Source organism: Lontra canadensis, unplaced genomic scaffold, assembly GCF_010015895.1.
Source record: "Lontra canadensis isolate GAN:19392208 unplaced genomic scaffold, GSC_riverotter_1.0 scaffold224, whole genome shotgun sequence".
Classification (NCBI taxonomy): Eukaryota; Metazoa; Chordata; class Mammalia; order Carnivora; family Mustelidae; genus Lontra; species Lontra canadensis.
In genome coordinates this window covers 16,300-87,422 of record NW_022631218.1, presented here as the reverse complement: position 1 = coordinate 87,422, position 71,123 = coordinate 16,300, and the positions used below count along the sequence as shown (strand labels likewise).

Sequence of the window (71,123 nt, the reverse complement as noted above, 5' to 3'; positions counted from 1 at the left end):
CCCTCCTGCCTCTCTGCCTACTTGTGATCTCTGTCTGTCAAATAAATAAATAAAATCTTTCAAAACAACAACAACAACCCTCCACTCGGCCACAGAACATCGTTGTGTCTGTGTGATTAGCTCCTGGGGCAGCCCTCTGATTTGCACTGATCCAAAGCCAACCGGGACCCCGCAGGCTACTGCTGCTCACACTTCAGACCACTAGCGAGAGTGGGGGAGAGAGGACTACCCCATGAGGTTTCCTCAGTGAAAGAGGATTTAGGCTTAGGTTTTTGTCCTCTAATTCACAACACCGATTTGATAACGTCTTATTTTAGAGATCCTTTGGAGTCACGGAATAACCACAGAATGCACAGGCGACTTTAAAATTGTTTATCAGATTGTGGTGTCCAAAGTCCAGCAATCAATTCATTAAGTTGGCTTGACTCCCAGAAGTATTCAATGAATATTTTACGGAGTCCCTACTATGTGCCTCCATATGGAGAACCAAGTTAAAGCTTCATCGTGATACCAATCTGCTCCCTGTGTGATTACCAACATTTTCTTACTTAATGCAACATCAAAATATCATCCTTTTGGGGCACCTGGGTGGCTCAGTGGTTTAAGCCTCTGCTCCGGCTTGGGTCATGATCCCAGGGCCCTAGGATCGAGCCCTGCATCAGGCTCTCTGCTCAGCAGGGAGCCTGCTCCCTTCTCAACTCTCTGTGCCTGACTTTCTGCCTACTTGTGGTCTCTGTCTGTCAAATAAATAAATAAAATCTTTTTTAAAAATCGTACTTTTACTTTAAAATGGGTATCTTTTTATATTTTTATCCAAATGTTGCCCAAAAACCCATCATGTTCCTCTATTCACTATAGTTGGAGGCTTCGTGTCTGCTCGTCAATAAGCCATTTACAGATTTTTCTCGAAGACCCATGACCGAGGCATGGAGCTACATTCGTCATGATACACATAGACTTTGGGAAAAAAAAATGGATGACCGGGTTGGGGGACAGTATTTGATTAATTCATTCTATCAAGGCCAACAGAAAATTCACTTGGACTCAGTTTTCTTCTTTCCTTTTACCATGTAATCAGACTGTGTTTTCAAGAAACATTCCCCTCAGGGCGCCTGGGTGGCTCAGTGGGTTGGGCCGCTGCCTTCAGCTCAGGTCATGATCTCAGGGTCCTGGGATCGAGTCCCACATCGGGCTCTCTGCTCAGCAGGGAGCCTGCTTCTCTCTCTCTCTTTCTCTCTCTCTGCCTGCCTCTCTGTCTACTTGTGATCTCTCTCTGTCAAATAAATAAATAAAATCTTTAAAAAAAGAAAAAAAGATAAGAGAGAACAAGTGTTGGCGAGGATGTGGGGGAAAGGGAACCCTTGGGCAGGGTTGGTGGGATTGTGAACAGGCACAGGCACTGCGGAAAATAGCACAGAGGTTCCTCAAAAAATTAAAAATAGAGCCACCATACCACCCAGTAATTCACTTCTGGGTATTTACCCAAAGAAGACAAAGCACTCATTCAAAAAGAGAGATGTACCCCTCTGTTAACTGCAGCATTGTTTATAAAAGAGTCAAGACACGGAAACAACCTAAGTATCCATCAACAGATGAGCAGATAAGAAGATCTCTCTCTCTCTCTCTCTCTCACACACACACACACACACACACACACGATAGAATACATTCAACCATAAAAAAACAAGATCTTGCCGCTCACAACAATGTGGATGGACCTTGAGGGTATTCTGCTAAGTGAAATTAAGTCAGGCAGAAAACGACAAATACCACAGGATTGTGCTTATATGTGGAATCCAAACAAAACAAAGCAGATGAGCACACAGAACGGAAGCGGGCTCCTAAGAACAGAGAACACACTAGCGGTTGCCAGAGGGGACGGGGTTGGGGGGATGAGTGACATAGGCAAAGGGGATGAAGAGGTACAGACTTCCAATTAAAAAATAAATACGTCGGGGCGCCTGGGTGGCTCAGTTGGTTAAGCGTCTGCCTTAGGCTCAGGTTGTGACCTCAGGCCCTGGGATGGAGCCCCATGTCCGGCTTCCTGCCCAGCGGGGAGCCTCCTTCTCCCTCTACCCCTCCCCTCCGCTCATGATCTCTCTCATGCTCTCTTGCTCTCTCAAATAAATTAAGATTTTAAATAAATAAATAATGCATCACAGGGATGAAAACTATACAGGAGAAAAGGAGGGGGAGAATCAGCAGAACACCCCCAAAATCTAAGCCTGTGCAAACCTGAATGTTGGCACCTTTTCCTTCAGGGTATCTGTCCCCCTCAGCGAGTCCAGCACTCCTCGACTGGACACAGACCGCGGGGTCCAGAAGACAGGACACGAGACCAGAGATTAAAGCCAGTTGAATGAAATTTGCCAGCTGGGTGCCTTGGGCAAGTCATCACTTACGTCTCTGGGTCTCAAATCCTCTTCTGCAATATGAGGCTATTCTAATACTGCCTTTGCCCATCCCCAGGAGGTTCGTGAGACCCAAGTAAGAAAACCAAACAGGGAATTGCTTTGTGTGTAATGATGAAATGCAGGCTGGAAAAATGTAGGGTGTTATGCTATCATGGTTAGTCTTAGTCCTGTCACTGAAGGTGTGACCTTGGGAAAGTTACTAGGTTGTCTAAGCTTCCACATCTGTAAAGCAGGGAAAATATGGCCTACCTCAGATGATTAAAATAGGGATTAAATAGATTAAATAGGTAAAACAGACACTTGGCTTTCCCAAGCCCAGGGGAGGGCTTCTTCTCCTAAATAAGAAGATAAGATGTTGCTAAAGGAAAGCTCTGCATCCTTTCACCCTTTCTCCCTCCTTCTTCCTGCCTGGAACAGAAGTGTGAGGCCTGGAGGTGCCGCAGCCATCTTGCAACCATGAGACAAGAGGCTTGAGAATAAAGGCCTCTGCTAAGGATGGGAGAACAGAAAGTGGAAAGAAGCCAAGTTTCTGGTGATCCCTGATACTAGTCCCAGGACATTTCCTCTGAACTTTCTGCTACAGAAGAGAAAAATAGCTTTTTATTGGCACCAGCCTGTAAAGTAGGGCTTTCTGTTGTTTATATCCACTATGCATCCCAAACAGATACACTGTCTAAATTTTTTAGAAGATTGTATTATTTATTTCGAGAAAGAGAACATGCAAGCAGGTTTGCGGAGGCAGGGGACAGGGAGAGATGGAAGGAGAGAGAGGGAAGCAGACTCTCCACTGATCGCAGAGCCTGATGCAGGGCACGACCCTGAGATCACGACTCAAGCTGTAATCAAGAGTCAGACGCTCAACCGACAGAGCTACCCAGGCTCCTCTGTCTTAACTTACATTAAGTCTGGTCTCTACAGAGCACAGGTATGGGATGGGGCCTTGGCATGTGGCTTTTACCATGTTGGCTGAGACAGTTAAAGTAAATAAAGTTTGAAATTAAAGTTTAAGGACTGGATGAAAAATGTTAACCATGAGAACTCTGAGAAATTTGAGAAGCCTCATACATTTCACAGATGATGAAAATTGCCGTGTTATTGTTAAAATAAAGAAGCTCATCAGTCAAAAAGTACCTCTTGCAAATACTTTTTTTAAAAGTAAATGAATATAGGGGTACCTGGGTAGCTCAGTCATTAAACACCTGCCTTCAGCCCAGGTCATGATCCCAGGGTCCTGGAATTGAGTCCCGCATTAGGCTCCTCCTCTTTCTCTCTCTGCCTGCCTCTCTGCCTACTTGTGATCTCTATCAAATAAATAAATAAATAAATAAATCTTTAAAATAAATAAAATCTTGAAAAAAATTAAAAAGTAAATGAATAGAACAAAAGGAGTACAAGACTCTCACCATGAAAATTATAAAACACCACAAACCAGAAAGTAGATTAGTGGTTCCCAGGCTGGGGCTTGAGGTGGCTGCGGGGTTAAGGCTAAGGGATGGGCACTTCTTTTGGGGCTGATGAAAATGTTCTGGGAAGATGGTGGAGATGCCCATACAACTTTGTGAATATAAGCACCACCCCCAGAACTGTGCACTTTAAAAGGGTGAGTTTTGTGGAATGTAAATTATATCTCAGTAACAAAGAGTGAAAAAAAAAAAACCAAAATGACCAAGAGTTAAGGAAACTAACTAGTTACTCAGAGCCCTTTCAGACTTCCATCTGAGTGCAATCATTGACCCCTTAGCCCAAAGACACGTCCATGGAAATTTCCACTGGGGATAAACTGAAAATTCCGCTCATATTGCCTCCTCTTTGGCAACGTTCCAGGCATCTTCCCTCAGTGGTTATGTTCACATAGCTCATAAAGCAGTGAAATTAAAAAAAGAAGAAAGAAACCCTCCATTTGCAACCACCTAATTTGCAATACCAACACAGAGAAAGCAATCAGGTCCTTTCACCGACTTGCAATGTTGGTCCTCTTCGACTCAGTATCTATGATTTTCGGGGTGGCAAATACTAAGATTGTGGTCTGATAATAGTATTGTGGTCTGTTGTTTATACTTATAATTGAAGGAAGTATAATATATCCATTAGGAGCTGATAAAGATAAAGATGTAAATTTTCCCATTCAAAAAACCTCCATAAAGATGGATACATTTAGGGGCACCTGGGTGGCTTGGTCAGTTAAGCGTCCAACTTTTGATCTCGGCTCAGGTCTTGATCTCAGGGTCATGAGTTGAAGCTGCAAGTCGGGTTCTGCACTGGGTGTGGCGCCTACTTAAAAAAAAAAAAGGATAGATACAAATACTTTGTGTGGTTCCTGGCATACAGCAGGTGCTCAATAAATGTTGGCTACTATAGTTATTAGCAGAGGCCAGTAGACATGCTACAGAATTCAGAAGCCTCCCATTACTGTGTCCTCCCGAGGTACCCATGTCTGGCTAACCCCCCATTCAGCCTTCCACAGTCGGGACAGATGGCGACGTAAGGTCCTGCAACTGGCTCAGGCTGAGTGATCAGTGGCTAGTCGGGCCTCAGTGTGTTCCCTCCACCGTCTGTTCTCAGACAAATCATTTCTTCGGGCTCAATCCCACCCATGTCATCCATTCTTGCTGCCATGTGGGTGTGTGAATCCATCAACTTTCATCCATGGAAACGATCCTGTTGCCACCCAAACTTTCTCTAGGAAGGAGGAGGGATGGGTCCATGTGGAGACAGTGTGGTCTCCATGGCAACAAAGCAAACTGCCCCCCCCACCAAGGGACAAGGCTTCTGACCTGGCCCCCGACACATTAGCTAACCACAGAGCCAGCCTCGGGCTCCCACAGCCTCAATACCCTCCCCTGCCCCTGCCGAGAAACCCACGGTCTCCACCCACACCCCCGACCCTGGGCCCCAGGCTCCCAGCTATCCTCTGACATAGAGGCTGGGCTTGGGGGACCCAGGGCGCCAGACAAGCAGGATATCCTTGCCACTCCCCAGAGCCAAAACACCCTCCTCAAAAAACAAAGACGTGAAACCTGTAAACAATCAAAACTTGTTTCCAGACCATCAGAGTTCTCCCACCCTGACCCATCTATCATGCATGTTCATGCACAGACACGGAAGACACAGAGCTATAGAGACAGATACAGATACCCAGAAAAGAGATGTACAGATATGGTCTCTGAAACACTGCTCACATTTTCTGGTTTCACCGCGTCAACCTGGAAAGAAGTATTTTACTGATGAGAAAAACCGAGATTTACAGAGATTCTTTTACACTTAACTAAGGTTGCCAGCTGCCAGGAGACGAAGGGGAGCCCGGCGTCAGATTGGAGGACCCCAGAGACACTGTGATGTACTCTTTCCATCTCATTTTCACTGGGCACCAAGAGCCCCACCTGAGCCCCACGGGCTTTTCTGCCATTTCTCAGACTCTCGGGTGCCCACGGCATGGCCCAGCGCCCCCCCCACTGCATCCCGCTCCCCACCTTCCAAGACCGCCATCCCCAACAGGCTCCAGCTCATGCTCTGCCTCTGCCCGGATTCTACCTCCAACACCAGGAGCACTCACCCGTTCTTCCTCAGTCCGCCCTGCCCGAGGAAAGGCTTTGCTCAATGGAGTCAGGGCTTTTTGCCCTCACCCCCAGAATCCAGCTCTGGAAGAGTAAGGGAGGGATGGAATCTCTGAATCCTCAGGCTTGGCTCAGGAGCTTGGACAGAGCCAACGGGCGAGGGGTACAAGCTGCATAACTGAGCAAAGCAAGTGATATTTTCACATCTTGCGATGGTAATTCATGGAATTATCCTTTGAGTAACCATTGATCGTGCCGCAGATCTAAAAATGAGGACACTGGCTGGATGACATGCCTATTTTTTTTTTTACTGTGGTAAAATACACATAAAATTTACCATGTTTAAGTTCTACGGCATGAAGCATATTCCCAGTGTCACGCAACCATCACCACCATCGACCTAAGGAACTCTGCTTCCATTAAACACTAACTCCGTGCGTCCCCTCCACCAGCCTCTGGCAGACACCATTCTACAGTCTGTCCCCACAAATCCGACCCTCCCAGCGACCTCCCTCCCATAAGTGAAATCACACAGTATTCGCCCTTCTAGGTCTGACTCACTTCACTTCACGTAACATCTTCAAGGTTCACCCGCATTGCAGCACGTGTCAGAATCACGTGGTTTTTACTTTTTTTTTTTTAATTTATTTTTTTGGAATCTCGACACCCAGTGCGGAGCTCAAACTCCCGATCCCGAGATCAAGAGTAGAACCGCCTTTCGACTGAGCCAGCCTGGCGCCCCAGCATCACACAATTTTTAGCAGACATTCACTCGGTCATCAGAAAATGTTGAAAAAATCCTGTTGCAAGCAGGGCCAGTACTCAGTGCTCAAGCTAAAACAAAGCAAAAAAAGTCAATGATAGCGTCTCTGCTCTGAGGTGTCAGACCACTAATCTCATTTTGAAAGGGTCCAGTGTGCTGCTAAATGAGACAGGCGACACAGCCAGCCTTCCTCTCCACCCTCGAGAACGGCTTTCTACGTGCCAGCCTGCAGACTGTAGACTACCTCCCAGGTGAATCTATTGATTCCAGAAGACAATTTAAAAATGGAATTGGCTAATAGGAGGAATTTCAGGCCACACTGGGGTAGCAAGCAAACAAATGACAAAGAAAGTCTGGTATCCACTCGTCAGGTCGTACTCGGGGACAGCATCGTGTAGACGCTTAGTCTATGGCTCTTTCCAGAAATCCTAAGAAATCCTAAATTGCCAAGACTCTCCATGCAGTAAGACCACTCCCTCGGCACCAGCCATCCCTGGTGAACCTGCTGAGAAGCCACCAAGAAGGCCTCAGATGGACTGAAGACCCGAGTTCCACAAGGTGGCAGGAAGTAGAGTCAGGGAGGCGGCATTTACTGAGTTCTTACTCAAGCCAAACAACACGCTAGGGGCTTCCGCACACAGTAGCCCATCAAATAATCTCAACAACGACGTCCAAGAGACACCATCACCTCATGTATACAGAGGCAGAAACACCGGCTCAGGTAAGCTAACAGACAGCCCAAGGTCACACAGCTAATTCGTGTCAGAGCCAGGCAAACAAATTCAGGTTTGTCAACCCCAATGTTCTTTTCTTTCGCGCATGATGCCTGTTGTTCCACGACGGGGTGATTCCGTGATGTGTTCCTCATCTCCAGCCTGCCCCCCCAGCTGCTCCTCCCCTGAAGACCCCAGACATACATTTTGGGAAATGTCTCAGGGGTGGGACCAGCTGAAAACACACACAAAAAAAACCCTGTTATCCTCTACCCCACAGGAACCAGAATGGGGGCCGGAGGGGGTCCCTCCAAAGAGATTCATCTGGAAAGGACAAGACTTCTACGAGCCCTTAAGTGAGAAAGGAGCGAGTGCCTACAGCACCAACAGCTTAAGCACAGGCAGGGCTTCTGACTGAAATGAAGAACACTCAGGCAGCTTTTCTAATTAACGATGGCTGAGTCATGCAAAGAAGGAAAAGTTGGCTCCAAGCTGATTCTGAGAGAAGGGTGCCCTCTGTGAAGGGCCTGCGTAGGCGTCTCTGGCAGCCATAGCCCCCACTCTCTCCTCCAACACTGATGCCACACCTTCTGGCACTTTCTCGTGGATAGAGGCTGGAAAAGCAGGAGGCCTAGCCCAACAGGTTTGGGAGAGCTCACTCTGGGCCAACCAAATGACTGGTGGGGAAGACACCTCCACACAGTGAGTAGATCATGGCTGGTCTTGCACACCAGCCACAGGATGACCTGAGGGCCAGTGGCAGGTCCCAGCCACCTCCCCACGTGGGTGTCACTGCCTCTGAGATTTTACCTCGAAAAATGTCTTTCTCAGAAAGCTGTCATCAGCTTCAGAACAATTACAAAGTCACTGTCACTCCAATCAAAATCCCAGTCTGGGACTTAACATAATTCACCCCAGATTCAAATGGAAGAGCAGAGGCTGAAGAATCTCTAAGAAAAACTTGAAGAAGAACCAAGTGGGAAAACTTCACACTCCTTTTTTTTTTTTTTAAGATTTTATTTATTTGAAAGAGGCAGAGCCAGGAAGACAGCAGAGTGGCAGAGGGAGACCATGACCTGAGCCAAAGGCAGGCTCTTCACCGACTGAGCCACCCAGGCGCCCCGACTTTACGTCCTGATACCAGAATTCACTGTAACACTCTAATGATTAAGACGGCATTGTTCTAACAGCACAGGGATAGACAACACAGCAATAAACAGACTAGAGAACTCAAAAACCCATTCAAATTCAGAAACTTGAGAAGTATCAGGACCAGTGACACATATTGGGAGAAATGTGGACTATTCCATAAGTCGTGTTGGAGTAAAACAAAAAGTCTTTCTTTGGGTTCCTTTCCCCAGGAGAAGTCTTCTGGGGAGGAGAACATTAATCAACTCCTGGTAAAATGTTAGGCACAGAATCAGACGGACCTTGAAAGTCACTTGATCCTGCCCAGGGCAGGAATCTCTGACAGTATCTGCTTGTATATCCCAGGGATGTGAAAATCGTAATCAGGCAAGGAAGGCCGTCCCACGGCTGGAAAGCTCCTATAGAGTTCTTTATATTAAGCAAAACATTTTCCCCAAGCTTCTTCCCCTCCCCTTTTGGCACAGGGATAAATGTGTTTCCTCAAGGCTGCCGAGACAGGCCCCGAGCATCTCCCAAAGCCTCCAGTTCTCTCAGTCATGCTGGGGGCAGGACATTCAATGCACATGCCCCCCTCTAGGATGCCTCTGATGCACCCATTCTGAATGATGCCTGTGTATGATATTTGTACATACACACACACACACACACACACACACCACCGTAACAGAGGGAAAAGCAAAAGGCTCCAAAGTGAGGTAACACAATGGACCCAAAGGGGGTCTCAGATGTGTTAGTTGGGTGTTCCTGGCCATTCGGTAGACCCCCAGGCAGCAGGTGCTCTGCCATCAAAGTCATTCATTCAGTTCCCATCTCATACTCTGCTTCTTCCCATCCATTTTCTCCTCTTCCAAGTGTGCGGTTGATTTCACCACATTTCCCAGTCACTATGGCGTGGGTTCCCAAGCTGGGTCCTTGTGGAGGTCGCTGGCTGCTGTTGCTCAGGGAACAGCCTCAGGAGGGTGGTTGGGAGTTGGGGGAACTGCAGTTTCTCTCGGGAGGGGACAGGGGGCCGGATCAGCCTGGGCCTGACCTTCATAGTACAGCTGGTGTCCAAAAGGGAGGACTAAAAAGGTGTTTTCTCGGTTCATGGAGGGAATAAGAGAACACAGCCTTCTTGGTTGTCGTGTCCCCAGAGAATCAGCTTGATTCTGAAATCCAGATGGAGGGGACTCAGTGAGAATCACTGTGTGACCAGCTGCTTCTTGCTGGTGATCACTCGAGGCTCTGAATGGGGCCCTGAATCAACCCCAAACATTAGCTCCACTGCCTGTCCACCTACCACCATTTCACCCTTCCGGGGCTTCCAATTTCCTGTATTAAAATAAAAATGCCACTTAGGAATAAATTTAACCAAAGACATACCAGACTTCTATGCTAAAGGCTACTAAACGAAATAAAAGAAGACCTAAATAAATGAAGAGGTATACCATGTTCACGAATGGTAGGACTCAAAATTGCTAAGATGTCAGTTCCCTCCCAAATGATCTACAGATTCAGTGTAATCCCAATCAAAATTCCAGGAAGGCTTTCTTTTCAGAAATTAACAGGCAATTAAATGGAAGTTTAAGTAGCCAATGTAAGTAGAAATGAAACGGATGAGAACAGCCAAAATAATCTTAAGAAAAACAAGGCTAAAGGGCTTACAGTATCTGATTTTAAGATTTACTATAAACAATAATAATCAAGACAGTTTGGCATTAACATTAGAGTACACAAATAGGTCAGTGGAACAGCAAACAGAGTCCAGAAATAGACCTACATATATGATCAACTGATTTTCATCAAAGGAACCAAGATATTCAATGGGGAAAGACAAATACCTTCAACACTTTTGGACAGACATAGAAATAATTGTCTATCTAAAAGGGGAAAAAAAGTGAACCACAACTCCATACATCACACCAGGAAGAAGCTGAAATGGATCAATATGGTGTCATAAAAAAAAAAAGAAAAGGAAAAAATATCTTCATGACCTTGAGGTAGGCAAATATTGCTCAGGCAAAACACAAAAAGCTCTAACTGTAAAAAATAAATAAATAAATAAATAAATAAATAAAAATAAATTTACAACTAAGTGCACCTGGGTGGCGTGGCTGTTTAAGCATCTGCCTTTAGCTTAGTACATGATTGTGGGGTTCTGGGATCAAGCCCCATGTCCAGCTCCCTGCTCAGCAGGGAGTCTGCTTCTCCTTCTCCCTCTGCCTGCCGCTCCCCCTCCTGTGCTCTTTCTCTCTCTGTCAAATAAATAAAATCTTTGAAGAAAAAATGAAAAGGGTAAACATATGTCCACGGGAAGACTTTTACAACAATATCCATACCAGCTTTATGCATAATAGCCTGAACTTGGAAACAGCCCAGATGTCCATCTGTAAGAAAGTGCAGTAAAGTCATTCATTCTACTCAGGGTGGGGTGGGAAAGACACAAACTACTGTCATAACAACATGAGCAAACCTTGAAAACATTATGCCTGCTGGAGGAAGCCGTGCACAAGGAACACCTGATACATGACTGGAATCAGAGAGCTCCCCGAGCAGACACAGTTCATCTACGCTGGAAAGAGACGCCACCGTGGCTGCCTCCGGGGGTGGGGCAGGACAGACTGGGAAGAGGTGTCAAGGTCTTTCTGGGGTGATGGGAACCTTCCCCATCTTTTTATAAAATAACAGTTTTATTGAAATATATTTCGTATGCCATAAAGTTCACCTTTTTAATCGGTACAGTGCAGTGGGTTTTTGTATATTCATAGTCACGCAACTATCGCCACCGTCTAGTTCCAGAAGAAACCAGACACCCACCAGCTCACTCCCCATCCCCAGCTGAGCCCTAGAGAGACCGTTTCGCACCATTCTGCCAACCACCCATCTGCTTTCTGCCTCTATACGTCAGCCGATTCTGGGCATTGCACAGAAATGGATTGAGGTACTCTGAGGTCTTTCGTGTTTGGTTTCTTTCACTCAGCACCATGCTTTCAAAGTTCATCCAGGGGCGCCTGAGGGCCACAGTCGGTTAAGCGTCCAACTCTTGGTTTCAGCTCAGGTCATGATCTCAGGGCTGTGACACAGAGCCCCATGTGGGGCTCCATGCTAAGCATGGAGACTGCTGGGAACTGTCTCTCCCTCTGCCCCTGCCTCATGAGCTCCCTCTCTCGAAGTTAATAAATAAATCTTTAACAATTTTTTTAAAACCCCCAGAAAAAAAAGAAGAAAGAGAGAGAGAATACAGGAAGAAAGGAAGGAATGAAGGGGGGAGGGAAGGAGGGAAGGAGGGAAGAAGGAATGAAGAAAGGAAGGAAGGGAGGGAAGGAGGTAGGAAATAGGGAAGGGAAGGAGGGAGGGAGGGAAGGGGGAAATTCACCCAAGCCAGCAGCACTGGTTTCCCTGTGGGCTGCAGCAATGGCTCTCAGTGGGATCGGGCTGTGCCAGGATCACCGGTGACCCCGTGATAATCAGAGCATCTACCTCACAGCGCACACTCTGTCCTGCAGAGAAAACCAGCATTTGCCGCCAGGGAGCCAGAGAGGGTGCTCAGCCGGGTGGCAGGGCGTCTGCTTTGGGCTGGCCCACCCCATAGAGGACCCTGAGTCTAAGCATACGCTTTTTTAAGACCATCTGAGTCTGCTTCTTACGAAGCAACTCTGTAATGCCAAGATGTCTTCATTTCTGCTGCAAAAGGGAGATGTAACTGGTCAGCTGGGCAGTTCTGTGTCTTGATGTAAATCAATAAATTGACATCAAGTTTGCCATTTCAATACATCTATTTTACGCCTAAAGGGCTGCTGTGTCAGAAGGGAGGGAAGAAGGAGCCCTTAGACCATTAGGTGGTTGCAAGACTCTGTGTAAAGCTGGAGAGCTCTGTTCTAATTGTGTTTGGGGTGGGGGGTGGGAAGCAGGGCACAGGCAGAAAAAAGTAACTCATGACATGGGCGGCAGACACCAAGCACTGTCCCAGTGCCGGCCGCAGAGCACACATGCCACGAAGGCGCCAATGGCAGAGAAGCCACGTGCCACCATTCTGTCCACACACGTTCTGTCTGGGGCTCTGGAAGCCAGGATTCATTAGGTGGGGCCCCAAGCTCTAAGCTGCACCCTTGTAGTCTAGGGTCGCACACTCACTTGCCAATGAAGAACTGAAAAGCACTGTAGGAGTCATTAAATGGAGGGATGTCTGAGTTCTGCCAATCTAGGACTTCTGCCTGAGAGTGGGGGAGCACGGTGGAAGCAGGGAGACAGGGGGCATCAAGCTGGGGACATGCAGAGAGAAGAAAGAAAGACTCTCAGAGTGTCGGCACAGAAGTGGAAAGATGCACCGACCAAAGAAGGTCTCATTTTGACCAGAGAAGCGCTCGCGGCCAAGGTCATCAGCAGGAACCAAGGCTGAGTTGCATCCTGCTGGAGGGAGAGGGGGCTTGGGGCAGGGGGACCCCCTGGAAGAGCCAGTACAAGCTCCTGAATGATGGGAAGAAGCGAGACATGCAAATAGGAACACACAGCAGAAACTGGGTCTCTGGGCATCCTGCACAGGGCTGGCTGAACAAAGACCCCCCAAAATTGTCTACTAATCCCCAGATCCTGTGGCCATGTCACCTTCCATGGAAACAGGGACTTTGCCAATGTGATTAAGGATCCTGAGAAGAAGAGATCGTCCTATGTGACTCGGTGGGCCCAGTATAACCACAAGGGTCCTCTTCAGAGAGATGTAAGAGGTCAGAGTGTGCAGTAGATGAAACCACGGGAGTCAGAGGTTGGAGTGATATGGGGAAGGGACAGCAAGCCAAGAAATGCTGGCCAACCCCAGACGCTGCACGGCAAGGAAATGGAAGCCTCCAGAAAGAACATAGACCTACAGACACCTTGGTTTTCGTCTGGCGGGACTCATCTCAGACTTCTGACCCCAGGCCTGCAGGCTAATCTGTGTTGTTTAGAGCCACCGAGAATGGTCATTTGTTCCAGCAGCAAGAGGAAACTCATTTACTCCAGAATCAGTGGAAAAACAACTTACGCAAAGTCTCCTGCCTATCCCCTCTTCCCACCCACAGCAGACACCTTTCCCTCTGGAGACTTCATGCCATCTAGAAGAGTCAGGCCACAGAAGCACAGTTAAAATGTGCTCCCACTAGCTGCTGCTTCCCTCATTCGCTCGCTTAGCCGGTGACAGGAACGGAGCAAGGTTTGTGATCCACACCAACATCCCTGCCCTCAGCGAGCTCGGAAGCCGGTGCGGGAACAGCAGCACAGAGCAGAGCCAACAGGTATGGCTTCCCGAGGATGGAAATGGCCTGCACAGTTGGTCTCAGCTGGGCAGAGGGAGCACAAGGGGGAAGGCAGGCAGACCAGGCTGAATTTAGAGGAACGGAGGCAGCAGGAGATCACCTGGGGGAATGGAGGCTGGAGGCCAGGACAGGCAGCTCCCCGTTATGAGGTGGAAAAAACTGCCCCATGGCTGCTTTCTCGGCCCCCACGTTTGTCAGACAAGAGGGCCAGCAGCTGCGGGAAGATTCATGGCAGAGATGGGTGAGGGTTCTAGGGACAACCCCTCTCGTGCAAGCACAACCTCAACCTTCAAGAGACAGTACCCAAAAGAGATGGTGCAGGCAGGGAACACCCTCCAGGGCTAATCCCTCTGACCCTGTTCCTCCCGCAGAACCTCACCCTGGGATTCGTGCCCCTGCAGGGCCACGGCCCACGACACACAGACCTCAGGGGCCATGGGCTCCCTGCCGTCCCCTGCGCCGAGAGGCAACGCAATCTTCCCACTGCTTACGTTCAGGAGCACAACAAGGAGGAGGCAATTCCCTCCCAGGGAGTAGCCTGGCTTCCCGAGAGGGTTTCTGACCTGAGCCATTCCCAAGATGGTTCATATCACCGATGACAATGAATGAGCCAAGTGTGTTGTCAGAGTTGCACGCAAAAAACAGCCACATTGTTGAAACGGCACTGCGCGTGGGGAGTGACCAGATGACGTTTGGTCCCAAGGGCGAGGAAATCTGGAGATGGAAGGAAGGAGGAGAAGGGCAGAAGGGAAGGAGAGAGGGATGGAGGAGGAGAGGGGGGAAATGCGGACAGAGGTGGAGAGAAGCAGGAAATGCATCTCCCCTCGCACAAGGGACACAGTTCAGACTTTCCAATTCAGAGAGAGCCTTCCAGGACCCCTGACCTCAGGGAACAATTCTGGGCCACAGCAGCATTGCAGGCTGAGGCCACAGGGACAGAGTTCAGGCCTCTAACCCACTGAGGCTACCGACCTCGTCCAACATGCAGATCAGAGCAGGAGAGCATGAGGAATTGTATTAAGTACCGAGGGGGAAGATCTTGCAAATCATTTTTCCATTTGTCACTATTTAAGTGCAAAGACTGAAGTCTGAGAAGCAACATTTTATTCTCTCTAAGCAATCGGAGATAAATAAAAAGGAGAACTCTCTGTACTTAGTAAATCTGCGTTGGTGTGGGCCCACACTCGGCAGAGCATGGCGGAGGGGGTGGGCAACGTTGCGGGGCTCCTCAGCGCAATTCCCACTCCAGATGGTGCAGGCGTGGAAGCCGAGAGGGCTGCCGCTGAGAAGGGAGAAAGCGAACGAGGAGAGGAGCCCACTCCACAGAGAGCCACGGGAGCCGCATAGGGAAGGGCGAACACTTGCTGCTCAGGTGCGCAGAGGCGCCCTGATGTCCACCGTCCCGGCTCCGTCTGGGCCACGAAGGCTCCAGAACCAGAGGCTGTGGGCCAGGCTAGAGGAGCTGTGGGGAACTTGAGGGGAACGGGCAGGAGAGCAAGCGAGGAGCCATGAGCTCTATTACTAACTGGCCGTGCAGCCCTGGGCTGGCCACTTCTTCTCTTAGGCCCAGTACCTTGTTTTGAAAAGGATGGTGGGTGGAGGGCTCATATTCTTCCCAGTAATGTCTGGGAGCTCTGGCAGCATCATCGTTGGGTGACAGGGTCTTGACAACCCTCTGCCCCCAATTCTACCCAAATATGCTTCTGGTACTTTTTACCTTCAGACATTAGCCATCTTTGCTCTAGCTCTCCTCTTTATTTTCTTTTAAGATTTTTATTTATTTATTTGACAGAGAGAGAGAGAGAGAGACACAGCGAGAGAGGGAACACAAGCAGGGGGAGTGGGAGGGGGAGAAGCAGGCTTCCTGCTGAGCCAGGAGCTCGATGTGGGGCTTGATCCCAGAACCCTGGGATCATGACCTGAGCCCAAGGCAGAGACTTAACTGATTGAGCCACCCAGGCACCTGTCCTCTACCTTTCTTTTCTTTTTTTTTTTTTCTACAAAATATCACTACCATTTCTTTTTCTTTTTCTTTTTCTTTTTTGTCCTCTAGCTTTCTTAGACCCTTATCTTTCTTCCTAGGCCAGTAAGTGTGCAAGGGGGTGTCCAGATCTACCCAGGAGAGATGTGCAAAGCTAGAGTGACGCAGTGAAGCCTCAGGAAAGCTCTCCACACACACACAATCCTGTGATTGAAGCCCAAAGGCTCTCAGCCTGAGGAAGCACAAGGTCGTGGTGAGGCTTCCCAGCCTCAAGCCACAGCGACATGTCCAGGGCGGCCTTCCACTACAGTTTTCCTCTTCCCCAACTCAGGACGCTCTTGACTCTCATGACCTCAAAGCCCAGCTTCATGGGGTGCCTGGGTGGCTCATCTAGTTAAGCATCTGCCTTCGGCTCAGGTCATGATCCCAGGGCCTTGGGATCAAGCCCCGCATCAGGCTCTCTGCTCAGCAGGAAGTCTGCTTCTCCCTCTCCCACTCCCCCTGCTTATATTCCCTCTCTTGCTTTCTGTCAAATAAATAAATAAAACCTTTAAAAAAAAGAAAACCCAGCTTCGCTTAGACTGACAGCACAAATAAGACAGATGGACAGTATGACTTCAGTCACCACAGACGATGAAAGGTTACGACAGGTGTGGCAATCAGGGGTGGGGACACTTTTAGGGCCCCATGTAATACAGCTCAGGCAACTGCTCCCCCTGTCCTTCCTGATGGGCTCCACCAACCATGACATGCTCTATCCTGTGAGCCTCTGTGAGTCCAGGATGAGAGCGTGAGGCCCAGAGATACCCTAAGCTGACTGATTCTGCCCTAACTTTCCATCTCTGCCAAATACAGATGACAAAAATGTCCCCTGGGCTAGAAGAACTGAAGACAGAATCAGAATTGAATGAGTAAAATTTGATTTGGGAAACCAGAGTGAAACAGGGTGAGGGGAAGTCCGGGGAGGAATGTGGGTTCAGCCCAAGGGGGGGGGTCACATTCGCTCCTGCTCAACAGAGCCGCCTAATGCAACAGTAACATTTGCTGTTACCAATGTTACTGTTTTATTTCTACTTTCAAAAGGCAACATTTTAAAACAGCTTTATAGAGTTACTTCACGTAGCATAAAATCTACCCGTTTAAACCGCACAACTGAATGGTTGTTTTTGTTTTTTTTTTTAAGATTTTACTTATTTATTTGACGGAGATCAGAAGTAGATAGAGAGTCAGGCAAAGTTGGGGGGCGGGGGAAAGCGGCCTCCCTGCTGAGCAGAGAGCCTGATGCAGGGCTCGATCCCAGGACCCTGAGATCATGACCTGAGCCGAAGGCAGAGGCTTTAACACACTGAGCCACCTAGGTGCCCCAACTGAATGGTTTTTAGTATGTGTGCAGAGTTGTGAAACTATCACGAGTAAGGTAAGCACATTGCATGACCCCTGAGAAGAAAGCCCGTTCACATTACACTCAGTGCCCATGCTGCTCCTGTCACCTCCCAGCCCTGGGCAAACATTAATCTATATAACATTCTGCCCCTTTACAGTACCTTTCCTGCAACGAGGGTTGTAAGATCTAAATCAAGATCTCATGACCCATAAGCAAATGGCCAACAAGCACAAAAAAGATGCTCAACAACACTGCTCATTAGAGAAATGCAAATAGAAATAAGATACCACTTTCCCACGCATTCAGGACGGTTGTCATCCAAAAACAAAACAAAACAAAACAAAACAGGAAAATCAAGTGCTGGCGGGAATGTGGAGAAATCAGAACCCTCCATACTGCTGGTGGGAAGTAACCTGCACAGCCACTGCAGAAAACAGCATGGTGGTCCCCCCTAAAACTAAAAACAGAATTACCATATAACCCAAAAATGTCACATCTGGGTATACACCCAAAAGAATGGAAAGTAGGGTCTTGGAGACAGATTTACACACCCATGTTCATATCACTATTATATATGCAGAATTATCCTGCACAGCCATAGGATGAAAGCAGCGCAAGGACCCAACAACTGATGAGCGGAGAAACACAGTGTGGGCCCTACGTACAACAGACCCTGTCCTGCCTGAACAAGTAAAATCCTGGCTCAGGCCTCACCCGGTGGAGAGACCTTAAAGACACTATGCTAAGTGAAAGAAGCCGCTCACAAAAAGACAAATACATTGTATGATTCCACTTAGCTGAGGTACGCACTAGGGTGGTAAAATTCATAAAGACAGAGAGTGAGACGGTGGTTGCTGGGTGCTGGGGTGGGGAATGGGGAGTCAGTGCTGCATCCATAGAGCTTTAGTGTTCCAGGACGAGGAGAGTTCTAGAGATGGACGGTGATGGTGGCGGTGGCTGTCCAGCAACGTGAATGCGCTTAATGCCCCGATCGGTACCCCAGAAGGTGGTTAAGATGTCGTGATTATAAGATTACTGATCAGTTGACTTTATGCTAATCAAAACCAGACTATCCAGGTGGGCCCAACCTAATCACATAAGTACTTTAAAAGCAAAGGCTTCACAGGTTGCCTGGGTGGCTCCGTCGCTTAAGCGTCTGCCTTCAGCTCAGGCCCTAGTCTCAGGGTCCTGGGATCGAGCCCCACATTGAGCTCCCTGCCTGGCGGGAGGCTTGCTTCTCCCTCTCCCACTCCCCCTGCTTGTGTTCCCTCTCTCGCTGTGTCTCTCTGTCAAATAAATAAATAAAATCCTAAAAAAAAAAAAAAAAAGGTTTTCCAGCGATCCTGGGTGGCTCAGTCAGTTAAGTGTCCAACTCTTGATTTTGGTTCCAGTCATCTTCTCAGAGTCCTGAAATCGAGCCCCAAGTCAGGCCCTGTGCTCAGTGAGGAGTCAGCTTGAGATTCTCTCTCTCCCTCTCCTTCTCCCCAACTCACGAGCTCTCTCTCTCAAATAAATAATCTTGAGGAAAAAAAAAAAAAAAGCAAAGGGTTTTCTCCCACTGACTGCAAAAGAGGAAGTCAGAGACTCAAAGCTGAGGTGGACGTGAGGCCAGACAGCCAGACTGAAGATGGAGGGACCCGTGGAAAAGCCTGAGTGGTCTCCACAAGCCAAGGGCTGCCCCCCCACTGGCCGCCGGGGTGTCCTGCCTGGACCCACAGTGGCAGAGCCGGGAGGAAACGAAGGGGTACCTCGCTGAGCTGCTGAGCTTGGTCACTCGCTAGGCAGCAACAGAAGACAGATTGAGTCCCCTACCTGGGGCCGGAAAGGGCAAAAAGACATTTTAGGGAGCAGAGATAAGTAAGTCTCAGTGATTGACTCTGTCTTCTTCACCCATTGCCACCTCCTCCAGAAAGCTCAGCCGCCCCCGAGAGCTGTCGAGGATCCTCGCCTCTGCCTTCCTCCGCCCGTAATCATCCAGCGCGCCCCTGGCCCTGCGCGCACAGGCCAGCCAGTCCAGGACCCCCTGCTCCTGCACGGGTGTCTTGTCTCCGCAAATCTGGTCTGAGTGTGTCCAACACATAAGCCACAACTTGACCTTTTTCATACTCCCCCAAGCTCCCAGCATAGTGCCAAGCACAAATAGATTCTCGCAAACACTTGGTGACTAAACCGTTTTCCTTCAGCTCCAGTGACCAGCAGGGACAATGAGCAGATTCAAACCCGAGGTGACCACAGACAGTCTCGGAGAGCCTCTCCCAGTAGACTAGCTTCCCCGCCCCCCAGGATTAATAAAGCGCGGGGACAGTGACACCCCACCTTGGAAGCTTGGCCTTTCGTTAACACGAGCCAGTCACGTTTCCCAGCATGGGTGAGCCTACCGCTTCTCTGAAGCTTTTTTTTTTTTTTTCCTGCACTGTTTTTCTACAACTGGAATTTGCAAACAAAGGAAGGGAGAAAAGGATGACTGGAGCTCCCACAAAATACACTACCTGAGTTTTGTTCAACAACAGCCTTACCCTAAATGCATGCCATGTCCAGGCGCCAAGCTGGGACCTCAGAGACAGAGACCTAAGTCACAACAGCCCCCACTCCTGAGCTGCGGTCCAGGTGCCCCCGGAGCACAGAGGTCCCAGCAGTGACTCTGACACTTTGGAAACCAGGAGCTGACATTTCTTCAGGTCGGACCACAGAATCCGGTCGACTATGGGCAGACAGTGGTTGGGGCTCCCTTCTGCATTCTACCCTGCCCCCCAAGAGTTTGGGGCCGCCTTCGATGCCCCACCCTGGGCTCCAGTAACATGCATATGATGTCACTGTCTCGATGTGCAACAGTCTTGGCAAGTTTCATCCAGAACCCTCCAGCAAATCCATAGCATTTGGACAGAACTTTAGTTTACAAGGCACTGTCATAGTCACGGTCCCAGTTAAGCCTCCTGGGAGCCCTAGGAGGCGGGAGTAGTACATTATTACCTCCCGCTCACACATGAGGGTACTGAGGCATAAAGAGCTGAAGTGACTTACCCAGAGTTACCTGGTTTGGAAGCCAAAAAACCACATCCTTCCACGTTGGTTCTAGTCTCTGAGGCTAAACGGGAACTCAGCGGAGACGGGCTAGGCTCTGCCTGGCTGGCTTTAGCAGCTGGTGACTGGAGAGTTTCTTCACAGAAGGAATAAAGGAGAGCTAGGGAATCAGGAATAAGAGGAAAACACAAGATGCCTCCTATCCTCGTAACACTTCACACTTTTCAAAGAACTCACAAATCTTTTTAAAGATTTTATTTATTTATTTGACAGAAGTCACAAGTAGGCAGAGAGAGAGGAGGAAGCAGGCTTCCTGCTGAGCAAAGAGCCCCATGTGGGGCTCGATCCCAGGACCCCGGGATCATGACCTGAGCCGAAGGCAGAGGCTTTAACCCACTGAGCCACCCAGATGCCCCAGAACTCACATATTTCTTACCTCATTTGGTTCCCAGAACAATCCCAAAAGGTCAATAAGGCAAGTATATCGTCACCAAAAATGGGATTGGAACTAGTCCCCAACTCTTCTGATTCCAAGGCTCTTTCCATAAGCTAAGGGAGGGCACACTTGCCACTTCCACCCTCCTCTTGTCCCTTTGGTCCTGAAAGGTCAAGACCAGGAGACCACTGAATTCCCCATCTCTTGTGTGGCCACACACATCCAGCTTATAGTGACCTTTCATTTCACCATGTGCCCCCTGCCAGAAACTGGCCCCAGAAAGCAGCCACCTCCCCCAACTGGTTTTACAGAACTGAATTTATAGAACCCGTCCACCGGGGAGAATGGAATCAGCTAAACTATCACTCATCTGCTTAGCGGACATTTTCTGAACAGGGTACCACTCTGGGCTGCTGGCGGGGAGTTTGAGAAATGCATCAGGCACATTCCCTGCTTACAAGACGCTCACAATCTAGTGGAACCGACGAAAACACAAACATGCACCCGACAAGCTACACAACATTCACAAACACACAAGATGGAATCAATGTCATGACAGAGTCATCAGCAAAAGAGCTGCGTAAGATCAGCACCATGCTGGCTGGTGGAAGGGAAGAGCCTTCACGAGAAAAGCGGCACTGAAGCTGGGCCTTGCTGGGCCTTGAAGGAGGAGTTGGAGAATCGTGACAAGTAGGAAAATGCAGACCGAGGAAACAGTGTGAGCACTTGGGAGACGGGCACAGTCCCCGGGAGGGCAGCAACAAGCCCACCTTGGCCACAACCTCAGACTGAGGCTGGCTGCAATCCAGCATAGACGGCCAGCTAGCTCTGGGCTGGGTCCTGCCCCGGCACCATCTGCCTCCTCCTTCCTCAAACTCGGTGGACTGGCTGCATGTCCCACCAAATCTTAACTGCCCTCTTAAGTGCTCGGCTTTCCTGCTCTCTGCTGGGTTCTCACGTGTGTCTTCCTTTCCCAGCTAGACTCAAATACTGGTCTCCTGATTCCTTGAGCACACAACAGGGGGCATCTCTACCCTATCCCAGCCAGCACGAGGTGCGCACACAGTGGGTCCAACAACCTGGCTGCTGAAGCCCATCGGCCCAAGGATCATGGGATGACAGTTGTGCAAACAAGTAGGGTGAGAAGGGGCAGTGCTTATAATAGCCTGGGATTACAGGAACAGGATTAGGAGAAGACACACACTTCTGGTTTTAAGATTACGTTTTATAGAACTGATCTCAATTTAAATCAAGGGGTTCAGACGTGCTGGGTCACTCTGTGGGACTGCCCTGTAATTCACCTTCAGCTCTGAGACCAGCCTCCCAGGGTCCCTTTAACCCATTTTCCTAGTTCCTTCTTGTCAGCATCTTTAAATGAGACATAGTACCTCATGCCTCCTCTTGGAAAGAATGATGGAAAGGATGGCGCAGTGGACATTTCCAGTGTGGGGACTCAAGGACGATGCTGGAGGAGAGAGGGAAGTCAGGGCCAGGGTGGGAGTGGGGAGGACCCCAGGGCACAGCGCAGCATCCTACCAGCTGGCCTCCGAGGGGCTGAGGTCTCACCTGAAGTGCTGGGTGGATGGAGCTGACAAACAGGGAGACTGGATAGGGCCAAAACCCAAACGGGTCACAGCACCCCCAGAATGGAGCATGAGCAAGCAATCAAGGTAATCAACTAGGAGCAGTGTTGGGCGTGGGAGGGAGGAACCAAATGCCCAGGTGGGTTCAGAGACACAGAACTTCATTTTAGGGATTTTCTAATCCAACCCTTTTCTCTAACCCTCCTAACGTTCTTTCCTGTGATGGTCTAACCCTGTTCCACCCAGTATCTCTCCACGTCTTTGACCTTCCAATCCATCCTCTGTATTTTCTGCCCCAGTGATGGCTCTACAACACAGATCAGTTCAATGTCTCCCCTCCACCTCCAGAAGGTCCAGCGTCCGCCTGACCCGCAAATGACCTTCACTATGAGACCCAAGCAGGCCTTCAAGTCTAACCTCCTCTCTGTGTCCCCCTGACTTCATCTCCACCCAGCCCCGCCCCTGACAATAACACCATAACACTCTCCAAGGATGCAAATCTCTCTGGTCTGCCGAGAGGATCCCAATTCCAAGGCCCAGCTCACATGCCTCCTGCGCTGGCCCCTCCCCCCAGCCAAGATGAGCTCCTTTCTCTTCCATGCTCTCTAAACACCTCTGTTCAGCCTTGAACACCCTGACCGCGGGGGATTTACAGAGACTGAGAGACCACTAGGGGTAGGGACAGGTTTTGCCCTCTCATGGTCCCCCCTGTGCTTACTTCACTCAGTAGGAGTGGGTCATCAAAAACATGTTTCCCTAAAGAGCAAAGCCCTTTCCTACAGAGCCACACGGGGAGCTGGTGGGGCCCGGTGACTCCCAAGGTTGTCTGATGTCCAGATTGGCTGCAGCTTCTCGCTGTTTCCGTGCCCCTGCAACTGGATGGCTCCCCACTCATCTGGACCTTGAGACCCTGGGACAGCAACAGGCACTTGCACGAGTGGGCCCCCAAGCTGCTAACTGCAAAGAGAGCCTTGCGTGCCTCTCCTAGGGAAGAGCCCAGATTCCCAAGGGCTTCCAACTGAGCTGTAGGCGGCGACAGAGCAGGTGAGTCATGTCGGCCCACACTCGTCGTCCTCAGCTGAAGGGCCCCAGCGTCTGTCTGTCGTGGGTCACATGGGATGTGGGAGCTCTGAGTCAACTCAGGTCCCAGGGAGGGGGTAATGCTGTTCTGGCCGAGGACTCCCCCACCCTTGGTGGTGAAAACAGGCATGACGGCCTTTATCTATGACAGCAAAACATAAGGAACCCAGGGAGCACAGGGGATGGCCCTGGAGAAGCTGCAACCCGTGACAGAGGTCAAGGGACACAGCTCACCACTCTTGGGCCATCCATTTGCCCGGCCTGTTCACCACTGCCTGCCCTCATCCATGTCTCTTCGTCTCCCCAGATTCCAAGTTCCTCGAGAGAGTTCCACAGGCTGTCCTCCGCCACTCACCTCCAGACCGAGCCCAGACACTTATCCTGCAGGTGAATCTTGTTTTAAGCCAACTCAGCCTGTAAAGTTGAGGGATTCATCTTCATTTTAAAAACCTTCTCACCACAAAAGAGCTCCCTTGATGCATTCACTCCATGGTGGCTTACCATGCTGTAAGGGCCTCAGTGAGAGGCTGGAGAAAGGAACACTGTTGCAGGATAGTCCCTGTCCTCAACAAAGTAAATAAGATGCCTATCGGAATTACCATAAATACAGGAAAAAACGTGCTCAAGCCTTTAGGAGAGGGACACAAGGTGAGTCTGGGAATCTGGAGGTGAATGAGTTTGGAGGGACAGTATCGGGGAGGTGGCATATGAGCTGGGCTTTAGAGAATGGGTTCCTCGCTGCCATTCAGGAACAGGTCAGCCGGCCAACATACGGAGGAGCTGGCGTCAGCAAAGGACTGAAGAAGGACACACAGACCATGGGTGGAACCAAACGTCAGACTGATCCATGCGGAAACGTACCAGGGTGTGCTGAAACAGCACATCTGACAGGCCCAAGCCCCAGGAACACAGGCCATGGCACAAGGAAGAGGCTCGGAAGAGCAAAGGTCAACGTGAACCTAAACACTGCCGCAGCAGGCTCATTCTGGGTGAGAAGTGTGCCAGGACGGCCTTGGAGTAGACCACAGGTCCAATGATGGCTCTACCCCAAACAGCTGGGTGATGTTGAACCAGTTTCCCAACTAAAGTCTTGGACTTCCATTGGCAAGGCCCCTCCCTAGCACTCTCTACCTAGTGTCCTACCAAGAAATGAAATGGGAAGATGCAGAGCACCCGTGGGGAGCCGTGGCGGGTGCCCCGCAGGAGATCGATCTATGTTAGCCTCTTCCTCTGAGCTTGAGGAGCTGGGACAAGGAGCGAGTGACAAGTACAAGACTGAGTGGGGCTCTCCAGGAAGAAAAAGGCCAATGAAAGAGGACTGTAAAGACAGGGGATGGTGCAGGAAGAGGGACCACAGTGAAAGGAAATGAAGTCTTTACAGTGAACTTTCTGCCCCACAGCTAGGCCATTGTAGGGGTGCTGGTAAAAGTCCCCACACCTCGCTGGTAGCTGGTTCATCCCTGAAGAACGCCATGTTCTGGGAGCAGCACCAGCGATGCAGTTAGCAGAACTGAGCTAGTGGGTGGAGCGATGGGTAGTAGCTGAGCAGGGAAGAGGCAGCACCCTGGACCCCTGCCCAGATTGTGGGGGCACCAGAAATCAGGACTGGATCAAGATGGCTTCAGAGAAGAGAAAACTCCAAAAGCTTCCACTAGGAAAGCCCAGAAGTCCAAGGTTTTTTTTGTTTTTGTTTGTTTGTTTGTTTGTTTGTTTTCAGATCTAGATACGTGCTCTTTCTTTTTTTTTTCTTTTTTTTCTTTATTTGACAGAGATCACAAGTAGGCAGAGAGGCAGGCAGAGAAAAAGGGGAAAGCAGGCTCCCCCACTGAGCAGAGAGCCTGATACGGGGCTCAATCCCAGGACCCTGAGATCATGACCTGAGCTGAGGGCAGAGGCTTTAACCCACTGAGCCACCCACACACCCCTGATACCTGCTCCTTTAACCTGAATACCAGCTCATTACAGGCCAGCAGCAGAGATACCAAGAGGCAGGGGACTCACCTCCGCAGAGAGCCTCCAGGCCCACAGAGAGGAGGCCCACAAAGGATCTTCAGGGAGATGCACCATCTAATGCTATGTGTATTTGCTTCTCACTCATTCACTCACGCACCCATTGCATAAACGTCCATAGAGGAACTACCATACACAAGATCCCGGAGAGGCAGGTGGCAGCTTGGCTGTTCACATCTCCATTCCGCAAGTTGTTTCACCAGTCGTTTTCCTTATCTGTCAAGTGGAGAAAATGGGGTTTAGAGAAAATGCAGCAGGACAACGGACATATCTAACACAGACCTGTAAACTGTTAATAAACCAGTAGAGGTAAGTTTGCAGGTTATGGCAGATAACTTTCATTTGCTCCTCCAGGTCCTTTCTGCATCCTTTTCCCCCTGGACTGTGCCTTAGGACTTACCTGTATAGACTAATCAACACTCTCTTACCCTCTGACTTCCCCCTGGGTTTGGTCCATGGACAGCCTTGACAAATCAGTGGGTTTTTATTCCCCCAACTGCCTTCCTGAGCCCCTTGGAAGTCCCAGCTCTAGCAAGATGACCCTCCACATGGCCTCTCTGCCTCCAGGCGTAAGATCCCAGTTACTAGCTCCAGGGTGTGTTTCCCACACTCTGCCTCATATTACCCATTCAAAATGTGCCATCTGTTTTGTGCTGGCCCCTAACATACATGGTGTAGGAGAGTGAGAACAGGCCTGGGAATCAGGAGACTTGTGTCCCATCTCTGCCACCAGCTGATTCTGTGACCCTGAACGCTCTTTGCTTTACTAGGTGTCAGCTTCTTCATCTGTAAAAAGAGCAGAATGGACCACGAGGCTCTCTAATGCTACAATTCCCTGCCACTACTGGGTGCTCTGTGAAGTTAAATCCAGAAAAGGGACACATGTAAGGGAATAAAGCTTCTTAGTGCAGAGGGCAGGTTAGCCAGCTAAGCCCCACCCCAACTCATCCTTACCCAGGGGGCACCTAACTCTTTTCCAAGGACTTCCCTTTTCCTCCCAAATTCCCTGGGATTTAGATGCCCACATGATCTCCACTCCAAAGCAACAGCCAACAAAACCCAGGAAATTACAAGTAACCAAACGGCCAACACTGATTTAGCCACAAAAGCCCCTTCCTATGTTCTGGTATGCCCAGGGGGCCAAGCAGAGAAGCAGGTACACACTGCCCCTGTGCATTCCTCACAGGGCTGCGAAGGGAAATGATGGCCTCTCACAACTAGTCTCTAGGGCAGAGGGACCAGCATCCTGTCAGAAAACCCTGAACTGAGGGACGCCTGGGTGGCTCAGTCATTAAGCATCTGCCTTCCGCTCAGGTCATGATCCCAGGATCCTGGGATGAGCCCCGCATCGGGCTCCCGGCTCAGCAGGAAGCCTGCTTCTCCCTCTCCCACTGCCCGTGCTTGTGTTCCCTCTCTCGCTGTCTCTGTGTCAAACAAATAAAATCTTTAAAAAACAAAACAAAAGAAAACCCTGAACTGAGATCCCTGTCACTGGACACCTTTCAAAGAAAGGCTAAGGACTAATAATGGGAGATTTCAGAAGCTCTGGAATCCGTTTTAGCTCCTACAAGTGACTCAAGGAACCCCAAGAGCCATGAGAAAGACATTCCAATGAGAATGTTACCCTCCAAATCTGGAATTTCCACCCGCCCCAAGTGCTTTCCCATCCACCCTCACCCAGAGGTACTACAATGTGCAAAGGGAGGACTGGGTTTCTAATACACAAGGTCAGGACGAAAGGGTAGTTTGGATACCAAATTCTCTGAGTTTCCGGCAAGGTAAGGGAGGTGAGACAATCTCTGTAAAATCTGTGTCTGGGCTGGCCGCAGGTTCAAACCACAACCTGATAACGGCCACACCAATGTCTCTGACGTTCTCCACGTCCCCCAAAGGGCTCCGGAAACCGGTGGCCTCTCCCCATAAGTCTCAGCAAGTTCAAAGCCTTTCCCGGTCCCAAATCAAAACTTCCGAGACGTTCAGAGCTGCCAGGGGCCGGACAGCGCACAGAACTGCTGGGGCCCATGGAGTGCACAGGGGGCGAAGCCCAGCGAGCGGGGAGCGGGACCCGTGCGCTGAGTCACCGCGCAGGCCACCTCGCCGAGCCCCTCTTTCCAGGAAGGGCCGCCTTACGTCTACGCATGCGCGAGCCTCGACGCGTGACTCGGGAGCGCGCGGCTCTGGAGGGGGCGGGGCCGGGCCCGCAGCCGCGAGACGAGCGCACGCGCGGGGCGGGATCCCGCGGGCGGGTCTTGGCAGGGCACGGGTCCTCTGTTCCCCCGGCGGGGGGTCCGCGGGTTCACAGTAGCTAACTGCTCTTTGGGATAGCGGTTTGTGCTAAGGAGCCGGCTTGAGGGACGAGGCCAAGCTCGGCCAGGGGCCCGGTTCCCCCACGCGCTCGTCCCGGGTCCAGAACGCCCTATTCGGAGGCTTAGTTTCCCCTCGAAAGCATGGGGGTGCAGCGGGGAAGGCGGGCCACGCTGCGGTGAGGACGCGGGCCCGGGATCCTTTCCAGTCGGATGATCTGCACCCGAGGCGGGGCCAGGAGCAGCTGCGGTCAACCAGGAGCACCGGGGTCCAGGGCCCGAGAGGGGCTCTTAAGGAGGACCAGACTGCTGAGGTGGGCTTCCTCCACAGCCTCCTTACGGGGCTCCAGCACTGGTCCCCAGCTCCTAACGTTGGGGCAGCATCTGGGGAGGACAGAGACCTGACGGCCCCCAAGCAGCAGACCGTGGACCACATAGGCTGGCTTGCAGAAATAGGCTTCTTGGTGCCAGCCTCTGGTCTCTCTGTGAGCCCCGCTGCTGCTGCCCGCCAGACTTTTCCTGCTTCTTCATGGCCCCCTCTGTCCAGAAACTTGCAGTGGCCTCAAGCCCAGACTCCTTGAGCTTCCATTTGAGGGCCAGGTTTCCCTAACCCATGTCATCTCACCTTGACTGATCACTGGCCATTCACAGATGTCTTCCTTTTTGAGTCTGGACCCTTGGTCTTCCCCCAGGATGCATGGGCCTCCTCCCTGCCCTTCCAAACCTGACCAGTCTTTTAGAGTGGAGCTAGAATTCCATTCCCTTTCTAAGCTCCAAATCCCCAGGGTGTCCCAGTATTCCCAGGAGAGTCCTGATGTAAAGGGATTCTCCTCCCCAGAGGTAATCTGTTAAATGTTTAAATAGTCTGTGTGAACGGGTGGAACTTTTCAGATAATTACAAGGGAGAAAGAAAGTCCTTTGCCCCATTATGTGTCCTGTATTGTGATTGGGACATGTGGCCGGTCTTACCCCAGGATCTGCCTGGTCACTCCAGTTACATGCCTTGTGTCCCTAATTGGATGGTTAGCTCCCCTAGGGCAGAGATTACACCTGAACAATTGTGTACACTCCAAATCTTTTGAAGTTTTGATAGGGGAAAAAATTCAGAAGTCTGGAGAAAATGGATATATAACCCAAATAATCTGCACTCCTCACAAATATAAAGTCACTCTTTTGTGTGTCAGAAAAATGTAGCATCAAAATAGCTCTAGGCTCCATATTAACACAAATCAGTGTGATCGAATGTAGTAGAAGGGATAGTGGGATGGGTAGAAAATGGGCCATTTCGTTTGGTTTGTCATGTTTTAGCTGGGTGAACTTGGACTTCTCTGGAGATGCAGCTTCCCCGTGCTGGATTTGGATTTAAGGATAATAGATATGCCTGCCTCCATCTACTTTACAAGATGATCAGGGTAAGGATCAAATGTGAAAACTCTCTCAAATAAAATATTTTTCTCTTTTTTAAGATTTTATTTATTTATTCGACAGACAGAGATCACAAGTAGGCAGAGAGGCAGAGGGGGAAGCAGGTTCCCCACTGAGCAGAGAGCCTGATACCGGGGCTCGATCCCAGGACCCTGAGATCATGACCTAAGCCAAAGGCAGAGGCTTTAACCTGCTGAGCCACCCAGGTGCCCCAATAAAATCTTTTAAATAAATAAATTTTCTAATGCAAATCATGTTTAAGTGTTTTAAAATTTTGTTACCATCAAGTGTCAAGGTGCTGACGGACCATTAAAAAAATCAGGCAATTCTGTGTGTTTGCCAGTTTCTGAAGAGGAGGGAAAGGCCTTGGGATCAGAAAGACCAGTGTCCCCAAATGTGACCCTGGGCAAGTAAGCTCGCCTACCCTGCTGTGAGTCAGGTTTCAGATGGAATTCTGGCCCTCCCACTTCCACACGCCACCTCCCCACCGCTCTGACCATCAGTCTTCTCATCAGTAAAATATGAAGACTAGTAACAGCATGGAATGCTTGCTGTGGGCTGCGTACTACTTCAAGCACACTACATGTTTTAAGTGATGTCATCCTCCGCGCAGCCCCGCAGGGGAGGTGTGGGGGGGGGGGGCTATTTGTATCTCCATTTCATGGCTGAGTATTCTGAAGGACAAAACTGTCATTTGCCTGATGCTGCCCAGCCAGTAAGTACTGGAGCCCGGGACGAAACCTAAGCCATCCGACTCCAGAGTCTCTAGTCTTTTCCAAAGCAGATGGCTCCCTACCTGTGGGGTTGTGTGAGCATTGGACGAAATAATACCTGGAAAATACCTGGCCTGTGGCCTGGCGTGTGGCTGTTAGAATTACCACATCACGTCAAGTGTAACTGTGGGAATGTCTATAGGTCTCTAGCCCAGTTCCTGGCAAAACTCTAGAAGCTGGTTCTCTTCCCTCCTGAAATGATGAGAAAACAGAACAGTTTCCACAGTGCAAGCAGACACAGAAGAATGCTCAATTAGGCAGGTTATTTTTTTTATCCTTTGATACAGGGAATAACTTAGAACCTGTGGGATATACCTTTGCTACAGGCAAATTCATATCTCTACTCTGATTTTCTTGTTTTTCTTATGCTTCTCTTTTATTGCCTTTATGATCTTCTCAAGAAAAATTAAGGTTTCCCTGGACTGGGAGAAGCTCGAGTCGAATGTCACAGACAGTAGAATCAGCACAAAACATTGCCAGTACTTGTAAGTTTTTGAAGGCTCTAACTTCCCCTTAGTTCACAAGGTTGGGGAGGAGGGGCTGCAACTGCAAAGCCAGGGCCTCGGAGGTGTCCTCCTATGGCTGGGTTTTCCTGGGTCTACCCCTGGCTGGGGCATCCATCTATCCTCGTGCACACACCTGCCTACATCCGTGCTCCCATAACCTGTCATCCACACGTCATTCATACAATTACTTCTTCACAGCCACACCCAGACATACCTTTCCCCTCCAGGACCCTCTACACACCACATATGGCACACAGACACCTTCTTTACTCACCCCAAAACTGCTTACTGTTTCCTTCATTCTGACAGCTTGCAGGTAATGAGCCCTCCGTGCTGGGCGCTGTGCTACATACTCGGAGATCTTTTGGCCACAAACACATACACGAGGGCTTGCACACACGCCGATTTTCCGTGCAGGCATTTGCACACGCCTTGTACGTAGAGCCACAGGTAACCCCCACATACTCAGATACGTACACATCCCCAAGGAGATCCCCTGTCCGTTAGGCCCCTCCTATCATCAGGCTGGGTTTAGAATGGTCTTCAATTTTGCTTTCTCCGTGGCATCCAGCTATCCTCATGGCAGACAGGGTAAAGGTGGTCAGTAGGGTACAGGGCTTGTGAAATAGTACAATTTTGAACATGCTGGCAGGTTCTAGTGTGTGATGTTTATCTTTGAAACATCTATCCTCACCTACTTTCCTTTTTCCAGGGAAACGCTCCATATTTCTCCCAGTCATGGGAAAACCCTGGTTGCAGTCATGGGCGGGAGAGCTGACCTGGGGGAGGGTGGCAGTGGCCTCATCTAGGTCAGGCTACTCCGTTGCTGACTGTGGACCCCCGAATCAGATGTGGGCAGGGGAGAGGGAGGCAATGATCCCACCCTGAGATCAGCCTCTCCCGACAGGAAACCCAGAGCGGGTGGCCACCGAATTCTCCTCCCTGTGCTGACCCCCTCATGATGGCACGTTGTTCAGTCTCACACACCCCCTATTTCCAGCCTCCCACTGGCTCCCCAGAGCCCAGTTCCTTCCTTTGCAAACACGCTCTAAACCAGGGTGTGAGGTCCTCAGGACCCCAGGGGTAAAATTTCAAAGTAAAGGAGCTCTGCTCTGAGGGGCACAGGGTTGGGGAGTCAAGGACAGTGTAAGTTCCCTTTAAAAACAAGTACAAGGAGGAAGCCCAGGATCCTGGCACAGGGAGAACCACTTTCAGCAGAAGCCAAGAAGAGGCACTGTCCTTCCACTCGGCCCAGACTCTCCAGCTCCCTCCCCAGAACCTTCAGCTACCAAGTGGGCAGCGGCATGGTTGAGGGCACAGAGAGAGTGGACAAAGTGGTGTGTCTGCCTCTCTGAGAGACTTGGGGACAGACGCTTCCATAGTTCCTATGAACGGGCTACCACCACAGACATCAGGGAGAACGACAGCCAGGGGCTGAGGAGAGAAGACGTCCTCATCTCCAATTCTACAACGGGAAACCTGGGTTTCAAGGTCATCTTTGACATGGAGGGGGGGCTAGAAGCAACAGGGGTCTAGAGAAGAAGCCGCTGGGGGTGTCTAAAACACAAGTGGGCAATTCGTGGATTATCTATCTATCCCTAAGAAACTTAGAAAGTAGCACTCGGGTTTGGGAAGAGACGGGAAGGATGAACAGGCGGAGCGCAGAGGATTTTTAGGGCAGTGGGAATACCCCATATTCTCTAAGGACAGACACATGGTGACACACTTGTCCAAACTCGCAGAATGCACATCAGCGGGAGCGAACCCTAACACGTCGACTCTGGGTGACTCTGGCCTGTCTGGATCGGCTCACCGGTGGGAACACATGTTCCACGCTGGGGGTGTTGCTCACCGGTGGGAACACATGTCCCACCCGTGGGGGTGTTGCTAGTGGGGCAGCTGTGCATCGTGGGAGCAAGGGCGTGCAGGAAACCTCTACCTCCCTCTCCACTTTGCTGTGGGCCTCAAACTGCTTGAAAAACAAGTGTTAATAGAAATCAGTCTAAGAGGAAGAGAAAGGGATTAGGCAGGCTGGAGACCATGAGAAAGCATGAGATGTCCCAGAGAGATTGAACTTTATTGAGATTTCCTCCCCGATGAAATCAGAATGGCATTAACCCTGGAAAGCTTCCACTTTGGAGAGAAATAACACTGTTCAGGCACAAACACAAATAACTCCTCTTGGGGGGAAATCTCAGGATCCTCAATTTACCCCAGGTCCCAATCCACCCCCACCACCAAAGAGTCAGAATTCTACTTGAAATCCACATCCACAGAGCAGGGCCCAAACAGCATGGAAAGCCCAGGCGGGCCGGCTGATGAGCCTACTGGCAATTTAGAGAAAAGGCAGGTCAACGAGAAAGGAGAGGGAAAGGAGTGAGAAAAGGCAAATGAATGGAACGAAGAAAGGGAGAAACAATCACACTGGTCATGTCATCCCCCATCACCCCCCGCCCCATGAAAACACAGATCCTGAATGAAGGTACTGGCCTCCTCACACCCACTTCCCCCAGAGTGACAGGGGCATCGGCTGCTGGGACGGGTCTGCACTGTGCACCACCCCGCTGCATGGAGAAAACCAGACCTGCCTGAGCTGCTCGAAGGCATTGGGGGCATCAGGGAGCAAGGCGGGAGGGCAGACTCTTGAGACGGTAGGTGCGGTGAGGCAAGGGTGGATTTTAATGAGAAGAAAAGCAGCTCATTGGGCCCTGGTCGCCAGACTCCTTGGGCGCCCCAGCAGACCCCAGCGCTCTGCTTGGCTCTGTCCTTAGAAGCAATGTCCTGGAGGCTCTGGCGCCTCTGGCTGACTTGTGGGAGGTTCCAGGCCCTGCTGCAGCTTGCACCCGAGTGCTAATCCTTCTGGGAAGCAGGAATTCCGAATTCTCCACGGGGACCGGATCTGATTGACCAGCAGTTCACTTCCACAGCCTCATCCTTGGAGTGCCTCCCGTCTGCCTTCATCTTCACTTTCCTTCTGGTCCAAGGTGACCTCCTGGTGCTGGTAGGCTCTGACTGAGGCCTCATGCTGAAGCCCCCCAAATCACTCACTCCCAAGGGAGACTGGCTCATGAGGCCGCAGGTGCCGCAGAGGGCAGCCCAGGGCCAGGTCTCCTGGATTTGCACAAACCATTCACTCACCTACTTTTCATCAAAAGGTTCCTTCCCTCCACTTCCTGCTGCCCTCCGGGGTTGCCCACCAGCCAGGCAGGAGCCTCACAGCGCATCCCTTCTCCGTGCCTGTTGGCCTCTGCTGTCTCCCTCCTCTCTCTCTCTCGGACAAGGCAGGACATGCATATTCACACGGATTTGAAGGCACTGGCTTCCCTGTGGTACGCGTGGTGCAAACCAGTATCAATTCAGGTGGACACTGAATGTGAAGCCTTGGCTTCCGCCCGCACCGAGTGCCTGATGCTGGTTCTGATTCGTGGGCAATCACTCTTAAGATTTGAGTGTCGGCACATCAGGGAATGGAGAAGAAGGGGAAGGAAAAGCCATGGTGTGAAAACCAGGAGGGAACGACTCTTCTGCAGAGCGTCTCTGCAGGGAAGGGATGGAAACTGCCTCCTCCTCGTCTGGGGGAGATGGGCTGCCCAGAGAAGACCCTCAGGAAAAGGAGCAAGGTTTCCATCGTCCCCTCTGAAACCCGCCTTTGGGGTCTGAGTTTTCCAAGACATGCAATAGACAAAGACACACTGCAAACCAACTAACCCTCTGAGCCCCTCTGGTACTTGCATGGAACACTCAGCCTCCTTTTGGGGCCGAGAAGGGGACTGAGCTTCTCAACCAGCTTAGAGGACTACATCAGAGAAATGGCAGGGGGAAGGCAGCACCTTCTCCTGGCCCAGGGGACTCCTGTTCTCTCTCAGCATTCTGGTATCCTAAGGGGATCCTAGGGGGAAGCGATGATGTGGAGCTGTTCCCCTGCCCCATGAGGAAGGAGGGAGGAGGGCCTAGAAGGAGGAGGGCCAGGAGACTGCGTGAGAGGAAGTCACGAAGGACCCAAGCAGCCCTACAGAAATCAAGTCTTCCCTCTTTTTCCCAGCTTAGAGACATAAAAGAGAATTTCAGCTGCTTTCAGCTGGACATGTATCACTTCAGTATACACTAGAATTTAGCTGCTTTCTGTCCCTTTGCAATAGGACCCAGGAAAAGCTGGCGGGGCCTGACCTGCCTTAGTCAGGCCCCCCACGGAAGCAAGAAGATGGGCACACTATATAATTCACAGTTTCCTCTCGCCTCCCTTGACCCACACGCTCCCCCACCACTGGCCTCAATTAACTCCCAAATCTCCGGCATGTAAGGATTCTTGCCAGTGTGGCTCAAAGGGTTAATAAACCAGGACTTCTCAGACAGTTAGGACAAAAGCTCATTCACCAACAGGAACCCCAGAACGGAGACACAATGACCTAGTGTTTCTTATAGCGATTCTTTGGGGTCTCGCCACACCCTGTTTTGTCACAGTTGAGAGCACCTGGATTCTTGCCTAGCCCAAGGCTTCCCAGGAGGCTGGGGAGCTCCTGCGTAATGGCCCGCTCAATCTTCTCCAGGAAGCAGCCCCCCATATAGGAACACTGCTGGGACAGCAGCTTGAAACTAGAGATGGGGTTGATGCCAAAGAAGTCCTTGTAGGCCTCGCGGTTGGGAAGGTCAAACTTGCTGACATTGGTCTTTGCCAGGATGGTCTTGAAGATGTAGAACTTGTCGGGGTCTTCCACAATGTCCTTAAAGACCAGCTCTCCATCGCTGAAGAAGGTCATTTTGTCCTTGTAAGTCTGCAGATAGCGGTCGACCAGGAGGGCGTGGATGCGGACCCGGATGGCGTGCTGGCGGATGAAGGCAATCTTGTTCTCCAACCTGTTCTCGATCACCTGGTTCAGGTCTTCCAGAAGAGAGATCTCTTCCTTGAGGAACAGGTCCCGGTGGGTATCGGGCTTGTAGTCTTGTGGCCAGAAGGAGCTGACATACACCCTCGGGGGCTCTGTGACATTGATGAGTGGGGCCAAGCTCCAGAAGAGGGCCCCATAAACCCGCATAAGCATCTGCGTGGCCAGGTTATCGGCCTTGTTCAGGATGATCCTTATCTGGGACTCACGTCCCTTCAGCTGGCGGAAGAGCATCTCCAGCTCCAGACCCACATCCAACTTGGTTGGGTCAAAGACGACAAAGATGAGGTCCGCTCTGTCGATGAACCACTGGCACACGTCATTGAAGGGGTAACCTTGGGATGGGGGGGAGTAAGAAGTCAAGCTGAGCAGGCTCACCCTAACCCTTCGTGCCCCCTTCCAGAACCAAACCATTGCCTGCACTGAAGGAAGTAAAGGCAATAGGGATTTTCTGGGCTTTTAAAGACTCAAAGAATTAACTGCGTATCTCGTGGGCCTTGTCAGCCCTGAGCCAAGAATAGCTTGATCCTTGTCTTAATCTATGGAATCCAAGGCTCCAGGAAAATAAAATACTTTTTCAAAGTGGAGATCTTTCTACTGTCGAAAAAGATGTGGGACAGTGGCAAAGACATTGAAGGAATGAAGTCAGGGAATTAGAAGGATATGAGGGAGAGGATGTGCTATTTAGGGGGAAGCGATGTGGAGCTGGCCCAAGACCCAAACTGGAATTTGGGTTCTGCCACTGGCCAGCCCAGAAGAGTAAAAGCTTCCAACCTTCACCATTTTAGTTACAAAATGACAAGAAGAACAATAGCACCTAGTCTATATAAAGATTATGATGTTGCTGTAAGTAACAGAAAACACCTAGCTAAAACCGCCTCTCACATGGTAGGTTCTCAACATATTTTAACTCCTTCCACTTATTTCCAAAATGAGGAGACTAGGAATACCTGTCTTGAAATTCTTCTACAACAATCAACGTAATGCACATCTGATGCATAACAGAAGAAGAAAGGTGAATTTACTATCATAATTATTAGTGACAATATTATTACCAGTAATAAAATGGTCATAAAATCAAAATGAGAGTTATAACCATAAATTGAGATCCACCATCTGGGCCTATAGTCCTACAGATGCCCTGTGATGACTCATCTCTGCATACAGCCCCGTGTCACAGTAACACTTAGCGACCTCTGTCATAACCTAGTGTCTGCTGGGCCCAAAGTGGCACTCTTCTCCCATTGGAAGAGAATTTTGGGAAGTCTAATACAGGCTTATGGTCAAGCAGGCCTGGTAAAGTAGACCCTGGACCAGGAGGAGTTTGAGGTCAGCTTTAAACCAGAACCCAAGTTAACCAGAGGTCAAGTACACGTGGACTGGGATCCGATTTGCCTTGGACAACGCTGGCCATCTTTCCTCTCCCCTTGCCTGCCTACCACCCACCACTGAACTGTTTTCTAACACAAAACTCAAGGTGTTCGGACACAAGTGCTCCATTACCTCTTTCTTGCTGCTTGCGGTTTTCGATGATGCCTGGTGTATCCACGAAAGTGACTCGCTCCAGAAGTTTGTGGGGAACCTCGATGCCAATCAGCTTCTCTAGGAAATTCTGGCCAAATTTCTCGAGGGGTGAGAAGGACCGGGCGCTGTCAGCAGCCATGACGATACCCTCGATGGTTTTCAGCTTGGGTCCATGCATGAGGACGGTGAACTCAGAGGTGGTGGGCTCAGCACCTGCACGCATGGGCATGAGGGCAGTCGGAACACAGTCACCTCTGGGACAGAGACCCTACTACAAAGTAAGTGGATAAGCAAGGGGTTTCAGGATGGGTTTGCCCCAAGAACTGGATACCCTGTTTGCTAAGCTAGTGTCTTCTTTCTTTTTTTAACTGTAAAATAAATGTCATGAAATTTACCATTTTACCCATTTTGAGTGTACAGCTTGGTGGCATTAAGCACATTCATACCACTGTGCAGCCCTCACCACCATCTGCCTCCTGAACTGAACCTGTCCCCATTCATCCCCCACTTCCCAGGCCCTGGTAATCTCTGCTCTACTCTGTTCTCTGTGGATTGGATGACTCTAGGCACCTCCTAAATGGAATTGTAGGACATCTGTTCTTTTGTATCTGGCTTATCTCCCTCAACATAGTGTCTTCAAGATTCATGGATGTTGTAGCATGTTTCCGAAATGTATTCCTTCTTAAGACTGAATGATACTCCTCACTCTATCGTACGGATAGACCCTTTGGTTTATCCATTCATTTGTCTGTGGATGTTTGGGTGGTTTCCATCTCCAGCCGTTGTTTACAAATTCTCCTGTGAACACGGACTGTAGCTGTTGGCTTCTTGTATGTAACTCCCATTGTTCTATCGAAGACACACATGACTATTTCATCGTGCCTGCACAGAGGACACTGCCATGCCAAACACACGTGCACGAGAATCCGCTATTACCTGTATAGAGCTGGTAGCGAGTGTTTTCCAAGCCGAGGAGGTAGTTTATCATGGTGGACTTGCCAACGCTCCACGGTCCCAGGAATAGCACCATGGGCTTGGAAGTAATCTCCCCATCTGTAGGCAGCAGGAATTAGACGTGGAAGTGACTGATGAAGTTCGTACAGGAGTGACACAGTGCTTCCCGCCACATCCCAGTCCATCTAATAGAATTTGAGAATTCTACGTGGGACCGGGCAGGGTATGGCTATCAGTGGCATGTCTCTTGCTATGTAAATGTGATCACCCAGTTAAAAGACGTGAGGAGACATGATTCTGGCCTTACACAGATCCTTGGCACACAGGCTCCAGAAGGAGGAGATGACATCAACAAACACTGACTCAGAGCTCACTGTGGGTGAGGCCTCTTGGTTTGCATCTGAGGAACTGCTCATCAGAAGGGGAGAAGGGAGCTGCCACAGGGGGAGGGGTTAGAACTCTGCTACCTGGGGATGCCTGGCTGGCTCAGTCAGTGAAGCATGTAACTCTTGGTCTTGGGTTTATGAGTTCAAATCCGACATTGGATGTAGAGATTACTTAAAAATAAAATGATGGGGCGCCTTGGCGGCTCAGTGGGTTAAGCCTCTGCCTTCAGCTCAGGTCATGATCTCAGGGTCCTGGGATCGTGCCCTGCATCAGGCTCTCTGCTTGGCGGGGAGCCTGCTTCCCCCTCTCTCTCTGCCTGCCTCTCTGCCTACTTGTGATCTCTCTCTCTCTGTGTCAAGTGAATAAATACAATCTTTTAAAAAAATAAAAAATAAAATAAAATGTTAAGCGGTGCCTGGGTAGCTCAGTTGGTTGAGTGTCTGCCTTCAGCTCAGGTCATGATCCCAGGGTCCTCAGATCGAGCCCCGCATTGCACTGCCTGCTCAGCAGAAGCCTGTTTCTCCCTCTCCCTCTGCTGCTCCCCCCCTGCTTGTGCTCTCTCTGTCTGTATCTCTGTCAAATAAATAAATAAAATCCTTTAAAAGAAATTTTTTTTTAAAAAAATTAAAGAAAAAAAAACCCTCTGCTATCTGGATTGGTAACAGAAAGAAAAAGACATGAGATAGGCTCACACAATCTTAGACATCCTGGATGGGAGCCTCCTGACATCCTACCTCAGGCTCAGCCTGACCCTGGGCTCTGGGCCAGTCTCAAATTAGCCTCCAAAGACCACGATCTATTTCCCAGGACCAAGCACTGACTAGGCAATTCTTGGGTCCCTGGGCCCCGTGTCCAATGTCAGGAAGAGCAACCTGCCTGGGCCACACCAGTTGGGGTCTCTAAGAAGGGAAAGCAGAATCCTCCAGTGCTTTCAAAACCAGGGGGTGGGGGAGACAGGGCCACTGGCTGCTGGCTCACAGGCTCCTGCTCTTGCAACGTGTCCCTGAGCCACAGCACGGGGACCAACCCGGCATCACGTACACCTCACATTCTCCAACCTCTTGGTCCCCCTGAGCCCGGCACATAGGCCCTGGACAGTAGATCCTCTTTTTTTTTTTTTTCCCCATTTTGATATATTTAATTTCTTGGTTCAAAAATCAGAAGTATAAAAGGGTATAGAGTGAAAGTCTCTCACCCCTATCCCCAGTCTGCCTCAGTCATAACACCCATGATGTATTCTTCCAGGCATTTTAATGCGCGCGGTCTAAGCAACAGGAGCAGATACCACATTCCCCATCTTCTTTCTACAAAGAGGAGGGCAGTATTCCTCTTGTTCTGCACCTTGCTTCTTGAAGTGCTGGTTTTCTTTCTCTGAGGTGAAACTTAGTCCCAGAAGACCAAGATGGTGTCTCGTAAGTGGCAGGCACGTATATAATTGCCTGAAATTGATACCACAGCCCTGCCCCATTCCTCTCGGGAATGGGGCAAACACACACGATGAGTTGCTTGCCTCCCTGAGTGCCAACACCTGGCTCGAGGACAGGAAGGGATAGGCAGACTAGTTATAACCACACAGATCCTAGGCAGAATGTCTTTCACCCAGGTCCAGGGGGACACTAGGGGAACTGGATCTTCCAGCTCCATCTGAGAAGAACTAGAAACGGGCTCTCTGGGGGCTGCTGTTTCAGCTGTCTACAGCAGGGGGCGTTACTGGCATGTGCTGGAGGCCACAGGTGAGACGCTGAGGTTCCCCTGCAGGCAGGGAGGCAGAATCCCTGGCACCGGGACAGGGGAGGGGAGAGAAGCCAAGTTCAAAGAGCGGGGATCAGGAGGCAGGAGCGCCCTCCCTGCACAGCACCATTTCATCCGCCAGCCCACAGCCTCGGGCGGGCCACTTGGGTGGGTCTGCAGGGGCTTCAAGGGAAGGCCAGTGTGGAGGACAGGAAAGCCACAGGAGACAGCCACCTCACACATCTCCTGTGAAGCCCAAGAGGATGGCTGCCTCTTAGGCTTGGAAGAGGCTGTCCGGGAAGTCATGGAATAGGGCATTCTCCCCAAGAAGGAGCCGAGAGTTCCAGCTCTTGGTTCAGCCGTGTGATCCTGAGAAACCCAGCGTTTCCCTGTGCATCGGTCTCTCTTCTGTGAAGCAAGAGTAATGGGCACCCTAAATACCCTGCCCACTTTGGAGCCTTCGAGAGCATCCCATGGAGAGCATCACGCAAGAGAATATGGCAGTTGCCCGTTCACACAGGGAAAGATGTGTAACACCCTCTCCGTTCAATCAGATACATTGTGAAAGTTTTTGGGGATGAACAACTCAGGAAAAGCGCAGGGCTGCGGGGCAACAAGACTCTCCCAGACCATTATCAAGGCCACAAACCCGTCTGACCTAAGGCAACTTGGCAACAGCTGCGAAAATGTTTAACTCCATAGTTACACTTTAAAACATTTGTCCTACAAATGTATCTTCACATACATCTACAAATCTGCATATACATCTACAAATGTATCTAACAATTAGAGTCACATTTGTAACATTTCACGAAGCCCTGTGCTTTTACCATTTCGGTCAAACACAAACAGAAAAAGACACGCTTGCTCCTGGGAGCAGAGCAAATGTCTGGAAGTATTTGCAGGAAACTATAACAGAGGAAGGCTCTGAGGTACAAGTGGAGATGCTGAAAATCAAGAGAGGGATTTTTATTTTTCAATTCATACTATTTTCCACTATTTGATGGGGGGGTTAGGCAAAAAGTATCCCTTGTTTTTATTATTCCAAAAATCAATTTTTAAAAGAATCCAGACCCAAGGAAAGCTGACCAAAGTGATAAGGAGAAAAGGAAAAAAAAAAGATTCTGGGCCAACTAGGAGACTTAACACATGATCTCTTCCCTGTCAGGGGGCTCTGGGGGGACGGATGGAAATTGGCATCATGGTTCTGGGAAACCACAAGCATCCTACTGAACCATGAACACGTGCAAAGTGATCCCCACAAAACCCCATGCAAGTTAGAGCATTCTTGAGGGGAAGGCTGGTCACGTGACAGAGGCCTGGGGGGTGGAATTTAGGAGCGCTGGGCTCCACGTGTTCCTCACGCCGCCACTCACAGAGCTCAAGAGCACGCTCGGGCATCAGCCACGAGGGTACCTGTGATCTCGTGCTGCCGAAGCTCGTTGTATTTGTACGACTGCTCCAGGGGCTTGATGGAGGAATGGTAGATCTTTCGAAGCCGCTGCAGCACCACTGGAGGCAGAGAAGGGTGAAAAGGAAGAGACCAGCTCACTTTGCAGGGTAGCTCCCCCCCCAGGCCAGTGGGGAGCAGGGCCCCCCCATGTTCCCCCCCAACCCACACCCGCCTCCTCTGGCAGCCTCACAGGAGTTGGTCCACATCCCAACCCTTGGAAATTGTTAACCAAAAGGCATTCCCTCCCACCCTCAAAATCTCCTGCATTACTTTTTTTTTTTTTTTTAAACCTGATCCTCTTCTCCCTCCAGGGAAAAGCAACTCACAGAGTGAGGCTGGGAGCCTGCAGCGTGTGAGGCCCAGAAGGAGGAACTGGGGCCCCAGACCAGGCCATCTAGACCTGACCCTCCCACAGCTCCCCTCTAGCTGTGTGCCCCATGCAAACTGTGCAAACCGAGGCTGCTCTGAGCTCCAGCCAGCTCGTCAATGAAGAGGAGGCATGAGCCCCGCTGAAAGCCTTGGGTTATTCTGAGCGTGAAGTGCCAGAAAGAAAAAAGCTTTATAAACTGTAAAAACCAAAGCAGATGGGACGAACTCTTACGAGCAAGCCTCCCCAGCTGCCGCATGAAGGCTGGCACTGGGCCCCAGGCAGCAGCACTGGGATTTGTCCTTGGCCCTGGCCCTGTTCCCTCAGCTTGGATCACCTCTCCTCCTCCCTGCCAATCGAGAACTCCCACCTGGGCCTTGGACGCTGCTTTGGGAGCCTCTTCTACAGGGCCCCCATTTCCAGGGCTCTCAGCCCTGGAGACCTGCCTGCCTCGGAGCCCAGACCCAGCCCGACCCCCAGTCCCAGGTCCTTCCTCTAGTTACCAGAGTAATCATCCACGGGCTTGTCCTCACTCAACATCAGAGTCTTCTCGATGTGGGAGCGGTCCCTCATCTGGGCTTCTTCACTCACATCCTCTGCCTCTTCTGGGGAGAGAAGCAGAGAGCAGGGTTAGGGCAAAGCAAAGGGCCGGGCTTTGCTCTTGGCAGGAAAAGGCATAAGGAAGGGCCGCGGGAAGGCTTGCCAAGTTCAACTGAACTGAGTTCTATCTTGAGAGACTCTGAAAATCCAAACTCAGCTTCCGCTAAACTCCATGATCCATTTCACATATTCAGCAAAAATGAATTGAGCACCTAGCATGGGTCAGGCACAGAGCCCCATGCTGGGAAAGCGGTGGTGCCCAAGACAGACACAGCTCCTACCCTTGAAGAGTCTTCCTATAGTCACATGGGGAGAGGGGGAGAAATCGTCTTGAAAGCAAGGTGATAATTACGGTCAGTGTTGTGGCTATGGCACGAAAGATTCCAGAAGCTATGGGGGCCTAAGATGTGTACCTGTGAAGTCTGAGCAGGCTGGTCAGAAACCCCACCTGGGAGCTGAGATCCGAGGGGAGGAGTTAAGTAGGTGAAGACGGGGCAGGAGACAGGAGTGGTGTACAGGAGTCAGCCTTACTTCCTAGCAGTACTGGCAGCCAGGGAGAGGCTCCAAGCAAACAACTGACCCAACAAAATGAGCATTTTCTCAGGATCACACAGGCTGCTGTGGGGCTTGGGTGGGAAGAGCTGCGGCTGGATGTCTTGGGGCAGGGGGTGGCCAACCGTTCCTCTGCCCAAGCGGGAGATGCCCCGGTGACCCCCTGCAGGCTCCCAGGGAGGGGTGCCTGCGTTATAGGCCTACCGGGTGGGATGGACTTGGGCATGAGGGATAGGGGAAACCAGTCCCATAGGCGATGCGAGCAGAGAAGAATCACTGCGTCTCATGCAACACCTCAGGAACAGATTCTCCAAGATCCCCCAGGACAGCCCAACCCCAGACACAGCAAGGGTTGGGGGTGGGGGGTGGGGGATGGGGGGGGCCTCCAGCTGGCTGCAGGCCCTCCCCGTTGTGGAGGGTGCAAGTACCCAACAAGCAATGTGGAAACTAAATTCTGCAAGGAAATCTGTGGGGGGGCCACATTGGAGACAGATGACTGAGCCCAGGCCCTGTACCCTGCAAGCCGCTCTTGGTCCAGGCCAGATATTCGGATACAGCATGGGGGGCACCGGCCATCCCTAGGATGCACTACATCACTAGTGTCGGCCCCGCCCTCCCCTGTGCCCCAACCCCAAGGCCTGCAGGACATCAGGGTCCCTCATTATCACCATCCTGACCCCACTCCCCGTCCACCCCACCAGACCTGGCCTAGTCTTCAAGGGGAGAACCCAGGGGGCTCTGAACACACCCTACTCACAACTCTCTCCACCAGCCTGCCACCACAGGGCCTCAAAACCTGACACTGTGCCCTGTGTCTTTCAGGTTAAGGCAGTGGTCTGCATTGAAGTGGATTGAGGGACCCTAACAGGAAGGCTCCAGAGGGCCTCACTCAGAAGTGACCAGGTTATTCTGGGCTGTCCATGGTGCGGCCTCCCACTGGTCCCTCCAAACTGGGTTTAGCGGCTCATGAGCAGCCCAAAGGCCCCTCATGGGCCAGGCATCCTGGCTGGGGCCTCCACCCAGCAAACCCGGAGCTGGCTGTGGGTTCTCCCGCTGCACTCTGTCCCTGCCTAATCCACCACACACATCTTGCAGAAGAGCGCAGCTGCCCCAGGGGCTGGGATCAATCTTCATGCTCCCCTACCCTGAGGCCCCTCCTTAGGCTCCTCTGCCTCATCTCCCTCGGGCCCTGTATTCAATTCCTTAGAGCTCAGCTGGGGCCCCTCATCTCCAGGGCTCATGGTTCCTGCTGCTTCCTGGGGTTTCCCGGCTTCCTCTGAGGCGCCCCCAGTTTCTTCTGAACTCTCCCCGTCGCCACTGTCCTCCTCAGATTCTTCTTCAGATGGCGCTCCTCTTCCTTCCTTGCCTGCACTGTGGTCACCGCTCTCTTCTTCAGAGGAGGCCTCATCCAGGGCCTCCTCAGTCAGCCCTGGGGCCTGGGCCTCAGGGGGGTGGTCCTCCTGGGTGTCCCCCGCTTCAGAGCTCCGTGCATGGCTGGTCTCTGAGACTGGGCTGGGCTCCACCTGGTCCTCGGCCCCCTCCTTGGTTTCTGTGTCCATGTCCAAGCCTCCATCTGGCACTTCTGGCTCCTGATCACGCCCTGGGCTGTCCTGTCGTGTCTCAGGGGCGTGGACCTCCACGACCTCCCTGGCAGGAGAGGCTCCCAAGCCTTCTGGTTGCACAGTTCCTCCTGCTGCCCCCTGTGCGGGGCGGTGCCCTAGAACCTCCTCAGCTTCCTCGGGGACTGCGCCACTCCCAGCCTGCCCTTCAGCCGCCCCAGCAGCCCCCTCCTGTCCTGGGCCCTCTCCCCGGCCCAGCTCTTCCCCAGGCCGGCCCTCTCCTTCTGCTGGAAGGATGCGGGCTCTGGGTGGGCCTGATTCTTCCTCCCCAGGTCCCGCAGGGTCCCTGGGGGCAGCTGACTCTGAGGCTGAGACGTTGGAGAGGCTGGATTCGGGACCAGGGCCCGGGCTGGTGCTGGCAGGGGGCCCAGCGGCTGTCTGCTCCGAGCTCTCAGCCTCCCTGCCATCCGGGGAGTGAAGGAGCAGGGTCTTCTCTTGAGGGGACGCCTCTGCATAGAGCGCCCTCTCCTTCTCCTCTAGACTTGCTTCTCCAGCAGAGAAATGATTCTCCAACAAATTGCCAACATCTTCCGTGCCACCCGAAGTGGAAACTTGCCGTTCTAAATGATTAGAACACCATGGGTCAGTTTCACAGGGTTGGCACTCACTCCGCTTCCCTAAAGAATCTAATGCCACTTAGCTCCTGTCCTCCAGGAGGGAGGTGTGGACCTCTCTCCCTGCTCCTCACAGCTGCCCTCTGAGGCGAGCAGAGTGGCCATTACTCGGCCTTCCACCCGAGACCTGGAAGCTGTGGCTTGGGAATTATCACCCACTGTCCATCCCTGGGGGAGGGAGCAGCCAAGCCGCCTCTAGGACCCCACCCTTGGCCCCTGACTCTCGAGCCTCCACTGGGTCCTGATCACCATGGGGAGGGAAATTTAGGGATCCCTTCCAGCCCCTCCTCAACCTTGCAGCAGGCACGTGCAGCGAGGCTCACCAAGAGATCTTTCCAAGATAGGACAGATGCTTGGACATTCCACCCCCTGGTCAGTTCCTAGAGTCATTAACCCGCAGGCTTTTTACACTGCTAGCAGCAAAGGAGTGAAAACAGGTGTGTGCCCGCCAGATCATCTCAGGTTCCACAGCAAGTACTTAGGGGATTACTTGTGGCTCTCGGCCTTATTAAGTCACACATTCAACTCTGTCCCCTTAAGGGCAGGCATTTGCCGGCCTTGCTAGCTTAAATTAGAGGGGACACGGCCTGAGGAGGAGGAGCTACCCAAAACAGGCAGGGCCAGGGCTTCCCAGTGGCCTTAGCCAACCCCTTCCCAAGGGGATCCCCTCCTAAGGGCCCGTGGCTTTACCAAGGAGAGCTGAGGGCACAGAGAGAGCAGAGCAGGAGAGAGTCTGTGGGGCCTAGTCTGTGCCAGAGACCTCCGTCAGGAGGTAAGTGGGATTTATGTGTAAAATGGGGCCAGGAGAGAGGATTGGGTCTATCCCTTCTGTCCCCTCCCACCCAGGTTGGGACCTAGTTAAGGAGGAGGCTCCAGGAGAGGGACAATGGAGGTCTGGCACCCTACCTTTCGGTAGCTGACACAGCCCCAAAGACTCCCTTAACTCACAAAGATGCTTTCTGAGGAAGCAGCATCCCACCTCTGCTGGGGACAGCATGGTACTCCCACCTCTGCCTCCCACAAAGAAAAACCACATCTTGGGGCTCCCCTTTTAGGGTAGCCTCCAAGAGCCAAGAACAACTATTTTCTCATTGACCCCTATAGCAGCAACCTGCGATCACATTCAGGAGGAAATTCGGGGGCCTTTAATTAAAAAGGAGCCGCTTATACTGATAGGACACTTTCACATTCATGACCTCACCTGACCACCTTGATTACCATCAGACACATTTCAGAAGGTCTAGAGAAAGTCTTTGACTTGCCTAAGACAGCAGGTGGCCAGTGGGTGACTGGAATCTAGAACTGTCTACTCCTCATCCAAGCCTCCTATGTCAACCTATGTTTAGGGGTGCACACGGAAACCCCTTCTCCCTGAGACCTCACCCCTCCCTGCACACACCTTCTGTCCACATCCAGACTGCAAGAGCTATGGCTTTGATAATCCTCCCTGCATTCCCCCAGACCCTGAGAGCCACAGAAAGTGCCAGGGAGAGAGATCCGTGGGGACACCTGGGTACAAGGAAAATTTCTGGCTCCCCCAGGGGAGAGCTGGAGGTTACCTGTTAAAATTTTCTTTCCTGGGGCGCCTGGGTGGCTCAGTGGGTTAAGCCTCTGCCTTCAGCTCAGGTCATGATTTCAGGGTTCTGGGATCGACTCCCACATCGGGCTCTCTGCTCGGCAGGGAGCCTGCTTCCTCCTCTCTCTCTCTCTGCCTGCCTCTCTGCCTACTTGTGATCTCTCTCTGTCAAATAAATAAAAAATCTAAATAAATAAATAAATAAATAAATAAATAAAATTTTCTTTCCTTATCTCCTAATTCTTCTGTTTCCATCTCTATCCCCCCTGACTCCCTAGAGAAAAACTAATGGCAGGAACTCTGTTTAACTCATCGATACTGACAGTCTCTGAGCAGCAAGATATGGGTACTATACCTCATAAGAGATACATTTGTACAAGCTTTCAGTATGCCAGGCAATGTTAAAGCATTTCATGCAAATAAGACATTAACTGATCTTACTCGATTTACTTCATCTCACTTGCTTCTGGAAGACAAGTCTTCCTCTTGCTATTTTTACAGCTGAGATCAGGAATGAAATCTGAGACACTGAATGCCTTGCCCAACACACAGCTGGCAACTGGCTGAAGCCATTTAACTATAGAGCAGCAGCAGCCGGGAGCTTGGTAGAGATGCAGACTCTCGGGCCCCAGCTCAGACCCACTGAATTAGAATCTGCAGTTTCACAAGATGCCCCAGTGAGTCATTTTCACTTTAGCTTGAGAAGCACCAGTCTATACCAGAGGATAAAAATGCTTCTGATGCAGTGGTTCTGGGCACTGGGTACACATTGGAATCACCCAGTTCTTGGTGCCATTCTTCCCCTCTCCTCAGAGGTTCTGATTGAATTAGGATATATCCCAAGCATCAGGACTTTAACAAAAACAAACAAAACAACAACAACAAAACAACCTTGAGTAATTCTACTATGCAGCCAAAGCTGCAAACCACTGATAAACCAAATAATCCTGAGCCCTGAGTCCCTGAGCCAAGACTTCTGCTCCTGGACCCTCCCCACTCTTGTGCCCACCGGGGACTCCCAAGTTGGATGAGTCACCCAAGGCTTGGCATTTGCCCTTGGAATAGCAATGGTCCATGCTTCTCTGGTGAATCTGGCCCTTTCCTCAGGCCCTGTTGCCCTCTATTATTGATGATGATAATGATGATGATGATGGTAGCGATGGATGGTAAGGATGGTGATGGTGGCAATTGTGGTGATGGTGATGATGATGGTGGGGATGGTGGGGATGATGGTAAGAACTGTGGTGATGGTGATGACGGTGAGGGTGATGATGATGCTAAGGATGGTGGTGACGGTGATGATGATGATATAAGGATGGTGGGGGTGATGGTGGGGATGGTGAGATGCAATGGTAAGGATGGTGGTGATGGTGGGGACGATGATGGTGGGGATGGTGGTGGGGATGGTAGTGATGATGGTGAGGATGGTGGTGGTGATGGTTATGGTAGTGATGATGGTAAGGATGGTGGTGATGGTAGTAATGATGGTGGGGATTGGTGGGGATGGTGGGGATGGCAGAAATGGTGGTGGTGATGGTGATGGTGATGATGATGGTGGGGATTGTGGGTGGAACATACTCTGGGTCTGACCATCTGTGGTGTTTCTAATATTCTCAGAACACCCTCTGTCCCTAGTAAGGGTGAAAGGGCTACATAATCCCAAGGGAGATGAGGACCCCAGACTTTGGGGGCTTAACATGAACTTCACATTGTTTATTTCCACTCCTGGGCCCCTGACAGGAGCGTGTGTGTGTGTGTGTGTGTGTGTGTGTGTGTGTGTGTGTTTCTGTGTCTATGTGTTTCTGTGTGTCTACATCCATATCCTTCCCTGGTTTTTATAATTTAGTGTCAAGCTGTCACTGACCTGCTAAGCAATGTGGAGCAAAAAGTCCAAGGGTGATACCTTCATGCCCTGTGACCTTTCTTCCCAGGCTAAAAATAACTCTGATGGAAAAACCTCTCAATGAAACAAGCTGTGCCACTGACCCCCAGAGCCCAATTCCCAAGAAGCGGCTATGCCATTGGGTCTGATATCTCCTCTGGGAGGCAGTCAGAGGCTTCAAGAGCCTCTGATTAAATTCAGTTCAATTCCATGAAATCAAATCCAGTGTCTTCCCTCTCTCCCTGATCTCCCCAGCATCTAGCTGAAACCCCCCAGTGGCCCCTGGAGGAGGTAGGGGAAGGCACAGGGCACCCCAGACACCCCAAAAGCGCTCAGACCCTGGTAAGATGAGTCTTGGTCTGCCCCGGGACACACAGTGCTGTACTGTATGTGCCGCTGCCAAGGCAGCTGCCCTGACCTGGGCAGGCCTGGGCGCTTGCATCCGAGTACACAAATAGCAACCCCAGCTCAACCCCACAGACCACGGGAAGGCCCGCGTGCCAGGCAGAGCATGGCCTAAACCAGGTCTGCTTTCTCTCCTGACACTGCCTCTGCCGTCTTTGGAGTCTTTCGGCAGCTTGCCCCACCGGCGGCCCCAGCAGGGGCTCCACGCTCAGTTCCTCTCTCTACCACCAGCCAACTCCTAGACCATTCCAAAGCACTCCTCACACAGACTCAGAACTGTGGAGTCACCAGGGGCCTGAGTCCAGGTGCAGAGGAGGAAGCTCTGGCCAGGGAGCTTTAGAGACTTTCCCAAGGTCAGGATAGGGTTGCGACAGAGCCCAGGTTCATGGCTCTCAGTCCAGAGTTCGTCCTGCCCCCATGTAGCTTGCAAACCCTGTCCCACGAAGGCTAGAGCTCCATCGATGGGTCTCATAGGTGTGGAAAGATGAAGGAGCTGGGGCTCAACCACCCCTTTATCTCCTGGCAGCTGCTTCCCTTGGGCCAGTCTGTGCCTCCCAGGGACAGGATAAGGGGCCTAAGGAAGGGGGGGTGACAGCCACTGCTCCTGCCTATCCTGCCTTGTCCCTAAAAATTCCACTAGCTTCCTATTGATCATTTTCCCCAAAAGTCCAAGGAGCCCCCCCATATAGCATCTGCTGACCAATGTTTGCCAGGCACTGAGCTGGGTGATGTCTCGCCCTCACGCAGAACTTCGTGCTTCCAGAAGTGGTTTTACGTTCTTCTTCCCTGCCCCCGGCAGCCCTCTGAGGCATGGGAAGCAAGGACTATTAACCTCTGAGGAAGCGGACACAGGAAAGTCATTTGCCCAACAAGCATTCCAGGAATGGGCTCGAGCTCAGGCCAAGACACAAAGCGGAGTTCCCGGGCCACATGTGGGCAGTACCCGAGACCCGCGGGGCTTTCCAAGCAGGGACGCCCAGTCTCCAAGGGCGGGTCAGTGTAAGCCGCATGTTCCAGAAGGTGATGCTAACGAGCACCGATGTTTGAGAACCATGGCTCTGAGCCACCCTGGCTGCCAGGCATCAGGGAGTCTGTGTTGAAGCTGGAGATCAGGAGAAGGAAGGTCAGAACCTGAGATTTTGTTTGGCTGACCTGTTCTGAGGCCACCTCTAGAGGCTGAATTTTTTTTTTTAAGATTTTATTTATTTATTTGACAGAAATCACAAGTAGGCAGAGAGGCAAGGAGAGAGAGAGAGGAAGGGAAGCAGGCTCCCCACTGAGCAGAGAGCCCGATGTGGGGCTCGATCCCAGGACCCCGGGATCATGACCTGAGCCGAAGGCAGAGGCTTTAACCCGCTGAGCCACCCAGGCACCCTAGAGGCTGAATTTATTCAGTGCTTCCACAGAGTAGAAGGTAAACTCAATCCCACCTGTCCAAGACTCCTTAGCACACGTGTTTCTAAGGCTCAGCCAAGGTTATCCTCCATGTGTCTTCTCATCCATTTCAAACTACAGAGTCCAAGTCACACACAGGTAGGATACCTTTGACGGTCACACATACAGAGTTATATAGATGAGTCATCGTAATAAGGCCCCAGAGAGACCATCGCTTTCCAGTTCTAGTCCTGGACACTTGTGTACCCAGGAGTCAGGAACACCAGTCTTGCATCCAGAGGGTCCCACATCTTTCACCAGGCTGTCCTTCACCCAGACACTCAGACAGCTCGTCTGCCATGCCTCAAGTATAGCTGAGAGCCCTTGAGAAAGACAGTTTACAGAGCCAGAGCAGGAGACTGACCCCTTCTGGGTCCTAGATCTTGTCTCCGAACACTCCTGGACTGGGCCAATGGTCAGCAGCCTCTTTGGGTGTCACATTTTTTTCTTGACCTTATTAACAGAGTAAATGTTCACCACTCAGGGCCCCTTGTTCTTTCGCTTCTTGGAAGAGCCTTCAGACAGCTTTGCAGATGCCCGTGCTGAGGACCCTAGAAGGGAAGTATCCATATCCTCTCAGAACCCTGGGACCCTCTCTCTTGCCATTTGGTTGGACTTTACCTCTTTCCCCCTGGACAAGGGACCCAGGGTACAGTGGACGAGGCAGCCATCCTGGGAAGGTTCTTTGGCCCCCTGGCCAAGCTCCTAAAGTCAAGGTTAATCCCACCAGGACAGCTAGTCCCCAGTTGGACTCCAGCCCCCAAATGATTCACCCAGGGGATAGGATGCAATGACAATGGCACCAATCAGAGAGAACCATGGGATTAGGAGTCAAAAGCGACCGCCTCACAGACCAGACGAAGTGTTTTGATTTCAGTGGTCAAGAACCGAAAACTCTGAAGAGTGGTTGCCCCAAGGACACAGGGCTGGTTAAACCCATCAGCCACAGGCTGGTTCTAGAAGCCAGCTCCCCACCAATCAAGTCTCATTGGCTTTCCTGGCACCAGACCACCAATCCCCAGAAAGGAGAGGGGGTGAGCCAGCTTCTGAGTCTATCCTCTTCCTCCTCCCTTTAAAAAGGATTAAGACTTCAAGACAATTGTTTTTAACCCGTAAAGTTCAGAGAATTGACAGAAGAACTCCACCTCCCATTCCCATCCCTAATTCCTGGGAATTCTTGCTTTGGGCGCTATGGAGAGAAATCACACACAATCCCACAACCATCACATATACATATTCTTGTTACTGATGCCCAGGGGATTCAGGGTTCTGGATGAACACTCCCTTCTGAAAGGCAAATGCCTCTGAAAGAGGTAAAACCCGAAGTCCTCACCCCTTGCTGTGACTCAATGATTAAAGGGGCAGCTTGTGGAAAACCCAGTTTTCCCAGAGATCAGCCCTGCCTGAAGTGAAGAGAAATCCTTGTAGGAGTCATTGGACAATATTTCCTCTATTCAGAGCGGGTGAGCAGAGCGGGGGAGGGAAGGCAGGAGGGAGAGGTACGTGCTAGATCCTGAGACAGGTGGCTAGCACCCTCCACCTCCCACCTCCCCACCCAAAGACATGGAGTCCCCCTAGAGTCTGGAGGATGACTCTGGGAGGTCACCAGGCAGGGAGAGACCTACTGAGAGCCAAAGGAGTGTGGCTGCCTGAGGTCTGGTCAGAGTCACCTAGGCTTGGAAATGAGGTGAACAATGACTCCCCAGTCCCACCGCATCCCCAAGACAGGGAAGCAGCGGGGAGTCTGCTTGATTCTTGAGCTTGGGAAATGGATCTGACGCTTTCCCCAGCCTGGGCTAGGACCACATCTTGGGGCTTCCTTCTGCCACGAGACCCGGACCCAGAATGGCCTCTGGATGGGGTCAGAATCTGCTCCGTGTCTCACTAACTAGCGATGTGACCTTGGTCCTCACTCCCCCTGCACCAGCCCCATTCATCCATAAAACGCGGGTACTGACACCTCCTCCGCCGCCCCCTTCAACGTATTTTAAGCATCAGCTGATGTTTAAAAGTGTCCTGCCGTGTCAGCTGTAATGACACGAATCTCCTAGCAGAGCAAACATGCCGGGCCGATTCCCAAGTTCACCGAGGGGCCAAAACAGAACAAGCTTTGGACGGGAGCCAAAAAGGTTCACCTTCACTCCACTCATGCCAACCCTCTGTTTCTTGGGGGTCAGTCAGTGCGCCAGAACGGTCTTTCGGCCGAGGGCTCCTTCTCCCCTTCGAACAGCCAGAAGCAGCTCGGGCGTGCAGTTGTGGGCATGCTGGGGGTAACCTGATTTTTTCCATGAGGTTCCAACTGGCCTGGGACAGGAATGGGCCTCAGCTGTCAACACTCCTGGGTCCCAGATCCCATCCTGCTGAGCCCCACATTGACTCCTGTGGTAACTGACCCCCACCACTTCCAGTCAGTCCTGACTCACCCAGAAACTGGCTGAGGCAATGCACATCTCCCTCTCCCAGACTCCTCCCAGATCCCCAGATTCCTCCCATCCACCACTGAAGGGAGGTAACCCTGCATGGCACCCCTAGCACAAAGGCACCCTCAGGAGGATGCCTAAGACAACCCACTCACAGGCCGCATGTGTCTGAGGATGGGTGAGAGGCTCTGCCTGAAGGAAGAGCAAATAAGGGCCCATCTCAGCTCTCAGAAGTGGCAACACAGTCAGAGAGGCCACCATAGTGCCCACGTGTCCTCACTGTCCTTGGAATAAGCGAGCCCAGGGAGCAAAGCAATAAGCCCTTCAGAAATGACTCAAGTCTTGAGAAAGTCGCTTTGACCGTGTCACAGAGATGGAGCGAGAGAGACACTTCGCTTGTCCTGCTCGGCTGAAATCAGAGCTAATGTTTTTGCAGCTTTGAAGGGCTCCACGTGTGGGTCTGTGTGACCACAGGCGGCCCCTTCGGCCCCACTAGCGGTGCCCAGCCTCCCCAACACATGCTCAGAAGGTGTCCTTAGCAGAGCACACCTCCAGCCGCCAAGATGACCAGAGAAGCTGTTTGCCCCCAAGTCTACTCAGAGAAGGTTACGGAGGAAGATAGAGCCAAGGACAGAGGCTAGAGCAGCAATAACATGAATATTCTGCCTGGTTTGTTGCCCTGTGTGCTCCGGCCTAAACACCCTTCAGCAAAACTGCTATCCAGATGCCAAGACACAGATCTTTCCACCTTCTCTCCCGAAAGGCTTCACCAAGCTCATAACAGATGGGCTCCACTCCCAGATCCTCGAACTCATGGCCCCAAACCGCAACTTGTTTTGGTTATTTTTGTCTTAGAGATTTGTAGTACTGGAAGAAAACTTAGAAATTAACTAGTCCAGCTCACTCATTTCACAGCGGAGGTGACCAAGCCTGCTGGAAGCTGCCTACTGAGCACGGGGCAAGGCTGGACGTAAACACAGAGTCCTGGATCCCTCACCCCCTCAGAGATCCAGCACTCCTGGGATCACCCATCTGTTCCCCTTGCCTGTTCCTACAGAAGGCCTAGTCTCCCAACAAGGGCCAGCTGAGGGCTCTGACGTCCGGCTGGGTCCCCGAGCACAGCTTTCCATGGAGATTTTGGGAAGGACTGGGGTAAGGTTCAAGCTCAAGGAGGCCATGCACACCCAGCTCAGCCCTGCATTCCCCACGACTCTGGGTGCTCTGGTGTCACAGGGAGGAGAATGCAGGGAGGGGCTCATTATCCTCGTCATCAGGGGACAAAGGTCAGCTGGTTCCACGAAAGCTACATGAGATCAGCCCTTAGCTTCTGAGTTCAGGATTTGGAGAGGCCAAACGACACCAGCCAGAAGAGACTTCCAGAGTCTGGGTCACAGGGGAAAAGGAAGAAGACCTCTGTCCGCCCACTGCTCCATGGACCGTACAAACTCTCAAAGCCTCTAGGGCACTTCAGAGCTTGGAACACCACAGGCAAGGAATATCCAGGCAACTCTATGGTAGAATGTTCTAGAAATCCCATGTCTCCCCAGGAGCAGGCTTCCCAGTTTATATCCTAAAATGGCCTCGCCCAGTGACCCTCAGACATGTGAGCCACGATTTCCCAGTGAGATGTGGCTCTGTCCCTCTCAAAGAGCTCCCCCTCTGGACATCCCCACCCCCAGGGAGAAATTATTTCAGGCAATTAAACTCAAGAGTGACTTCCTTCTTGTTGGCATTAGTGTCACCAAGGGCCTGAGTTCTCGTCTTGTCTCTTCAAACACTGAAACCAAAGGAGGCTCTTGTCACCCAGAACTTTCTTCCCCTTCAGCAGCCTGGTGACCATGCAGGTCACGGCGAGCGGAATTCTAGTTCCCACGGGGCTCCCCTGGGGAGAGGAAGGTCAAAGCCAAGGGCAGGCCAGAGGGCGGGGCAAGAGCAAGTGAACATTCCACACTCACTGCCCCTGGCAAGTGAACATTCCACACTGAATGACCCTTCCTGATCAACACCAGGGGCCCCACACAGTCTCTGCCAGGCCCCATCTGAGGAGCTCCAGCCAACAGCCTGCCTGCCTGCCAGCCGGGCAGGACCAGGGCCCCAAATTCCTGCATCAAAGCCCGTTCCTGGGGCTACTGCCATGAAACCCAACTTGGGCAGCTTAAAGCCATAGAAGTGTTTCGATTTCTGGTCATGGAAGCCTTTCACTTGAAACTAATTAAATATGGAAGGATGGAAGGAAGGGAGGGAGGGAAGAAGGAAGGAAAGAGAGAAGGGAGGGAGGAAGGAAGGAAGAAATGCCTTGTCCCATAGTTCTGGAGGCCAGAAGTCCAAAATCAGGGTGTCTACAGGGCCATGCTCCCACCAAAAGGGCTAAGGGAAGCTCCTTCCTGCCTCTTCCAGCTTCTGGTGGCTCCCGACAGTCCCTGGCTCATCTCTGTGGGTCTCCAATCTCTACTCGAACAGCACATACTTCTCCCTACATCACTATTCTGCGTCTCTTCTCCTTTACATCTAAGGGCACCAGTCAGATTAACTCACTACATCTGCAAGGAACCTATTTCCAAATAAAGCCACACTTGGATGCACTAGGAATTGGGACTTCATCCTGCCTTTGTGGAAGACACAAACCAACCCATAAGAGGTCCAGATGGCCACACTGGTCCCCGCCTGGAACACCCTCCCGCCTCTCAGGTCTGGCCGCAGCCACTCCCTCTTGCCAGCCTACAGCCTGCAGCCTCCATAATGTCCTCTGCTTCTCACCCCTCCAGGCTGCATGGGTCCCCTTGCTGATCTCAACTGACTCAGTGTCCACGACCATCCACACTGAGCCAAGTGACATAGCCCCTGCCCCACATGACCTTCGGGGGGCATGTATGTCTCCGATCTTCCCTCCTCAGTTGTCACGGACTCTGCGGCAAGAGGCAGACCCAAAGCCTCTTCATGTGCCCCCCACGGCCTGAGAAAGTCCTGAGCACTGGACTCACACAAACCAGTGCTTGCAGAATTCTCCAAGAAACCGCATTCAGCCCCCATGCATTTCCAACAGTCTCCCCAAGTGCCAGCCTCACTGTCTTTTACTCCCCCACTGCTTGGACTGGCTAATTCCAGCTCACCCCTGGGAGAACACGCTGGGCCCCTCAGTACTGAGTACTGACGTGCTTCCACTCTGTGCTCCTACAGCACATGTCACCCTATGTCCCTTTTAACTTGTATCTCCATTTCAATAAGCCCCCTGGGGCCAGGGCCTACAGTGTGTCCCCACTAGGACTGCAGGTGTCCAGCCTGGGGCCTGGCAGATATCCCAGCACAGCAAACACCTGTTGGATGACCTGAGAGCACCAGACAGTAATGAGCCTCCTCCCCTGGGTCAGCCCTTCTTAATATGTGGCTCAAGGCCATTTACAAAAGGATCACAGAGGAGTTTAAAAGTTAAAAAATCCATTCCTGGGCCATTCCTCAAACCCACTCAATCACACTCCACGTGAGGAGGCAGGCAAGGCTGATGTCCATCAGCTCTGGGAACATTACAGGTCTGGAGCCTAGCTGGCCTTGCTAGCCTACTGGGGGATATTCCCCAGAGAAAGCACAAAGAAGCAGACGGTAGTGGCAGGGCCTCACAGAAGCTCCCTGTTGGATGGAGTCTGGTGCTCAGGCAGAGCTGCCCAGTTCAAGGAGCAGCCCTGGGACCCTGGGACTCTCAGGGAGGAAGAGAAAGACAGAAGGACAGAGGGGCCAAAGTTGCTCTCCCCTAATCAGCAATGGAGACTTGAGCAAGAATTTCAACTGTTCTGTGCCTGTTTCATCATAATAAACTGGAAAAGAAAAATACCAGATTTGTGGTGCCTTCATTCCACAGCTATTGATGGAGTGCCTACTATGTACCAGATAGTGGGAGGCTCAAATGACCTGCGATAGACTTCTGAAAGCCAAATAATACCAGAGATGTATAAGGGATTTCTAGGGGCACCTGGCTGGCTCAGTGGGTGGAGCATGGGACTCTTGCTGGGCATAGAGATTACTTAGAAACAAAAACTTTAAAAAAATGCATAGGGTATTCCTAATATTAAGACAAAATCTCCCAGGGCGCCTAGGTGGCTCAGTCAGTTAAGCGTCTGCCTTCAGTGCAGGTCATGATCTCAGGGCCCTGGGATTGAGCCCTGCACTGGACTTCTGCTCAGCAGGGAGGCTGCTTCTCCCTCTTCCTCTGCCCCTCTCCCTGCCTGTATGTGTGTGTGCTCTCGCAAATAAATACATAAAATCTTAAAAAAAAAAAAAAAAAAAAAAGACAAAATCTCCCAAAACCCATCTCCACACAGGAATGTGCACTTTGGGAGCGCCTGGGTGACTCAGTCAAGCATCTGACTCTCGATTTCAGATTTCAGCTCAGGCCCTGATCTCAGGATCATGGGATCAATCCCTGTATCTGGCTCTGTGCCAGCAAAGAGCTTGAGATTCTCTCTCCCTCTCCCTCTGCCCCTCCTCTCTCTGTCTCTTTCAAATAAATAAATAAATCTTAAAAAAAAAAATTGTGGGGGTGCCTGGGTGGCTCAGTGGGTTAAAGCCTCTGCCTTCAGCTCAGGTCATGATCCCAGGGTCCTGGGAGCCTGCTTCCCTCTCTCTCTCTCTGCCTACTTGTGATCTCTCTGTCAAATAAATAAAATCTTTTAAAAACATTAAGCAATGCACATTTTTAAAAAACTACTGAATTACACACTTTAAACGGGCATATTATATCTATTTGAATATTATCTCAATAAAGCAATTAGAAAAAAATAAGGATAAAATGTTTTTGGTTCCTTTCTTTCTCCAAAACTTTAGCTAAACTTGTTGTCTGCCTTCAAAATCTATCATCCATCCAATCATTTCTTCCACCCCCAGCCTGTCATCTCTCATCTGGGTTGTGAAACAGCCCCTCCCTGAGCTCCACGCCCTCTCCCCCTCTGCACAGGCTCCACTCCCACTCCCTGGTTCCCTCCACACAGGCTTGCTCCAGGAGGAGCAAGCGCACCAGACCCCCTGCCCCCCTGCGCTCACTCACTGTGCTTTCTGCTGGGAAGGCTCCTCCCACACAGCCGCCTGGCACCCCACTCTCCTCCCCTGAGACTTGGCTCCTTGTCACCTTCCTGGCAAGGCCCTCTCCGGTCACCCTGGTGATACTGTCTCCTGACTAGCCTTCCCCCTCCCCAACCTAGTCTTTTTCTCCACTGCACCTAAAATCATCCAATAAACTAAATAACTTTCTTATTTGGTTTCCTCGTCAGAGATTTTGTATCCCAGCACCTTGGACAGACACTGGATGGGTGGATGGATGGATGGATGGATGAACGGGTGATGGTGGCGAAATATAAGGCCTTCCCTCCACTCAGTGGCAGAGAGTTCCAGGAGAGAGGAGATTCGACACTGGGATTCAGAACCAGAGAAGTGCCCTTGGGTCAAGTCATTTAACCTGCCCAGGACTAGTTTTCTGTGATCAGAAGGTCATAGAAGCAGTTGCCTTATCGGCTCAGAAGGTTGTTGTGATAACCATGAACTGGATTCCTGAATTAAAGACCCTCCCCTTAAACACAGGGCATCTAATTGGAGGGGAAGTGAGGGGGCATGAAGAGAGAGCTCACCTCCTAGCAGCAGTCTCAGGGACGGGTAGGGATGGGGACCACAGGAGCTCCTTTGAGGAGTAGGGCATTTGCGGTTGATCACTGCAGGAGCCAATGAAAGGTCAGGAGGATGGGAAAAGCCAGACAGAAGAGAATGAGGAATGCCAGGCTAGGAGTCCAGACGACATTCGCCAGGAAGCTTTTCTAGAAAGGCCAGCAGACCCTGGAGACCTGTCCCCATCGCTGATCTCCTCCAGAAACAGAACAAACCACAGAAAGGAAACAGCTACAGTCACCAGCTTCCAAAGCTGCCTCTGGTCTGGGGACTCTGAAGTCTGCTGTGAGGAGACCCAGATACCTACCCTTTTAGCCCACAAGGAGGAGCAGAAAGGCAGACATGCCAGGAGGCAAGCCTCTCACTGACAGCGGCAGGGGACACACCTGGAAGTTCTCTTTCCAAGGGGCTCCCTCAGAGGCTGGGGAGGCACCGGCCACAGCTGGGGCAGGAGACTCTGAGGGCCTGGGCAAGGGCGCTCACACAGGAGAGCTGGGCCTAACACTGCCAGACCTGAGTCACTGGCTTCTTGGCCTGTGGCTCTCTCCATCACATAACCAGCTGAGAAGCAGAGCCCCCAGGACAGGCTAACTCCACGTCACTCCATACTGGAGCACACCCAACAGGGCACTGAAGAACTCCCCCGCCCCAGCCTCCCCGGTACAAGCCCTCGGCTGGGCGGCCTCCTGGAATTGCCTGCCCCCGGCCAGCTGTCCATCCACCCATTCAACACACTTGGGCTGGGTGTGTCAGCCGAGCTCCAGATCAGCTGCCGGGGCAATCGCGTGGGCCGTGGGGCCAAAGAGAGGCCCAGGGAAACAGGTGCTGTTTGTGCCCAGCAGACGACCACCAGCTAGGGGGCAGACGGGCACTACACATTCAGAGCCAGCACCTGCTCTGCTGTCAGGTCCGAGGCTAAGGAGCCAAAGAGGTTGAAGGGTACCCCCTCCCCTCAATTCACATCTGGTAGGAACCTTGGAAGGGGACATTATTTGGAAATAGGGTCTGTGCAGATGTAATTAAGATGAGGCCACACTGCATAAGGGTGGGCCCTAAGTTCAATGACTGGTGTCCTTACAAGAAAAGGAGAGGACACACAGACACAGAGAAGAGGCCATGTGAGGACACAGAGGCAGAGACTGGAGAGATGCATCTACAAGCCAAGGAACGCCAAAGACTGCCTGATCCACCAGAAGCTGGAGAGGCAAGAAGGATCCTCCTCCAGAGCCTTCAGAGGGACCAGGGCCCTGCCAACCCCTCGATGTCTAACTTCCGGCCTCCAGAACTATGAGACGTTAAATTTCTGTTGTTTGAAGCCACCCGGTTTGTGGCCGTTTGTTACAGTGGTCCCGGAAAAATAACACAGGAATAGCACTGAAGCCTGGCCCTATAAGATCTTCCCAACCCCTCTCCCACTAAGTGGCGGTGCTTCCACCAGCCCCATGACCCCAGGCCCTGTCCCACCTGCTCCCCTTCTCTGCACACTCAGGCTACTTATTTTTAGCCCCTGATTATATGGTTCCCTACTCCTGTCATGAGTGGGGACTCTCACCCCTCCTGGTTCATAAGCTCTTTGAGGACAGAGAATCCGAAGGATATTAACAGCCCTAAGGAGGGGCAGAGATGTGGACGGATTCCCTTGATTATTCAGGTTTCATGATATTTGAGGAAACCGGTGGCAGATGTCAAGCCAAAGGAATAGCAGGGACAGCCTGTAATTACTGCCACGGCCCTTTCAACCTGAAAAAGTATCTGATATCAAAAAACACGTTAAGCATCTGATAGCCATGTTTAAAATTTACGCAGAGAACAACGCCACTCTGTAAATAGGGCAAGTATTATTATCCCATTTTATGGGCAAAAAAACAGGTGCAAAATGGGAAGGGACTTGGTGGAGGGTTTGTGGCAAAGCCTATGCTTGCCCAGCGCTCTGGTCCCTTAGGGCTCACTGTGCCCCCCTCCCCTGGCCCCAGGCTGCCTGCTCGGCAAGCAGGGTGGGTAGCCTCGGGTGACAGGGCTCCGGGTGAAGAGGCTGCTGGCCTATCTATCAATTCAGGAAGGAAATGAGGCAGAAAAAGTCAGGAGAAAGGTGGATTTGCCCCTGGGCTTCTATCCCTCTCACGACCTGTACCCAGGCTCATTCCTGAGACTAGGATGGGCTCCCCAGGCCATGGCAAGGGCTATGATCCTTCTCCAATCTTTCCAGACCCCATCCTGGTGTCCTGACTTCCTGGGATAAACCAGAGAAATAAGTGTTCTTCTACCAGCTGACATAAAGGATAGGAGGAAATGTGGGAAAAAACAAGAGACCCACAAAGAGGCCAGAAGCCTCTCTGGTGGGCACAGGTGCACAGAGCAGGCCCCTGGAGGACCAGGTGCACTCAGAGACACAGTTTCCATGGCAATGGCTTCATCAAGTTTATACCTATTGCCATTTGGGAAAATTCCGTGGGGGACAACAGGGCTAGCCAAGGTCCTAACCGAATGGCCACTTGGAAGAGGACCAGGGGCCACGGTTTTGGCAGTGAGCTTGTAGCGGGAGGGTGCGGGAAGGGGGCTCCCAAACACCAGGGCTCTCCCCTGGCCTGGTTCTGGGCTGAGTTCCCAACACAACCCACTTCCTGTGGGCCCAGAACTCCAGGCCAGACTTTGTCTGCACCTGTTTGAGCTCAGAATGCACTCCCTGCTCTGGAAGGACCCAAAAATATCTGGGAGGGAGAAGGGGAGGTGCTAGAGTATGCGGAGGGCCCAGGGAGAGCCACCTGGCTCAGCATTCCAGACCCTTTGTCCACCAGGGTGGTCTGATCTCCCCCAACAGGAGCCCCACAGCAGAGCCAGAGCTGGGCTCCTCCTGACCCTGCCAATGCCATGCTCTGAGAGTCCCCACTCCAGGTTCTGATTGCCTTCCTCCTCTGCCGGTACAAATCGTCTGCTCTTTCATCGGACACTGTTTAGCGCTTTGAATGAACCAAGCAAACCAAGGGTCATGCTAGGCACTGCTGATGCAGAGGGGAGCAAGTTCAACAAACACACAGCCCCTCTCCTCGGCACTGGCACTGACGCTGTGTCCCCTTCCTCCCAGTGCAGCTGAAGCCCTGTCCCTCCGTGAGGGGGACCTTCCAGCCCTTCTCTGAACTCCAACCAGAGCCACTGGGGGAGGGGAGGTTAGTTCAATTTTCTCACCGTGCATGTCATAGCCCCAAACAGAAGCCAGCTCCTGGGGGCAGACACAAGGCCCGTTCCTGTCTGGGCAGTCCTTGGGCTGGAAAGCTCACTTTTCAGAGGAGGGCCCCTATTGGCACCCCTTTCCTATCTCTCTCCAACGTGTTCCTCCTCTCAGTTGCCACTGTGTCCCCCACATCTCTTTCGTTCTTTTAATGGCACTTAGTTAACATGGTGTTCTGTTCGTTCCCCGTGCACAATCCAGTGACCCTACACTTGCACGCGTCACCCGTGCTCATCACGACAGGGGCGCTTCTTCATCCCCATCACCTGCTTCACCACCCCCCCACACACACACATACTGCTTCCCTCCCATCATCATCGGTTTATTCTGTAGCGTTAAGAGTCTGCTCTTGCTTTGTCTCTCTCTTATTTTTCCCTTTGCTCATTTGTTCTGTTTTTTTAAATTCCACATATGAGTGAAATCATACGATATTGTTTTTCTCTGGCTGACCTATTTTGTTAGCATTACACTCCCTAGCTCCATCCATGTCATTGCAAATGGCAAGATTCCATTCTTTTTTATGGCTGAAGAATATTCCTATATAAACACACACTACTTTATGAATTCACCTGTCGACGGACACGTGGGCTGCTTCCATACCTTGGATACTGCAGATAATGCTGCTGTGAACATCAGGGAGCATTTATCCCTTTGAATTAGTGCATTTGTATTCTCCCAGTGAACGCCCAGGAGTGTGACTGCCGAGTCATAAGCTAGTTGCATTCTTATATCACTTGCTGACCACACACTCTGCCCCTCACCTCTAACTGTAAATTCATTCTGTTCCCAACCCAGGGTGCGCGCCCCAGGGAAGGCCTCATCTCCCCTTTCTCCAGGACTCTGCACTGGGCCCTCCTTCTCCCTGAGGCTAGCCACACAGCCCACACCCACTCTGTGCCCTGTAGCACTTGGAGTGGACAGAGAACAAGAGGGTCAGTGCTTGTCGAGGTTGTAAAAGACAATGACCCCTGGGGGGGAGCATCCACTGAGCACGGAAGGAGAAAAGCCTTTTCTCATTGCGTAACAGCTTTGCAATGAAGCTGGGGAGCCACCCTCAGCTAGGCCAGGGTTCCACCTGAAATCCTTCTGGGCCCCAGGATTTGGAATGGAAGGAGCAGCAGTGACTATGTTTTCATGTGGCTCTGATGACATGGTCCCAGGGAAGACAGGCTCCTATGGAGGCAGCAGGCAGGAGCTGCCTGAAGGCACCATAGTCTCGGGGCCTTCAGAATCCGGCCCCTGGGCACACCCACCCCAGAGTAACATTGGGCAGCCTCCTCTCTGCATAGATAGGCAGGAGCTTGAGAGCCCTGTAGAGGAGACTGTTGCACGGTATGGCTGGGGGTATGAATGGCTGACCTCCTAACAGCTTCACACTTTCAGAGGCAGGAACCAGTTCTGCTGCCCAAGCCCCCAATCCTGAGACCAGGCCACTCAGGAAAGGCTGTTCAGGAGCCCTCTGTGAGGGAGGATGAGGAAGTGACTAGCATGGACAGGTCCCTACCTAGGACCTTGACTCGGAACAAAACCACCTTCAGGGCTGGAGAGGGATGCAGCTGAAACTAAAGCGGACAGGACTTCCCTGATCCCAAAATGAGCCCTGCTGATGGGCGTGGCAAAGTGTCCTCCCAGCCAGGAAAACACCCCAGAGGGAACCTGAGCCTGGGCCTGTCTCTGTTGCACAAGAAGAATGAGAACCCAGGCGTCATCCTGGGAACTCACTGCGAACCTCCAAGCCAGCTCCCACGAAGTCACTGATCCTGATGGAATCCAGACACAGAGCTGCCCCTGTTGCAGGTCCAGGGGACACCTTTGGTGGTGGAGCTCAGGGGCGGACTTTGCCCTGGTTCGAGGGGACAAGCTTACCAGGGGCCAACAACGGCTGGCTCATTGTTGACTCGATCTCTGGACTCTGCCTGCTTTTTCTCCAGCATCTGAGACCAGGCTCTGGTCTTGGCCCTGCTGTTCCATTCCAGGAAATGTGGGGCAACCGGTCTCCCCTTCCACCTCACAGTCTGGTTCCTTCCCTCCTACCCCACCCCATGGCCCTCCAGGAGCTCTGCAGTAATCCTAGGGAAGCCCGTGAACCCCACCCCCTAGCTGAGCTCTCTCGCTGGCACCCCAGCTCCTGAGTTTGCCTTGGAAGTGCAATGTCCCTCTGAGGCCCCCATGATGCCATGGTATGTGTCCCCTAAGATCTGCCCCACCCACCCCACGTCTGACACCCTGGCCACTTCCTCTCCACCTGTGTCCGTCAGTCCTTCTCTCTCCTAGGACCCTCACCATTGGCCCATAAACACACTTAATCTTTCTAGTGTTGAGAAAGCAATTTGCTACCTCTGCAAACTCCCTAGCCATGTACTCCTATGTGTCCTCTATCCCTCCTGAGCCCACGGCCCAAATGTGTCACCTCCGTGCCCTCCCTAGATGCACATAAGGCCCTCGAGCGCTCCAGCAACCTTGGAGATATCAAAACCAACCCCTCCTCTTCCTCCGTATCTCTGTGGCATTCCATCCCTTGACCACCCTTCTAGAATGCGCCCTTCCCTTGGCCTCCAGGTCACCATCTCTTCCCGGGTCACTTCCCCTCTTCCTGAAATCCACTCATCTTCCTCTTCCCACTGTCCCAATCTGGCACTGTCCGGTGACCATCCCTGAATCCCTTCTTCTCGCCCTGCAAGAGCTTCCTTCGTGACCTCACAGTCTCATCTTCACCCGACTGGATCTCATCTCTGGACTTCCAGACCATCTCCATCTTGGCACTCCAAATTTGTAATGACCCAAATGAACTTTGAGTATCTGTTCTTTCTCTCTCTCTCTCTCTCTCTCTCTCTCTCTGGCAAGATCACGCCTCCAGTGACTAACGCCAGACCCATGAAGGCTCCCTCTGGCAGGAGACCAATAAATTTCCACCCCAGCGATCTGCTGGGTCTGCCCTCCTCTCCACCTCTACTCCCTCATGGAGCTCACGCCCTCTAACCTGCATTTCCGACAGGGTCCTCCAAGCCTCCCTTGCCCTCTGCTCCCCACAAACACCTCCGGAGGGATGCTTCCCAAGCCTTCGGTGGTCGCCCAATGCCCACGGCACAATGCCCCCTCAGAGGCTAAGCACGCAAGGTTCTTCACGGCTAGCCCGACCCAGGCTTCCAAGAAGCTTCCCCACAATCCCACTTCACTCTGCGTGCCCTTTTCCCTGTCCAGTTCTCGTCAGAGCCACAACATTTCCCGACAGCGAGTTCACTCAGCCTGCCCCTTACGTGGAATTCTCTTCCTTCCATTGTTCCACGTCAGAATGCTACTTTCTTCAAGGCCCATCTCAAATACCCCATCACCTGTAAAACATTTCCTGATCTACTCAGTCAAAACTTATCTCCCCAGGCGCTTCCACCCCACGTCACTCTACTTGTACCTCCGTCCCCACGCTCACATGTGTCCTGCTTGTGTTCGTGCAGGTATGAGGTGGGAGAGGCCCTATCTTCCAAACTGGAGGCAAGCGTGCCAAGGACACAACACCAGTCTGGATACCCCCAGTACCACACCTAAACAACAGGATGTACACCATAAATCTGGGATGATTAATACATGGTGAGATGTGGAAAGGTGTTTGAATGAAAGGCTTTGCACTCAGGCAATATTTAAATGCAAGGGTTTGGGCCATAAGTGGGTCTAGATTTGGATTTGGAGCAGGGAAGGTGTCCAGGAGAGAGCTAAGCCCAACATCCCATAGTAGCAGACCCTACCCCAGCCAACCATACTGACCACACCTTCGTTCCAGGCCAGGAGGCACGGCACCTAGACCCTGCCCTTGGCCCTGGGACCCTGCCAAAGAGGAAGAGCCACCTTCCTCCTGTGCCTCTAGTGATTAGGCTCCTTCCCAGCCCACCACACCTAAATAAGCACCAAACGGCCAGAGGGATATGGCTGGCCTCATCTGACCTCCTCCTGCGGGAGCAAGGAGACCTGAATCTAGCTCTGGCCATGCCTTGAACTAGCTATTTGACTTTCACTGTCACACCCAGACATGGGACAAAACCAGCATTTCCCACTCTAGTTCCATGGGCCACCAAGCAAAGTGGCACATCCATGGGCAAATCCCAGTGAGTGCGTTGCAGACTCAATGTGGGAAGTGGCAGACCAGATGCTCCCTATGGGCTCCTCCAGCCACAATGAGCCAGGAGTCAGGGAAACTGCTGGAGACACAGCTTCTGTGGGGCTTCAAAGGCTTCTGCTCTGTCCCTAAGACCCCTGAGCTCATGACCTGCTCTCGGTAGCCCTCCCCATGGTGGGTCATGCAGCTGAGCTGCCCTGTTGAGGGAACACAAACACAGCACCTCTCTGGAGATAACCAGACTGGGGTGGGCGAGGAGGGGCCACAAAGGGTTTCCGGACAGACCCTCATCTCTCATGGAGGGGCAGGTCAGCCCCAGTGTGCACCAGCTTCTCACCACTGGGACGGCAGGGTGGAGGCCCCAGCAGGCTGCAAGTCTGCAGACCAGGGCTGGGCTGGAGAAGATGAACAGACTTAGAATCCCTATCTGCCCCACTCTCCACACCAAGGAGACAACAGGAACCAAAGACATCCCAAATCCAGCCTAACAAACACCAACGGCAGGAACCCAAATGCCTTCTCAGCACCGGCCACTCCTCACCCTACCCCACCCCACTCTCAGAGGAGTCAAAGGATCAACAGCGTCCGGAGGAAAGGTCCTCACAGGTGGCCTCTCCAAAGGCAGAGGGAGTTAGGTGGCCATCAGAGAGAGACACTGAGGGGAAGACAGGAACTCCAGCGTTGGGGGAGACGGCCCTGGGCTGCACATGCCTGTTCGTAATTCACTGCCCAACCTTGTGTGTATCTCTCATTCCTCTGGCTTTCGCTCTTACTTTGACAATGAGGGGACAGAGTAAACCAACTCAAGGCTGCTTTCCCCCCGTCCTTGAGCAGGCCTGTCACCAGGCCAAGTCCCCAAGACAAAGATGAGAACCCCAGTGGTCACAAATGTCTGGGGGCCATGGATCAGGAGGGGGTGGAGACCTGGGAGGTGCCTGGTGATTGGGCTCTGGCAGCTCCAGCTGTACCTAGCATCAGGAGAGGCCCTTGGTCCCTTGCTTGGGAACAAGAAGAAGCTGCCATGGTCCAGAAGACCACAGAAGCAACATGGGAACAAAGAAGGAAGGGTGGCTTCAGTCCCAGGAAGCAGGAAAGAAAGGAAGGCATGCAGAGAGGGGTAGGGGGGGAAGAGGGGATGGTTAGGGTGGGAAGTTCAGGAGCAAAACTGCTTCCTTTGGGCAAGGCGGCATTTACTTAGTGGCACAATTCTAGGGGGAAATCAACCAGTAGGAAGGACTGTCATTATATGGGCAGGAAGAAGGCACATTTATGGTTGGAACCTCCCAGCGGGTGCAGGAAAGAACGATCCTTCAGGGTAACCTACAACTGGAGCAGTGATAAAATCAATCCCCACGGAAGAACCCACAGTGCAAGTGATGAGTGGGAGTGAGGCGAGAAGGAACCCTTCATGTGGTGAGCAAGGTCCCCCTGGAAGCCAGGCCAGGGCCACACCACAGAGTCCAGGAAGCAAAGAGCGTGCACAGACAGGATCTTCGCACAAAGTGCCTGCCTGCCTCCTCTCCCCATGATCCATGACAAGATCCTCCCGTGAGGCCCATAAAACATTTCAGATGTCCAGTTCCCTCGTTGGGATAAAAGATGAAGGATGTCCCTAAAAGGCTAGAAGTCCCTGAGCCTGCTGTGTGGAAGTGAGGCGAGGTGGCAGCTGGGGCTGGGTGGAGCAGGGCAGGGGCTATGAAGGGGAGCAGGCAGCAGTGGCTTGGGGCTCAGGATCCAATTACACTGCTGTTTCCATACTTAGCCACCTGACAGCCCTTTGGAATCCTCACCACTCCAGCCACAGCAGCCCTGCAAGGCCCAAATTAACTCAAGGGCAGTCAAGGGCAGGACCCAGCGGCACATGCAAGGCCAGAGCCCCTCGGTCCCTTACCCCCCAAAGGGAACATCGTCTGCTTCTGCCTGCCACCTGCTTGAGCGGCGGGGGCTGGGACCTCAACAAACAGAACCTCAAAGGTTGGAGAGGCTGCGGCTCTGGACCCCATGGTCCCCTGTATGTCTGAGGACTGCCAACTCATAGCAAGGCGAAGCAGGAGACCCAGATTCCTGCAGGCACCCCAGATCACCCCCGGAAGCATCCCCAAGGGGGACCCAGCCCCAGGAGTCTTAGGAAGAGAGAGGTGGCAAACCCTCTGGTGTCCCCTCCATACCTATAAATAACCCCCATGCTGTAACCCGAGCCTCCCCCTCACACACGAAGCGCTGAGATCCCAAAGGAAAAACCATTCGCACAGTCCCCCAGTCCCCTTCCAGTAAAGCCCCCGGCCTAGGTCAGGGATACTCTGGAGTATCCTGCTCGTCTCCTGAACTCCGTGCCCAAGCCCCAACTCCATCTCCAATCCCGTAACAATCTGACCACTCCTCTTTCCCACCAGTCCCCAGAAAACCCCCAATTCTGTCTGCTGAGCCCAGTCATCAATCATGCAAAGCCAGCCCCCTGCCTAATTTCCACCAGGTGGGAGGGTCAACACGACTGAGACCTCCAGAGCCCCTCCAGCCCCAGGACTGGACTCTTCTGTTCATCTAGGGGGGGGTCCTCTAGTCTTAACTTTTGGGGTCTTCTTCCCCACCATCAACTGGCCAGACCTGCCCTCTGGCTCTCAGCCCTTGGCTCAGGCCTCACACCTGCCTGTACCGCTCAGTTCACGGCTCCCACTTCCTCTGGCCTCCCCTCAAGCCCCTGACTGCACTTGGGGTCTCTGTACCCAGTTTCTTCCGGGGACCCAGGGAAAAGGGAATGGAGACAATGGTGAGACCAGCCAAGAGTAAAGGTTTGCCATCAACCCCAGGAATCCCAGAGGCCTCATCCCCCATCTATCACTCAAGCCTCTCTCATCCCTTCGCCCCCCACGGTAAACATAAAACCTCGGGGCACATGGGGGTCACCGTCTGGCCTGGCTGACAGGGGTGAGGGTCATACCTGTTTGTCCTGGGAGCAGGAGCGAGGCCACAAAGCAGCAGAGCAGGACCAGCGTCCTCATGGTGACTGCCAAGAGAGCCCAGCTGCTCCTCGCCTCTATTTATAGGGCTGGTGGCGGCGCAGGGTGGAGGAGAAGGGTCACACAGTCACTAGGGCAACTGGGTGGACGTGATGGGGAAGCAGAGCAGACCCTGACAGGCTGCACGGAGGCTCGCTCTGCCACTGCCCTGCCAGCTGCCAGGCCCCAGAAGGCACTGCCTGGGCCGGATTCTCTCCCCACAAGCAGCCTTGGGGTCATGTGACACAGGTCACAGGGGAGGGGTGGTAAAGAAAACGTGGGGCATCCCTTGGGTTAGGTCTGGGGGCTGGGAACCCAAGTCTTTGCAGTATCTGAGCTAACTTGTTCTGAAGTCTGGGACAAGTCAGTGACCTTCAGTATGCCTTGGTTTTGTGAACAAAGGAACCTATGTGATAGCCACCGACCGAGGTCTTGGCCCCTCCCCAAAGGTCAGGAAGGTGAAGCCACAATGGCCGGTTAAAAGAAACCTGCAACATCTGACCTCTGAGGTTGGTGGCTAGATATAGAATGCTGACAGGACCGAAAAAGGGGGACCTAGGAGATGTGTACCCTGCTGTGATGTAAGCCAATGGACAGAGATCCATTTCCAGTAACAGGGGGGTTCCAGAACCTTCCATCATGTCTGCAATATGCTATTTGATGTAATTTTCCCAAGAGCATGTGATGGCCCCTAAGAGCCAGTTCTGTGAAGCTGAGTGACAGCAGACACTGGTTGGTCGGGCTAGGGGGAAGGCTTCACTGTGAGGGTAGCAGTTGGCCATTGAGGAAAGGAGCTGAAGTCAATTGGCCATTCTTCTGTGGGCTTTACACTGAACACAGCCTTACTGAAGTATAATCCACATGCAGTACAGAACACTATTCACATCTGATACATTTTGACGTATGTGTAGAAACACGATTAAAATAATGAACTGATTCCTCACTCCCAAATTTTCCTCATGTCCCTTCCTAGTTCCCTCCAACCACCCCCTTCCCCACTGACCACCATGGAGCTGCTTTCTGTCGCTACACCTTATTTTGCATTTCCTAGATCTGAATACAAATTGAATCTTATCGACGGTGTTATCTGGTTTCTTTCACTCACCATAATTATTTTGAGACCAATTGTCACTGCAGTTAAGTATTGATAGTTCAATTCCTTCTTTTTTTTTTTTTTCTCAATAGTATTCCACTGTATGGGCTGACCACAATTTGCTATTCATTCTCCTCTTGAGAGACATTTGGGTTGTCTCCAAGTTTGGGCAACTACCAAACAAGCTGCTGTGAACATTTGTACATGATGCAACTTCTACACGTTCACTTTCCCTTCTCCTGGGTAAATATGCAGGAGGGGAATGGCTGGACAAAATGGTGAGGTACCTGTATAATTTTTTTTTTTTTTTTGACAGAGAGAGATCACAAGTAGGCAGAGAGACAGGCTGGAGGGGTGGTGCAGTAGGCTCCATGCTGAGCAGAGAGCCTGATGCGGGGCTCGATTCCAAGACCCTGGGATCATGACCAAGCCAAAGGCAGAGGCTTTAACCCACTGAGCCACCCAGGCGCCCCTGCTTAATTTTTTTCTAAGATGACGGTGCCATTTTACATCCCCGCCCCCAGTCCCTCCACATCCTTGCCAATCCCTGTAGACATGTTGTGGTATTGTATTGTCGCTTCAGTCTGCGTTTTCCTGATGGCTAGGGATATTAAGCACATTTCCATGTGTGTATTGGTTGTCCGCTTCTTTCATGCGTCTTTGGTGAAGCGCCTGTTCAGCTCTTTCACCTACTTTTTAAAATGGTTGTTTCCTTTTCAGTGTTGATAGTTTTTTTATATACACTGAATACAAGCCCTTCCTCAGATATGTAATTTGTAAATATTCTCACCATCGGTGGCTTGTGTTCATGTACTGAAGTGTCCTTCAAAGAGCACAAGTTCATAATTTTTATCAAATCCAAAGAACTCTTCGCCTAACCCAAGATGCCCAAGATGTTTTCCTATTTTCTCCTAGCAGTGTAATAATTTTAGGTTTTACATTTAGATCTATGATCCATTTTGTGTAATTTTTAATATGTTGCAAGGTATTAATCAAAGTTTAGATTTCTACATGTGGATATGCATTCGTTCCAGCAGCATTTGTTGAAGACACTGTCCTTCCACTCAAACTGCCTTTGCATCTTTTATTAAAAATCAATTGACCAGGGACGCCTGGGTGGCTCAGTTGGTTAAGCAGCTGCCTTCGGCTCAGGTCATGATCCCAGCGTCCTGGGATCGAGTCCCACATCGGGCTCCTTGCTCGGCGGGGAGCCTGCTTCTCCCTCTGCCTCTGTCTGCCTGTGCTCGCTCGCTCTCCCTCTGTCGCTGAAAAATAAATAAAATCTTTA

The 71,123-nt window shown here is 51.7% G+C and overlaps 1 protein-coding gene across 1 annotated transcript; it reads right to left on the bottom strand.

The window, feature by feature from the left end:
• Window positions 1-34,284: 34,284 nt before the first annotated feature.
• Window positions 34,285-68,919, bottom strand: SRL (sarcalumenin). The gene is made up of 7 exons (XM_032849347.1): window positions 68,685-68,919; window positions 43,961-44,995; window positions 42,168-42,269; window positions 41,261-41,356; window positions 37,709-37,825; window positions 36,752-36,985; window positions 34,285-35,583 (listed from the first exon to the last, which is right to left on the bottom strand). Exons 1-7 carry the CDS (start codon window positions 68,743-68,745, stop codon window positions 34,772-34,774), a joined length of 2,457 nt encoding a protein of 818 aa, XP_032705238.1. The 5' UTR covers window positions 68,746-68,919; the 3' UTR covers window positions 34,285-34,771.
• Between the last annotated feature and the right edge of the window lie 2,204 nt (window positions 68,920-71,123).

Coding starts and splice junctions, on each gene's coding strand:
- SRL (XM_032849347.1), bottom strand. CDS start 68,745: ATGAGGACGCTGGTCCTGCTCTGCTGCTTTGTGGCCTCGCTCCTGCTC. Junction 41,357..42,167: donor GCCCGTGGATGATTACTCTG/GTAACTAGAGGA, acceptor CTCTGCCTCCAG/TGGTGCTGCAGCGGCTTCGA. Junction 37,826..41,260: donor TCGGCAGCACGAGATCACAG/GTACCCTCGTGG, acceptor TGCTGCCTACAG/ATGGGGAGATTACTTCCAAG.